The sequence below is a fragment of the Danio rerio genome, chromosome 2 (assembly GCF_049306965.1).
Source record: "Danio rerio strain Tuebingen ecotype United States chromosome 2, GRCz12tu, whole genome shotgun sequence".
NCBI classification, from domain to species: Eukaryota; Metazoa; Chordata; class Actinopteri; order Cypriniformes; family Danionidae; genus Danio; species Danio rerio.
Window position 1 is genome coordinate 18,885,224 of NC_133177.1, and position 72,089 is coordinate 18,957,312.

At 35.6% G+C, this 72,089-nt stretch overlaps 3 protein-coding genes and 1 long non-coding RNA gene across 8 annotated transcripts in view; 2 read left to right on the forward strand and 2 right to left on the reverse strand.

Moving 5' to 3' along the window:
- Window positions 1-2,345, reverse strand: part of LOC100002071 (uncharacterized) — a 30,633-nt gene extending 28,288 nt beyond the window's left edge. The window contains exons 1-2 of the long non-coding RNA XR_012391299.1: window positions 2,256-2,345; window positions 631-735 (exon numbers count right to left, since the gene is read on the reverse strand). This is a non-coding gene — a long non-coding RNA (uncharacterized lncRNA). The remainder of the gene's footprint in view (window positions 1-630; window positions 736-2,255) is intronic.
- A 17,340-nt stretch (window positions 2,346-19,685) lies between these two features.
- On the forward strand, window positions 19,686-27,352 carry grk7a (G protein-coupled receptor kinase 7a). Its single transcript, NM_001031841.3, has 4 exons — window positions 19,686-20,412; window positions 20,508-20,945; window positions 23,887-24,167; window positions 25,645-27,352. Exons 1-4 carry the CDS (start codon window positions 19,816-19,818, stop codon window positions 25,976-25,978), a joined length of 1,650 nt encoding a protein of 549 aa, NP_001027011.2. The 5' UTR covers window positions 19,686-19,815; the 3' UTR covers window positions 25,979-27,352.
- A 3,658-nt stretch (window positions 27,353-31,010) lies between these two features.
- atp1b3a (ATPase Na+/K+ transporting subunit beta 3a) lies at window positions 31,011-48,993 on the reverse strand. 5 transcript variants are annotated; one of them, XR_012384985.1, is made up of 8 exons: window positions 48,650-48,924; window positions 46,220-46,348; window positions 46,004-46,102; window positions 45,722-45,909; window positions 43,718-43,768; window positions 39,070-39,093; window positions 37,101-37,187; window positions 31,011-32,321 (listed from the first exon to the last, which is right to left on the reverse strand). XR_012384985.1 is itself a non-coding variant. In NM_131221.2 (7 exons), the coding sequence occupies exons 1-7, from the start codon at window positions 48,762-48,764 to the stop codon at window positions 32,154-32,156; spliced, it is 837 nt and encodes a 278-aa protein (NP_571296.2). In that variant the 5' UTR covers window positions 48,765-48,993; the 3' UTR covers window positions 31,011-32,153. The 5 variants fall into 5 exon arrangements, 3 of the variants coding, with proteins under 3 accessions (NP_571296.2, XP_073768059.1, XP_068079034.1); XR_012384986.1 differs by having other exon boundaries at window positions 47,540-48,924; NM_131221.2 differs by lacking the exon at window positions 39,070-39,093 and having other exon boundaries at window positions 48,650-48,993.
- Window positions 48,994-69,065: 20,072 nt separating this feature from the next.
- Window positions 69,066-72,089, forward strand: part of mhc1haa (major histocompatibility complex class I HAA) — a 10,237-nt gene continuing 7,213 nt past the window's right edge. The window contains exons 1-3 of the mRNA XM_003197841.6: window positions 69,066-69,309; window positions 69,490-69,645; window positions 71,811-72,074. Of these exons, the coding sequence (XP_003197889.1) occupies window positions 69,252-69,309; window positions 69,490-69,645; window positions 71,811-72,074 (478 nt within the window). The 5' untranslated portion in view covers window positions 69,066-69,251. The remainder of the gene's footprint in view (window positions 69,310-69,489; window positions 69,646-71,810; window positions 72,075-72,089) is intronic.

Sequence of the window (72,089 nt, forward strand, 5' to 3'; positions counted from 1 at the left end):
AACACAAGCGTTAAACCAACAGTACTGAACTAAAATCTCAAATACAATTGAAGACAAAATTTTGAGCCCTCCTGTGAATTTTAAATCTGCTAAAAAAAATTTCATCTGCTAAAAGTGCAATATTTAACAATTTTTAAAAAATTCATTCATTCATATTCCTTCAGTTTAGTCCCTTTATTTATCAGAGGTCACCACAACAGAATGAACCGCCAACTTATCCAGCATATGTTTTACACATTGGATGCCCTTCCAGCTGCAAAGCAGTACTGGGAAACATCCATAGATACTCATTCACACACACTTAGAGCAGGCAAACTCCACACAGAAATGCCAACTGACCCAGCCGGGACTCGAACCAGCAACCTTCTTTCTTTGAGGCGACAGTGCTAACCACTGAGCCACCGTAATGCCAGATTAGAGGTCTGCATTCCCGCGACTGTACCAGATTTCGTGCGGCGTGGGAATAAATTTCCGAATAAAGCATGGGAGCGGTCGGTAACTGGTGTAATTTAAACGGGAGCGGGCGGTCTAACAATATCGCTCCTGAGCGAGCCAGCACACGTATGTGTGTGTGTGTGAATGAGAGAGCGTGATGCTGTGTTTAGCTTGATTGGTGAACTTTTGTTTTACCTTCTTTCTTTCCTAGTGTTCCAGCTCCTCTTTCTGGAAGTGTTTCTCTCGTTCGATCCTCTGTTTCTCTGCTTCTTCTCAGGCTTCGGATTCAGCCTCTTCTCGCTGCCAAAGACACATAAAACCACATCATACATTCATTTATTACACATCTCTAAAATGTCTAAAAGTCTAGTGCCATATCACATATGGGACCCCACGTTTGGCTGGTTAGTGTGGTCAAATAATGTCGTTTGACCATGTCCAGTCAGCTGCTTCAATCATCTTAAACAGTGGTTATCAGCTGATAGATATGGGCCAGTAGGGGCCTTCCGAGCAGTAAATGTCACTCAGAAGGCTGTTATCATCCATTCACATTGTTAATCAGCTATACTAATAGAGAAGACTCCAGATCTGTTTTTACATTACTGTGACAGTTAAGGTAGGGGTAGGCATTAATAAAATATAATTATTGGGAAATTTAATAAATAATATAAATAATTCTCGTTAACTTCCGGCTGCAGCCGTTTGTGATCTAAAGCTAATTAACCATGTGGATGGATGATAACAGCTTTCTGAGCCTACCAGTAGGTGCAGAAGGCACCTAATAGCCCATATCTATTAGCTGATGACCACTGATAATGCCCATTCAATCGATAACATTTGAATCAGCTGGTTCAGACTACTGTGAGAAAAATCATGACATCTGTTATGAAGGCGTTATACATGTTACTGACAGAAATGAAAACTATTATTAAAATATAAGTACTAGATGAAATATTACCTGTTAAAAGTGACAACTAAAAAAAATTAATTATACAAAATAAAAATTAAATGTTAAAAAAAAAAAAAATATATATATATATATATATATATATATATATATATATATATATATAACAAAAAGTTAGCTGTTATTTAATTATAAAATTACAAAAATTTTAAAAACTATATTTTATTTAAAAATATAGACCTACACATACATAAATAAATACTAAAACTAACTAAATAAAGCTATATAGAAATATTAAAAGAATTTATAATATGTGTAATTATATTATATAAATGTATATTCATAGAATTTATATTTATAAAAATAAACCAAAAAAACATTCAAATTGTACAAATCACAATTAAAAATAATAATTTAATTTAATATTTAGACATGCATTTACATTTATACATACATATATACAATTAAAATAACGGTTTGCATTATGAATGAGTCAGCAGGTAAAGAACTTTCAGAATGAATAAAACGTGTGACTTTTAAAACTTCCCTTTGTTGCCACAAGGTGGAAGCAGATGCCAAAAAATAATTTATAAATGTATATATTTATAAATATAATTAATAAATAAATGCATTGCACAAATATCTTTAACTTCATCTCATAGATTATACATTACTTTAAGTATATGTCTTAAACTCAAACATTTCTCACCTTTCTACGACAAATCTGACGAGAAACACATGAGGGAAAAACCTGAGGCATGACTCGAAACTCTAAAAGATAATATTCATCAAATGAAATGCAACCGGAGAGCAGTTTTTGTGGACTCTCTCTGTCACTAATATCCTGTTCTCTCCTGTCATGCCAAAATGAATGAAAGCCCGTCTGGCAGCGTCCACTCCAGCCATAACTCACCTTATATCTGTTATCAAGCATTTAAAAATACAGCTCCTGAGATGAAGAGCATCTGACAGTCAGGGCTAATGATGAAACTTCTGCTCAGACAGTGACCTGAGGACATAAGCGATGTTTACGAGCGAGCTAAATGCTGCATTGTGTAACTCACAATAGACTTTCAAAGTGCGTAAAAGGAGAAAAAGAGTTAAGCATGATACGACGTGAATACTAGTTAGCGCCCATAGCTATATACGTTAGATGTCGCCTACCCTGATGTTGTATATAGGAAGGAATGCGTCAATAGAGTCGCCATTTTAGTACAGGGTAACGCTCCTTAGAAATGAACGCCATCTAGCGGTCACATAATCTAATGACTAAATATTATGACAACTTGATCAACTTCTTTTATAAATATATATAACTTGACATTACTTTTTTCTCACCACCACACTGGTCTTTTTCACATGACAAAATTTAGTTGTTGGAAACTGTATTTTACATAACTAAATTTGACTTTTGCATGCTAAAAGTACTTGAGTAAGAGACGTTTTTTCTTGATTTGGGTCATTAAAAAAACTCCCTATGATGGATGTAGCCTATGCCTGCTGTAGTCAACCTAAAACCTACAGTAGGTTGACATAAAACCAAAACACCCATTCTTGTCTTAGGACATTTTATTTGGCAAATTTTAAATTACAGTAAGTTTATGACATGTTAAATATATAGTATAATTTGCTGGTTTTAAACATAATAATAAATATGAAACAACCATAAGATAACACCAATGTTGACTTATGAAGGTACATTTATAACTATTTATTTGTTCGACTACTGTATTGTCAAACCATGTTGCATACAAATGCATTCAACAGACTTATATGACAGAGCATTGCTGTAGAGGACAAATAAAACACGAGACAGGAGTTTAGAAAGAGTATAGTTTATTTAGTTTGACATGCAAACTTATCTAAACAAGACACACTTTCAGAAAACAGCCCGGAAACATTATAATGCGCGCGCTCGTGAATATACCCCCCGCGGTTGTCTTCAATAGTCCTTCTTTGCTCAACAACTCAGCTGAAAAACAAAGCAAACCATTACAACAGTCAGACATAGAGCAAAGAGCATATAGAATTACCAAGAGGCGACACTCTACAATTTGGGGAACAATAACGCGCTTTTTGAATAAATTAAATAAAAACAAAGCAGCTGCTTTCCATCGCGACAGCAATGACGAGCGACGATATCACTTCAAAATGGCGGAATCCGGGGCTGTTGCTCTTGGTCATTCTAAGCTCTTTGCATAAAGTTAAATCATAACAGTTACCATGGTTTCTATTTCAAACTATAGTAAACTAAAGTTTGAAACTATAGTTTAAAATAGAAGATGAGTGGACCTCGCTACTCCCACCCACCATAACCCTCGCAGCAAGGTCCCACTACCGGCCCCCCGTGTTTCCCTGAGGGTCCTCGGGGGTTGTTTGCTCCCTGCCTAGGGCTCAAAGGCCGCCTCGCCCCAGGGAGTGCACGGAAAGACCGGGCGCCAGGCCGTGCCAGTATTCACTGGATGTTGCTCGGCGGCACATTTCGAGCAACAAACACGTAATGTTCTTCGCGATATTGCGTTTATGTACGCAAACCGCAAGGAACTACAGTACAGACGGGCCCGGGTGAAGCTTCACGAAGCGGACTTCGTGAGATTGGCGTGGCTCCACTCGTACCGTCGGTATTGAACTCACCTTGGTCAAGTACAAGCAGCTACACCGGGCGAACTGACAACGCTGACAGGGAGCACACGACCTTTATAGGAATGCATATGCAAATTTTTACAAGGCACGTCACTGTTGTCTCGTTGTCATGGCGAGCGCTGAAGAGGGCTCACCTGATTGGAGCACAAAGACTCGGGAATCTACGTCACGGCGAGTTGCCGTCTGCTGTGGATAAAATTATATTCAATATATTCAATATATATATTTACATTTTTGGTGCTGTGTAATATTCTGAGATGCAGTAGAATATGGAGACAGATGAATATAATTGGATATATGCCGAGCTAGTGTTGTTTCCATACTTATAAACTTCCAGTGACCGGTTATTGTGAGTTTTTTTTTTCCACTTTATACGGTTCCTTTTACAGCATCCATGTTGTAATGTAATTAAAATACGTTCAGTTAAATAAACTTTGGCATTCATTTAGTTGTTCAAGGGTAAAACGAGACAAAAGGCCTTTTACTCGCACTCGGCCGTCAGAATCGGCAGACTAGCGCAGAAGCTGGGGTAAAATAAATGCTCATATTATAAAGACATGGCGGGGAAAAAAAATGTAATTTAATGCAGTGCTTCTTGTACAACATGAGACCCACTTTTTATCGGATATCACTCAGCCAGTGGAGATCGCTGATTTTTAAGTAAACAGACCTTAAACGTGCTGATTTTTCCTCTGTCTTCTCTCTCTGTGGTGTGCGGTCTGGTGCAAAATGGCTGCTGTCGCGTCATACAGGTGGATGCTACACCGGTGGTAGATGAGGAGATTGCTACCCAATAAATATCAAACTAGGTAAATTTAATAACAATATTTCCCCTAAATGCTCATTTTGTACTCAGTATGACGAAACACTAAAACATTTATTTTGGGTGTGTACTTTCTGTAGTGTTTTAGGTTGACTTTTCCAATTTCATTAAAAAATTCTTATTTCCAAACTTCTGTATTTCCCCAAAAATTTTATTCTTTGGTTACTCTCTGAGTGTAGATCCTTCTCATTGTAAATTTATTATTTATTTATTGTTTTTTTAAGCAAAATTTAAAACGCTTTCTTGGTGTAAATCATTTAAACTTGTTTAATTTGCTGGAATTCTATTTATGTAACCCTCTTTGTCTCTTTGTTCATATTATATCTTTGTAATGTTCTTTCTTGCATTAAAAAAAAAAAAGTAGATGAGGAGATTCCCCCTATGTGTAAAGCGCTTTGAGTGTCGAGAAAAACGCTATTGAAATGTAAGGAATTATTATTGTTGGTTATTATAAAGCACTGTTCTACCATCATGATATAGCCAGACTAAAATGAAAATCGCATTATTTCGATTAGTTTACACTACAGCAAACACTCCACTCACTGACAAACAGCCCCTTTCATAAAGATTTATTTCACAGGTCTGTCATAATCAGGCAAATATACATTAACATACTAAATATTTGCCTCTTCTGATGCGCCACACGTTAAATAACGCAATAGTTCAAGACACACGTTTGTTTTTTTTTCTACTTAATAGAACGATAACAATAAATCATAACAAGAGCAACAACAACAATAATAATTCATATCAAAAACATAAGCCAAGTTGTCTTTTCTAAAATTCAATATATAGCGACTCTTTTAAGGTGCACCACATAATCGGCAGTTGACTTGTTAAAGAAACTCAACAAATGTTGCACCATGACACTGAAATAGACAGAGACTTTTTGCAAACGCATGTATATGTATATAAGTGTCTCTTTAAGGTCGTCTTCTGGCACTTTCTCTAGAGCGCGTCCAGCTCGGCTGTGTTTCTAAAGTTAAAGCAGTCTGTTTTTGTTAGTTTGGCACACGTCAGGGTGGAAGCAGTGGTAGAGTAGGCTTCTCTTCTTCTGTTTATATCCAGAAGACTCTGATATCTCTCATCTCTCACAGCATCTTTGCAGAAAAACAGCAGAAACCCACATGGAAAGATGATTTATTAAACTATTAAAAGCTTGCCCACAACATCCATGACTGGTATTATGAAACTGAAAATAGAGACGTTTTGCAGAATGCCAAGGCTGCCTAAAGTCAACAAACTGCAGAAATCATCAGTTTCATGCATGGAAAATAGCTTGGAGACTCTATTAATCATCTTTTATACATTATTTTCAACATTTTATTTTAGGTTCAGTTTAGTTCAGTTCAGTGTAATGTAAATGTCACTGCTGAAGGACAAAACACTGAAAAGCAACTCCACTGGTGACCAGATTTGATTCATATATGATCTAACATACAGTTGAAACCAGAAGTTTACATACACTCTAAAAAAAGGAACATAACCATTTAAAAAAAATGTCTGATGGTAAATCATACTAAATGTTTACTATTTCAAGTCCGTTAGGATTACCTAAATGATTTACATTTGCTAAATGCCAGAATAACGAGAGAATGTTTTGGGAGAATTTTTTATTAATTTCTAGACAGTCAAAAGTTTACACACATTCCTTGTTTTTTGTTTTTTTTGCTTTGCTTTTAAACTGTACAACTTTGGTCAGATGTTTTGGGTATCCTTCCACAGGCTTCTCACAACAGTTTGAAGGAATTTGGGCCCATTCCACCAGACAGAATTGGTGTAACTGAGTCTTGCTCGCACAAGCTTTTTCAACTTTGCCCTTAAATTTTCTATAGGATTGATGTCAGGGTTTTGTGATGGCCACTCTAAAACATTCACTGTGTTGTCCTTTAAGCACATTTGAATGTATGCAGTATGCTTAGTGTCATGGTCTGTTTGGAAGACCCATTTGTGGCCAAGTTTTAATTTCCTGGCTGATGTCTTGAGATGTCGCTTCAGTATTTCTACATAATGTTCTTTCTTCATGATGCCATCTATGCTGGGAAGTGGACCTCCTGCAGCAAAACAGCCCCACAACATGAACATGTGCTTGTAAGCTTTCCCCTTTGTGCTCCAAATGTAACACGGGTCATTATGGCCGAACAGTTCAATCTTAGTTCCATCAGACCACAGGACATGTCTCCAGAAATTATTATTTTTCCCAGTGTAGTTTAGCAAATTGTAACCTGGCTTTGTTGTTGATTCTGGCTTGTTGATTTTCCCATGCTGTCACACAAGGAAGCAGTGTGTTTGAGGTTTTCTTAAATACCATTCTACAGCTGTATGTAATTGTAATTGTATGTAAACTTGACTTTCAAGAAAAGTTATAACAATTTCTCAAAAATATCTATTCTGCTATTAAGCAGAACAGAAACACATGTGATAATCCTAACTTAATTAAAATTATAAGTTTAGTCTCATTAACATCTGATTTAAAAAAAAAAAATAATTATGTGCCTCTTTATAAAGTGTATGTAAACGTTTCAACTGTACGCAATCTAACAAAATCTGAAAAATTCTACCTGCCACATGTTGAGGTTTCATAGGTCCCGCCTTCATCATGAACGGTTCTCCTCCCTTGAAGGCCATGATTGGGTCAGCAGGTTGACTCTGCCCACTGTGATTGGACAGCTTGATTATCTCCTCAAAGTCTGCTGCGTCTCCATTGGAGGACAGTACACACACACACACACACACACACACACATATATATATATATATATATATATATATATATATATATATATATATATATATATATATATATATATATATATATATATATATAACTAAAAAGGGGTGTGGCTTTGTGGGGGCATGGTTTGAGTCATAAGGGCTCAATCACATTCTCAAATGAAACCTCTTGAATAAATCCTGAGTAATGTAAATTCAGTATAAATTATGTTTTAATTATTACATTTTTAGATTACCTTTAGATTTGTAATATGCTATGTCTATTCAGGTTGGGGGTTGCCTGAAATAGAAACTCTGGTAATTTACCTGTTATCCTGGATGTGTATAATGGTCTTGGCCTTGAAAGCACTGCATAAGGCTAAAAGGATAGTTCACCCAAAACTAAACTCTCTAAACCAGGGATTCTCAAACTCGATCCTGGTGGGCCGGTGTCCTACAGATTTTAGCTCCAACTTGCCTCAACACACCTGCAAGGATATTTTGGAAAGCCTAGTAAGAGCATGATCAGCTAGCCCAGGTGTGTCTGATTGGAGCTAAAATCTGCAGCACACCGGACCTCCAGGACCGAGATTGAGAACCGCTGCTCTAAAATTTTACCGACTCAAATAGAATGTAATGTTATCTATGTTCATTCATTTTCTTTTCGGCGTAGTCGCTTTATAAGTGAGGGGTCACCACAGCGTAATGAACCACTAGTATTATTTTATTCATTCATTCATTTATTCATTTTCTTTCGGCTTAGTCATTTTATTAATCCGGGGTCGCCACAGCATAATGAACCGCCAACTTATCCAGCACGTTTTTACACTGGGGATGCCCTTCCAGCCGCAAGCTATCTCTGGGAAAAGTATTTTTTTATGATTGATTTATTTTATTTAGTTTTTATTTTTGTACTACTTTGTTTATTATATGCTGCTTGGATATAGTGTTTATATATGTTTAACAATAGAAGGTGAGAATGCCTGTTGGTTGTTTAAAGGTTTAATAAAAGAAGAGGGAAAAAAACAGAAAGCTAACATTTTTATCATCATTTACTGACCATTTGCTTGTTCCAAACTTGTTTGAGTCTCTCTTTTTTGCTGTTGCTGCTGAACACAAAAGAAGATATATTGAAGACAGCTAAAAATCTGTTAACATCGACTTTATTTGACTGTAGCTTATTTTGTTTTTGTACTTTGGAAGTCAGTGGTTACAGGTTTTTAGCTTTCTTGAAAATATCTTCTTTAACAGTACAAAGATGGTCATAAATGTTTAAAACCACTTGAGGGTGAGTAAATGTGAGTACATTATCTTTTTTTAGGCGAACTATTCCTTTCATATTAAAACAAAATTTCTTTCCATAAATGTTTATTTTATTTGTAATAATTATAATAATCACATCATTTTTGGTTTCTTGTCATTTTGAATATGCATATCTCCTTGATGCCTTTTTTTCTCGTGGGTGGCTTAGCAAAAATTGACAGAATAAATGAATTGGTTAGTTCTAGAGGCTTCACATTTCACATATTTCACAGGTTTCCCATTTCAAGTGCCTTAATCGCTTTAATCACTTAATTACTTTTAGAAATTAGATTTGAACACATTCAAATAAATATGGGATACAAGATCATAATGATGATAAAGCACCCACTTATTTAATGCACTTTTATTAAAGAGCAACATTGTATGGTAGCTTGAGAAAGCCAACATACTGTTATTTTACATAAACAAATTATTCTTCCGTCACTTCTTTTTCTGAGACTAATTTCTATATGCATCTTCTCCTAGACCGTCCATACTACAACCACCAAACTAACATCAATCCTCCAAACTTGTCGACTTAAGTTGCTGTTTATTTTTTCCAACTGATCTGACTCACGGTTTTCCAAAAACTAACCTGGAAAATTCTGAAAATACCCATTCACTTAACATTGGACCAAACTTTATGACCTCATAACTCTGCGCCAGGCTGTTATACAGAGTTAAGGCTCATTTAACTAAGAATACCAACCACTGATGACCTTTCAACTTACTAGTCACGCCCTAGGAACCACTTACGACACCCTACCACCTGTCCCATAGACTTCCATTGTAAAAGAAAAGGCCATTGACTTTACATTGGACATACTAAGAACATACCGTTCATACTAACGATATACTACTCCATACTAACAAGCATACTATAATCATACTAGAAACATACTGACATACTAATACATTCTAAAAACACTCTAACAAACATACTAATCATACTAGCAACATTCTAATTCATGCTAACAACATGCTAGTTTATATTTGAACCATGAAAGTGACATGCTAATTCATACTAGAACCATGGTAATTTATGTTAGTGTAAGAATTGGAATTTTACTAATATTTTTGATGTCTTTGACAATTCAAAACATGAGCTGAAAACAGAGCCAATTGACTCCACAACCCAGCAGGTGGGAATGCGGGAAAAACCAGTTCCTGCTGCATTTGCATCTGAGTCTGCTGAAACTCGGCTTCATCCACCCCATCTCACATATTTGGTCATTTCAATGTTTGAATGTTCTAGATTAACCAAACTGACTTTAACTATCATGTTTGATATCATTTGAAATGTCTCAGTGCGATTGGTACAATGGTCTCATTCTCTCAGAAATAGACATAATCAAAACAATAAATATATAACTTCAGGCATCTTTTGAACCACTGTGAAGGCTGTGACTTTTCCACAGGCAGCACTAAATGTGAATGCCTTTTGTTATACACACACCCCTTTCCTTGAGGGAATTCTTGGATTATTTAAGGTAAGGTTTGAGAAAGGCTCAGGGCGATTTTGCCTAACCAGATCAGCCCATAACATGGAGCCTGCTGTTATGTATATTTCAAAGTCAGGATATGCATCTTTTCATCTTGGATTTGTCTGTGATAATTTGATGTTTTGTATTGATCGTTTATGAATTGACTGATTGAATTGGCATAATACATTTACCTGACTAATAAATTGTTATGTTTTGAATTATTCAAACAGAGTTCATGTTATTATCTCTAGTAGATTGTGGTAATTTCATAGCACCACAAGCCCCTGTACAGGTGTAACGCCGGGGAGTGACACTGACAACAGAAGGTAGGATCCAATGTGCAGGTTTATTCACAGTCAGGAAAGCAGTGGACAATACAGGAGCAAACAGGTGTGTGAGGACAATCCAGAATCATAGTCAATTTAACAAGCAAGAAGTCGAAAGGCAGGCGGCAGACAAGGAAAACTAAATAAACAAGGCTAGGTTCAAAACACAGAGAAACAAGACCAGGATAACGCGTTGTAATGTCACCTTACAGATAAACAAGACTCGGCAAACTGAAGGAGTGAATGTGTGGCTTAAATAGTGTGTGTTAATCAGTCTCTGAAAGTCCTCAGGTGTGCAAATGTAATCAAGCTAAATGAGGAAGCAGGTGTGTGGGCGAAGAGCATGTATGAAGTTGAAGTCCATTTACAAACACATTTGTAGTTCTGTGAGTGAGAATGTTTTCCAGCGACCTCTGGTGGTTAGAGATCGCTGGTGAATGTGACAACAGGTTAGTAGCGGACTAGAACACGGTAGACGGAGCATTGCGGCACGCCATACGATGTCTCTAGAGCTCCGACTAACACATTGGCATTAATTCATGTATACTTGGGCTGTAAAAGGATATCTAAGGGGATAGTCCTTCACCCGATAAACTTATAATACTATTTAGATAGTATAGTGATTATTCAAAGTTACTAATAGTTTAAGTACGACTGGTCTGCTTAATTCTATAGTAATGATAATTATTTGACTAAATAGCTCTGTTTGATTTAGGAGGTAGCAGACCTATGGGGACCGCATAAAAAATATCCTAATCTGAGTAAGTAGGGTTCTGCCGGTTTAGGATAGCGGTCAATCGCCACTGTTTAGTGACCAAGACTGACATGCTTGTGCTTAAGAAATTGTATACTCGGCCGGTACAAGATTCAGGATGTTATAGGAATCCCAATGAACGAGAATAACATAAAATGATGAACCGAAGAGAATATTCAATCATAATCTAAATTAATGTGAACGGAAACAAAATAACCTTCTCAATGTTTTATAATTAGAGTCAGATAAAACGAGGATAAATATATTAATATTCTAAACCACCTCATACTAAAATTGGAGTCAGATATGAGCTAAGTTTAATATAAATCAACATTGTGCACTGGAAAGACCGAACATGCAGTGAACCTTCATCCACCATTGGATACCGTCATTGGACCAACTGGCTGGACCCTACATTAGCAACTGCCTAGCAACCACTCAGAACACCTTAGCAACCACTCAGAACATATTAGCAACTGTCTAGCAACAACTTAGCAAGCGCCTAGAACACCATAGCAATGTCTTAGCAACTACTCAGAACAGCCTAGCAACCGCCTCGCAATGCCTTAACAACTGCTCAGTGGTTGATCTAGCAACCACTTAGAATACCACAACAACTGCCTAGTAACACCTTAGCAACGAATCGGATCACCCTAGCAACCACCTAAGAAACATGCCAATCCATAGTAAAAGTCTGTTATATGTAGTTATCTCTGTATGCCAGCTGTTTCAAATTTCTTTAAAACTACTTCAATGGGGTGTCAAATGTACGGCCTGCGGGCCGGATCAAGGCCACAAATGAATTGAATGCGGCCTGCGAGATGATTCTGTGAGCTGTAATTTTTCAAAAAAATATACTGCTGTTCCAATTGTGTCCACTGGATGGCACAACAGCAAACTTAATTTCATCTCATCCAAAAGGCTGAATCGGCATCAGTTTGACAGCCATCTCAGAGAGAAACGCCCCATTCACACGGGCCTCCAGCCTCAACGCTTGACAGAGGGCGTGTCAGGGGCGGACTGGCCATCTGGCAATTCTGGCAAATGCCAGAAGGGCCGGACCAAATTTTTAATGTGGGCCGGTCAGTTTTTAAAAAATATATGTATTGTTTTTAAGTGCAGACAGCTTTATCTCTTGCTAGATGTGAAATTATGATTATGATAATAATAATAAATGTTAAGTATTTGGCCCTATCGGCAACTGCCGCCTGGTTTCAAGATGGGCCGACCCAAACCGAGGTTACCCATACATAATCAAAATCTGGCAAGAATGTCATATTATTTCACCATCTGTAGACTAAATAGTGAATGTGCGTGTCTGTGAGTGGGGCTGTTTCAGTGTGGTAATGTGGGCTGGTGTGGCTACAGTGCCAGGGCTGAATTCCTGGGGCGTGTCTGAAGTTGGGGCTGACGCGATCGTTATAGCAGCGTTAGCCAATTAAATTAGTCAGCAATAGGACACTGTCTGAGCTGTTGTATTTGCATACAGCGATCTGATTGGCTGACGTTTCCATCGCTGTATGAAAAGTTGAGAAAGTCCCAACTGCTGGAGTGGCGCCGACGGATCCACAATGCAATTCGGCAACGCCTGACATCACCCATTCAAAGTGAAGGGGAAGCATCGAAGCTGATGCCCAGTGTGAATGGGTCAAAAGACCTCACCTATACCGTCTTACCACACCAGTGCTTCCCACACATAGACTTTACTTGGGCGGGCCGCCCAGGTATATTTGGTAGTGACACATGAATAATACTATTATTATCATTCTTTTACACTTTTTTTGTATCCGTCCAAAAAAACGAAACATTCACGATCGATTAACCAGTGTAAAATCGTCTCTCGCTCTGCACGTTTCCTACTGCTGGTTCTCTGTGTATGCGCGATCTGTTACTCACACAGGAACTCTCACGTGCTCTGCACACCCACAGATGCGCCTTTTCCGCCAAAATCACCATCACCATCAGAAATGGTTAATCAACTAATTTGCCTTATTTAAATAATCTACACTTTTTATTCTAGGAGTTATTATAATTTTTTGCAATAATGTCTATTTTTATTTATTTTTTCTGATATTTATTTTTCAGTTGCTGTATATTTTATTAATTTAATAACATTAATATGTTACATACTTTATACATATCTAAAACGTTTTGACAATGCTGTATATGTAATTCCAATATAGCATCTTTAGAAAGAGAGAGATAGATAGAGAGACAGAGAGAGAAAGAGAGAGAGAGAGAGAGAGAGAGAGAGAGAGAGCACCCTTTTAGTGGGTGCACATGGCTCCTAAATAGCATGAAAGAGAAATAGTGGATTTCTATTATTTCAACAGCCTTTTTAAAATACCTTTAAACCATTGAAAAGAAAAGCTGTATAACAGTGCCATAATAAATAAAAATCAAGTTCAAAATCACATTATTTTTTGTTTGTCGCATGTAGTTGACCTTTTATGTGCTGTGGGAAAAAGGTGTTTTTCAATCCGGCTGCCACTGCAAGTATATTTCAAACCTGTGGGAAGCCCTGCACACTGAGGTGATCTCACGAGGAAATGTAACTATGTTTTGTCAGTTTAGTGGCTGTTTCGTACTAGTTCAGTCATATGAAAATACCATTTGAAAAAGGAGGCGTGGTACCCAACCACAGCCCTTAACCCCCCTCCCCCCACCCCCTACCCCCCACCCAACCCACCAAACCTTTGCCCCCATTTTAAATACATAGCGCAATCCCAACCCTCCCAGTTCAGCCTACTTGAGAACAAATTTTACTCCATGCGGCCCCTGAGCTAAAATGAGTTTGACACCTCTGATTTGAACCTCAAAGCTATTTCAAACTGTCAGACCAGTCTTTCTCAAGCCACCATAAAGTTTGTCTACGATCTTTACTTTTCCAGTGACATTATGCCACTTTAAAACTGTGTATGTATTTAAATGTTCTGGGGCCTTTTTATGCCTTTGGATATTAAAATTATGGCAAATGTGGTTAGGTTTAGTTTCAAATCTAAAGGCTGGCTCTTAGGCTGGTTTGTTGATGGATTTTGTAGTTTGTTTAACATAGTGTCAGTGTTACCAGGAGTAGGCATGGGATGAGAACCGTTTTAAGGTATGCAGAGGTTTGGAAAAGTCAAGGTTTGAAATCCATCAAAATATTCCGCAATACCATTCCTAAGGTATAAGTAAGATTTTTTATTTACATTTTTTGTTGTTGTCGTTTTTTAGGACAACAGAATCTATAGCTAACATATCCAAAGATTCCGTTTTAAAATTGTAAATAAAATATCTGTTTTTGAAACAAATGAAGACAACAGAAGTCAATGATTCATTTGAATTATTCAGCCTGACATGTTTTCTAATATAAAATATTTTAAATGTTCCCTAAAATACAATATGTTGTGTTTAAAAGGGATATAAATATATACTAAATATATAAATATATACTGTATATATACTGTGTGTAAATATATATATATATATATATATATATATATATATATATATATATATATATATATATATATATATATATATATATATATATATATATATATATATTTATTTATTTATTTATTTATGTATTTATTTATTTTTAGAGCAGTAATCATAATACAAAGATATTTATATTCAAGATTATTATACCGTCAGAATCTTATACCGGCCCATGCCTAACCAGGAGTAGCCTGCAATCTGTACTTTACAAAAAGGACCACAAGAGAAAACCGATTTGCTTTAAAAAAAACTGTTGTGTTTATCCTTGATGAATTTTTTTCTATTTTTTTCTGTCATATGAAAAGAAAGAAAACACATTTCCAAGCTGCGGACACGGTAAACATGCAATGATTGACATTTTGGAAAAAACATACATCAGATTTGTGAGGTAAAATCTCATTACTGTGGTATCGTAGCATTTGTGCGAGTGACCTGCTGATCTGCTCAGTGTCTCTGGGTTAAAATCAGATGGGGGATTGAGAGTCCGTTTTCTCTCTCCACCACCTGCATAATCCTGTAAGAAAAGGTGATCTCCAGGTGAGACAAGGCAATCCTAGTGCCCCAAAGGACAGAACTGTCTGCCTAGCTGTGTCAGATGATCTACATCGAATAACCAATAGGCCCAATTTTTTTAACATGAATGACCATCTTGCATTATGTGCTGCTTTCAAACTATGCTTTCATTTTGCACGTTGATTCTGAAGGTTTTTCAGTCACACATTTGTCAGCTGCATAACCATGTAGTTGGCCGGTGTTCAACATGACCTAGAAAGTTTGACTGAGCTTTAATGTCTCACTGTGGTGTACGTGAATGAGACCCCCCTTCTCAGTCTGTTTTAGAAGCATAAGACACTTTTAGTATGGATTAACTCATATTAGCTTAGCTTTAGTGGACTGAATTAGGTTATACTGATGCGCCCAGCCTTATACAGAGATCACTCTCAAACAGTAGAAGAATTGTGTAATTCTTGTAACTACATGACCCCTCACTGGAGCATGCCCTATCCATGTCGGCATGGGATAACTGTAACCAAATGTGGTCCACATGACTCAAATCAGCATTTAGTTTTTACATAATATAGCTATTCTTTTGAGGTATATTTTATTTTATTAAGCTTGTTTTGATTCATAATTATTCCTTTTTTATTTTTATAAAACTCTTTATGTGTGTTACACACTTTAGTTTAAACCATTTTGCCTAATTTACAATGAAAAATAGGAACTAACAAATGCTAAAACGACCCTAGGGGCACTTTAATGGCAATTTAAAATTAACATTGACGACAGAAAATATGTAAAGCAAAATAAAGCCAATTGATTTGATGTCACTAATTGACCACTAATATTTTAATACAAAAAAATTATAATGTAAGAAAAGTTTTAATAATCTGGAAGCTTCAATGACAAATTACAAATTTACACTGGATTTTGTATTCCTACTATGCATGTAAACTACTTTAAAGTCAAAACAACATCATATTGACATCTAAAATTGATTTTAAAATTGGTTTTCTTATACAATCAGGGAATCTTCTGTCCATCCATATCCGTTTTCAAAAAAAAAAAAAAGGAAAATATAATTAGATAACAATAATGGAAAGCTAGGGGGATGGTCCACAGATATTTTGAGGGCTACATCACAAGCTCAGATTTGGTTGACCAATCAGAGGAATATGGGCGTTTCAGCACTGCCTACATCTGTAAAATGAATTTTGAAGTCGTTTATCCATTTACTACCTTAAATTAAAAAAAAAAAAAAAATGAGAATTGAGCCAAAACTTATTTTTTCGTTTTTTTGTGAGCAAACGAAAAACAGAAAAACGTGCGTTTTCTTCATTGTCCTTTGTTATTTGAAAACGGATATGGATTGGGCGGAAGACTTTACACCAAAGTTAGATGTCAATTAGATGTTGTTTTGACAATAACGTAGTCAGTTTTACTTATTTTTTAATGTGTTTTTTTATGTGGTTTAGACATCTGGAAACCTTTTTCCACTGTTAATAATGCTTACCTTTAATTTCAGGTTTGTATGAAATATTATGTCAGAATGAAATCATTTTGGCCATGAAATAACTCATTTTCTTAAAACAAACTTATATGTTTTATACTCATTTTCCTTCAGCTTAATCCTGTTTATCAAGAATCTTCAAAGCAGAATGAAAAATAAAACATGCACATGTTTATATATTTTAAAACACAGAATGAAAATAATGCCTAATGACCTTCATGTACAATAATAAAAGCAAAACAACATCAAATTAACACTGACGTCATAAAACATGTAAAATGCTAATCGATTTGAATTTAAAACCTTGACATCTATTTGACATCCAGATATTAATGCCCTATTGACCACTAAAGTAATGAAACAAAACAAAATATAATATAAGAAAAGTTTTATTAATCTGAGAGCTTCGATTACAAATTTACACCGGATTTTGTATTCCTACAATGCATGTAAACTACCTTGATGTCAAAACAACATTAAACTGACATCGAAAATTGGCATCAAAAACACTTTTACAATCGATTACACGACTGTGTTTCAAATTTGATGTTGTTTTTGTACTCTGTTTGACTTTTCATGTGGTTTTTAGGATGCCCAAAGGGAAGCATTTTAACAATTAGTAATATTGGTTACATTTATTTTAAGTTTTTTTGTGAGATATTATGTCAGTTTGTGGAATGAAATCATTTTGGCCATGAAATAATTCATTTTCATGTTTTCTTCTGCTTATTCCCTGTGTATCAGGAATCGCCACAGCAGAATGAACTGTCATTTTCTCTGTCAAATGTTTTACACAGTGGATGCAACTCAGCACTGATAGTACCCTCAGTGCTGGGAAAAACCCACACAATATCCCATTCACACAGTATGGCCAATTTATTTGGTTCATCCAATTCACTTGCATCGCATGTCTTTGGACTGTGGGGGAAACCGGAGCAGCATTTAATAATGCTGAATGAAAATGACGCCTAGGCCTACACAGAAATCCGCAGATTTCTGCAGATGTTTAGTCCATCATTGAGTCTATTTATTTACTTGTGTAAATGTGTGTAAATTTGCATTTATTCAGTTCTTAAATTAATTTTACATATATTATTGTGAAAGAATAATTGTAATTGTAAAATGTTCATATGATTAAATTACAATACAGTTTGTAAAGTCATATTTTCTGTCTTTTAGTGAATATATTATATGAGAATTGATTTTTTTTACCAAATAAGTGAATCTAATTGCATTTGCATTGTAAACATTAAATAAAAGTTCATCAGGTTCATAAATTAAATTTTAGTTATGATACTCCTAAAATCATTCTGCATAAATCTGCAGATTTTTTTTTTTTTTTTCAAAACTCTCCACAGAAAAAGCAAAAACTGTACGCAGATTCTGTCTGGCCATATGGATGGCCTTTATATGTTTATGATATAATAATTTTATAATGCAAAAACAACATCAAATTGACACTGACGTCATAAAACGTAAAAAATGCTGATCGATTTGAAGAACCTGACATCCATTCGACATCCAGATACTGATGACCCTTTGACCACCAAAACCCAGACCCAAAACATATTAATATAAAAAGTTTTAATAATCTGAAAATTTCAATTACAAATGTACACTAGATTTAGTATGCCTACAATGCATGTAAACTATACCTTGATGTCAAAACTGACATCTAAAATTGTTTACAGAACTGTTTTTCAATTTGATGTCATCTTGTAGTCAGTTTAACTCATATTTTTGATGTGATTTTAAAGATGCCCCCTGGGAAATATTTTGACCACTTAACCATCGCCTTTGCCTTGTATTATATGGTTTATTCTAAAACATACACATTTATATATTTTATAATGCTGAATAAAAATTATGCCTAATAATCTTTATGATTTATTTTGTTTAGTTAGTGGAATTAAATGAATTTGGTCAACTGGGAAAATGTGGATAGCCTCAGTATTTAAATGAGGGAATTAAAGCAAAAGCTAAGGCTCATTAAAGAAGGAGAGACTGACACACTGCAGAAAAGAGGTCAGTGCAGCAGAGTTCAAGAGGTTTGACTTTACAAATGGCATTTTCACATTGCATCAGTGATACAACAACAATAATTTGAATTTATCTGATAATAAGGCATAAAATGAGTGGAAATACTGTATAAAGTTAGGATAAAAATTCATCTGAGTTATGAAAAGTGTGTTATTTCTTGCATTTAAAGTACACCCAAGTCTGATTGTTTGTCTGTTGATAAGGATGTGCAAAGTATGATAAGTCTCTGAGTAAAAGAACTGTAGTATAGTCAGAAATCATGTGATAGGAATAGAAAGCAGGCAAACCATTCAAACCAGCAGTTAAAATCGTAAAACACATTTATAAAATAATCGAATTGATTGAGCCAGCAGTGGGACATCAGCCCCTATCTTTGGCATTTAGTGTGGCAATAGCACATTAGCCATTGGCCTATAAACAACAGCAGAAAGTTTTAGTGTGTCCTGCTGGCCTCAGCATTTTGTACTCTCCATGCTGAGCTGTTAGCTCCCACATTTTTGCTCCTCTCATAGTATCACCATTTATGTTTAGACAACAGAGCCCGGTGGCCATCCGTTTACTAGCGCTCTGCATCTGCCTAAATATAGTCAGCCCTAAAGCTTCTTAGTGGGAGAACCCTCTTATAAGTTCCTTTCCTTGAACAGTAGCTGAGTATAGACCACACAAATATACTTAAGTGAAAATCCCTTGCAGGTATTTAATTCTAAATGAGTAATTACTGGGTTGTCAGTGTGTCTTGGTCTGTAGGTGCGCGCATCTTAGTGGCTCATTCGCGCCTTGACTTCAAAGCGAGACGCACACAAACCACTGAACGCTGGCAGTAGCATCTTCTAGTCTGATAGCACTGTCCACGGAGCTTTTATTTCTCTAGGGCAGGTAACCCAACACAGCTGCCAAAATGTGTGACATGGGGGGACTCGATAACTTGGTGGCCAACACGGCCTACCTGAAAGCCCAAGGGGGTGACGACAAGGAGATGAAGAAACGTCGCCGGAGTCTGTCTCTGCCCAAGCCGGAGCAATGTGCTTCGCTCAGGACGAGTCTGGACAAGGACTTTGAATCCCTCTGCGAAAAGCAACCGATTGGAAAGAAGCTGTTCCGCCAGTACCTCAGTCAAGGGGGGCCGGAGTGCACCACCGCTGCAGAATTTCTGGATGATCTGAACGAGTGGGAACTGTCTGAGAGTGCTGCCAGAGATAAGGCTCGTACAAACATCATCAACAAGTTCTGCAAAGAGGGTTCCAAGAGCTCCCTCACCTTTCTGACCGGAGATGTAGCAACCAAGTGCAAGGCGGTTTCTGATAAAGATTTCGAGGAGGTGATGGGACAGGTGAAGACCGCCACCAAAGAGTTCCTCAAAGGCAAGCCGTTTACAGAATACCAGGCATCTCCGTTCTTCGACAAATTTCTACAGTGGAAAGAGTACGAGAAACAACCTATCAGTGAGAAGTACTTCTACGAATTCAGGACTCTTGGAAAGGGTGGATTTGGAGAGGTAGGTGCTTTTTTAATGCGGTGCAAATTATGTTAAGTCTCCTCAAAGTTCTTGAATAAAATATTTAGATGTTGACCGTGTTTATACACTTCCAGGTGTGCGCAGTGCAAGTGAAGAACACCGGCCAGATGTACGCCTGTAAGAAGCTCTGCAAAAAGCGCCTCAAGAAGAAACATGGTGAGAAAATGGCCCTGCTCGAGAAGAAGATCTTGGAGAGGGTCAACAGCCTGTTCATTGTCAGCTTGGCTTACGCTTATGACACCAAGACCCACCTCTGCCTGGTCATGAGCTTGATGAATGGAGGTGATCTTAAGTATCACATCTATAACATTGGGGAGAAGGGAATCGAAATGGATCGGATCATCTATTATACAGCCCAGATTGCAACCGGGATCCTTCATCTGCACGACATGGACATCGTGTATCGTGACATGAAGCCAGAGAACGTGCTTTTGGATAGCCAGGGCCAGTGCCGTCTTTCAGATCTTGGTCTCGCTGTGGAGATTGCTGTTGGGAAGACCATCAGCCAGAAGGTGAGTTCTTCGTCTCTATGCTGTGATTTGTTCCACTGATGCCACAGGAGAGTATTCGAGTGTGTTTGTGTGTGCATACAAAATGAAAACTGATGGTTGGAGAGTAATTCTCAAACTACGTAAGAGTACTTTAACTCCGAATCTAAAATTAGAGAATTTTTACAGATTTTTAAGATGGAGAGAGAGAGGGGGGGGGGGGGGGGGGGGGGGATTACAATTATCATTGAAGTCCATTTTAATTAGCCAATGGGCCTTATGCTCGGAAGTGTTTTTCAGAAACACATAACTTCCAGTCAAAGTTGATGTGGCTGTCTCCAATTTCCTGAGGTTTACTTTACAGCATGGATAATGTAATTTAATTAAAATATATTCAGTCTGTCAGCATCAATAGCCTAGTCGTACTGTGCGCCGACATATAGCGCCAATGTGCTCACGGCGACATGAGTTTGATTCCCACCTCGAGGTCCTTTGCCGATCCTTTCCTTCTCTCTGCTCTGAATGCTTTCCTATCTCAAATCTCTACTGTCCTGTCATAATAAAAGTTAAAACCCCTAAAAAATAAACAACTATTAAAAAAATAAAATGGTCAGTTTAATAGACCTGTGCAATAATTTAGTTGTTCAAGCGTAACATGAGTTTAATAGAGGTATAAATGTAAGTGTAAAGAGGAGCAGTAGCTGAGCGCTGAAAATTTATTGAATATACTGTGGTAAAATAAATGTTCATAATTTAAAGATATGACATGGAACAGTGGAATTTAATGTAGTGCTTCTTGTCCAGTGTAAGACCCACTTGATAAAGCATCTTAAATCAAATCTTTAACAGAGTTCGTAATGGCATGACAGTTTACCAGAAGTGGGCATATTCTAAAGTCTCCATGCATAAGGTCTACTAACTTTCCTATTCTTGCCTTTACTTTCGAGTCCACATGTTTAGTGTTTGCCAGTCCTAATGCTACCAGAACAGGGTTAGGACCTCATACCAGATTGTCTTTTACATGGTAAATCGGGATTACTGTTGTTAGGTTTATGTGCCTGTTGCATAATTCCTTGTGATCTTCATCATTCTAAGTACAGCTACACCAGTGAAAGACCAGTTAGCTGCTGTGTCCTTACATGCACCCATATCTCATTCTCTCCATAAACTTTTTATTTACTCCCTGCAAACAATGATTTGTTTGTATATATTTATTTTTATAATTATTTTATTGATTTATTGCATAGGACTTAGCTGTTGCTTCTAAAGCTGCCCAAAAATGATTTTCAATTGCAATAATTTGACATCATTTAGTAGGCCCACACTACAAATGCATCGAGAAGTAAGAGGTTCAGTAATCATCAATGTCAAAGTAAAAAAAAACAACAATAACAACATGAAGATAGTAGTTATTATTGAGGTTAAAAGGACAGTGCCACATTAGCAGCTGGGAAGCTTCAGCTAATAGCAAAATCCACTGGATTGTTTTTACATTTTTAAGTCAATCGGAAACCAGTGAAATTGACTTACTAAATAAACGGTAATAGTTAAATTACCTAGTAAAATGTTGAGTGCAGATTTAAAGTCCTTAGTACTTTAACAGAGATAAATGTAACTTAACTTTGAACATATTTCCATCATTTGAAAGTGATTATCCAAATAACAAGACTAAGTGGGTTTGAAGCTACTGTGGCTGATGAATATTATAGCTATAATTTAATTATTTTTATGAAATGTAGAATTTGCTGCCTCCTTCATGTCTTTCCTCAACGTAATCTGCCTGTTGTGGTGTAAGCCTTGATCATGCTTAAAATAAGGTTGCATATTCATTGCTCGTGTGCATTTTTGATGTATTATCAAAAGTCAAAATGAAACAACTTTCATGCACTGACCCTAAGCTTATTATCCCGTGCCCTTCTTGAGTCCTCAGTTCAGGTTGAAGCCCAAGCTGAACCACCGGGGGTTTGGTTGGCTTTACACTCCTGATCCTCTTAGAAAGAATTACACAAATCTGTCTCTGATCAGACAGCCAAAGGCAGAGGGAGGGGAGCGCTTCAGTTTTTTATTTGTCGCATGTCTATCGTATGTTTGAAGACTTTCTGTTTATCACTATTCTTCAATGAGGTGTTCTTGTCTTTAAAGACTTAATCTCCTGCACATTTAACAATTTTAAAGCCCTGACCTGTCAGTTTCATGTATGTAAATCTATTATATTCCCAATCAACAGCTTCACTGGTCTGTAGGTGCTAGATCATTCTAGTTTAGGTATGCTAATTATGTTAGCCTAGCACAATGACTGTGCAGCTTTCAACATGTAAACACTCTGTTTAGCTTGACTGAGACTGTCGATGCTACATCTTGCTATAGTTAACTGCATTTTCTACTTGAACTAATGTAATACCTCTAGAATCCACTTCCTACTTAGCAGTATACAAGGATATCAAATACTTTGAAACATCTTGTTTAGTTTACATCAGCGGGCTGTTTATTTATTAAGATGATTTAAGTCTTGTAAAATGGGGTTTAAAGCACTCATAGTGATCTGTCCTAGAGCCATGTAGGTCAACTGATAAGGTACAGTAACTCTGGCATTAGGTTAGTACTATTAATGAATGACTCCACGTGAAAGCATGTACACAAAGGTTCACATGTCCATTTGTGGCTAAGAATGGTTGTCTTTATATAAGTAGACAGTCTGCTTCATCACAGTGGATCGGCACATGGCTCCTGACAGTCAGTAGAGGATTACAATTAAGCTTCTTCTTTCTGGCAAAGATAGGTAATGAGGCATGGGTAATAGATAGGGTAATACACAAATATTCTACTACTACTTTATAAACACCTCTGATGTTTCACAAATGATCACATTTCCATAATAAACTGTCAAATTTGACCAGCTTGCCACAAGAAAATATAATATTAGAGTTCATTCTGAACCTCAGACCCTTTGTTTCCCTTAACACAGGCTGGAACAGGTGCGTATATGGCACCTGAAATCCTCAATGAGACTCCATACAGAACATCAGTGGACTGGTGGGCCCTGGGCTGTAGTATCTATGAAATGGTGGCTGGATATACCCCATTTAAAGGCCCTGATGCTAAGAAGGAGAAGGTGGAGAAGGAAGAGGTACAGAGGCGCATCCTTAATGAGGAGCCCAAGTTTGAGCACAAGAACTTCGACGCTGCCACCATAGACATCATCAAGCAGTTCCTCAAGAAGAAGATCGATGAACGTCTTGGCTGCAAGTAAGTCCTTCAATACATCTTACTTCACCCAAAAATGTAAATTCTGTTATTAATTCCTCACTATAATGTTGTTCAAATCCCCTCAGACTTTTGTTGGTCTTCGGAACACAAATTCTGATTATTTTAGATGAAATCCGAGAGCTCTCTAATTCCCCATAGACAACAACAGTTGTCAGACATTTAAAGTCCAGAAAAGGGACTAAAAAGATTGTCAAAACATTTCATATAAGTTCAGTAGGTACAACTGTAATAATTTGAAGCTCCAATAACATTTTTGTGTGCAAAAAACCCAACTTTGTTCACAAATATATTCCTCCTCAGATTAGGGTGCATGTTTACTATTGGCAATATGAAGCTTGTGTGTTGCGCTGTTTAAATTATTGAAAAATTATTTTTTACAGTTTAGGCGGGGGGGGGGGGGGGGGTGGTACAAAAGTGTTTTAGCAAAAAAATTGTTTTTTTGCTAAAAAGGTTTAGCTTTGTATGATTAGAATTGAACAACTGCAGTCCTGCGGAATGTTTTTGTTTCTTTTTCTGGACGTTAAACGTCTCAGGACCCTTTTGAAAAAAGAGAGCTCTCAGACTTCATGTAAAATATCTTAATTTGTGTTCTGAGGAAGTGGCAAAGTGGCTCAGTGGTTTGCACAGTGGTCTCGTGGCAAGAAGGTTGCTGAATCGAATCCTTTGCCAGGAGGCCTTTCTGTGTGGAGTTAGCATGTTTTCCCTGCCCATTAATCAATTTTGTGTTTACTAGACATCTAAATGTAGACAAAACGAGGCTAAACGGGTTGTCAGTGAAAATCTAATAGACGTCTATGAAAAGCCCAAACCTAGACTAGTGGTCAAATAGACAGATTAGACAGACGGTACATGTGTACTCATTCATTTCTGTCTATTTGATGACTAGTCTAGTTTTGGCCTATTCTTTCTATTCTAGTCTATTAGATTTTCACTGACAGCCCAAATTCAGCCTTGTTTTAGCCAAGACGACTATGTTTAGACGTCTATTAGAAATCTATTAGACATCTTTTAAAAACAAAAAATGCTTGCAGGGTGTGTTTATGTGGTTTCCTCCGTGTGCTCTAGTTTCCTTCATAGTTCAAGGACATGCACTATAGGTGAATTGGGTAAAACAAATTAGGCATTGCACATGAGTGAATGAGAGTGCATGAGTGTTTCCCAGTGCTGGGTTGCACATAAAACATAGGCCAGAGGAATTTGGTGGTTGATTTTTCTGTGACCAAAGAACAGTGAGTAAGTGAGTGAGTGAGTGAGTGTTCTGAAGATGAATGAAGGTCTAGGGGTTTGGAAAGACATGAGGGCTAGTAATCAATAACAGAATGTTCATTTCTGGTTGAACTCAAGGTGTAACAGTGATCTTGATTTTTTTCCTTAAGTATGAAGCAATCGTATTCTGAAATGTATCAAACATCTTGTTCCCTCATGGCTAAGATGTAAAATTGTACAATTTCCACAGGAATGATGATCCTAGGAAGCACGAGTGGTTCAAGTCCATCAACTTTGCTCGCTTGGAGGCTGGACTAATCGATCCACCCTGGGTGCCCAAACCCAATGTGGTCTATGCAAAGGATACAGGTGACATTGCAGAGTTCTCTGAAATTAAGGGTATTGAGTTTGACGCCAAGGATGACAAATTCTTCAAGGAATTTAGCACAGGTGCGGTGTCCATTGCCTGGCAACAGGAGATGATTGACACTGGACTTTTTGATGAGCTCAGTGATCCGAACCGGAAAGAGTCTTCCGGTGGCTCCGATGATGATAAGAAATCAGGCACTTGCACTCTTCTGTGAGAGAGCAGCTCAGACATCCAGCAGCAGATGATTTCAGTGGCATCACTAACATGATTGAAGCTGTGCACCGTGTCAAAGAAGAGCGGAGCATGACTGGAAAGAGACGGGACATTAGTCCTTTGTAGCATATATGAAGACACTTATTACATCGTTTGCACTGTCACATGGTCTGACACACACTTTGGACCACCCCTGATGTGGTGGACTGAGCTTTTGGACCAGTCAGAGAAATCAACCTCCTGTTCAACAGGGGAGCAAGCAAAAGTACCTTTCCTTTTTAAGAAGATGCTAGAGTACAGTAGAGGACTACATGCCACCTAAAGAGACTTTAAAATTATGATGTAACCATAGCGAGTCAGTGTAATTGGCAGCAGTTGTGATCAGAAGGCAGAGGTGTGTGGATACTCGGAGTCATCTACAAATAGCGGCTCTTGTTCCAAACATCTCCAGCCTTGCCAAATCACAGTTTATTTGTGTGTTAGTTCATTGTGTACTAGTACACAAACGGCATCTATCTCCTGTAAGACTATAAAAAGCTACTGCAGACGAGGCCCAAGCCGAATCTTCTGAATTCTGTGGAATGTCCTGTCAGACTTGTTAAGTTGTTGTAGTCATAATTCATTCATACGCCCTTCCATTTTCCAAACCGCTTGTCCTACGTAGGGTTGTGGGGATGCTGGAGCCTCTACCGCCATTTTAAGCTCTAGACAAGGAAACACCCTAGACAGATGGCTATTCCATCGGAGATTAGACAAAGTAAAAGTGAAGGATCGCAAAGGATGGGTGTGCAGAAATCTGCGGAGCATTCCACATGTACAGACTGCGTGTGGGCCTGTCTGTAAAACAGCTGACATGCTTACAAAAGTGCTTTTTTTTCTGAATCGTGTTATCGTGCAGCAGAGCTTCAATGATCTCTGTTGTAAGAACATCTCGCGCAAATTGTTAACTCCTGACCTCTGTGCTTGTGATCTTTGATAGCAGGGATTTTCTGACTACGCACTTAGATTTTTAAATTCATAAATATGTACATATGAGTTAAATAAATGTGAACAGCTCTGAATTAAAAAATCAACTCAGAGCTCGCTTAGCGTTTAAAAGTAACTTGTGTTTTGTGAATCCTCTCCCATGTTGTAAAAGATACATACAGCCTTCTTTTAAAGGAAGGTACAGATAAAAGAGGTCAGTCCTCAAGGGTACAGAGAAAGAGCTTCGGCACAGATACGTCTGCGTGGTCATTATCAGTTATGTAACCAAGGTGGAGGATATGTCCCCTTAAAGTCTTCAGCGGTGAGGCTTTTATGATGCTGAGCATCATGCTTCACAGAAATGTATTGTGAAAATAACAGAAAGTGACATAAAATGGACCAAACTACCTGTCTGCAATCACTCATTTCTCGTCAGTGTTGAGTTTTTACTGTTTGTGAGGTAAGTTTTAACGATTGCATCTAATTGTGTGTGTAAGGTTTGACATCATAGGTCTAAATAAATGCTAAACTTTCAGATATTCAGCAGAGAAACTGATTCAAAATGGGTCAATAAAATGTTTCTTTCTTTTACAGATTTATTTCTGTGCTTTTTGATGATTGCTGCTAATTCGGTTTCATATGCAGCAAATATAAGGGGAGAATCAAAGTTGCACTTGCGAAGGTTAGTGTGCCGTTATTTGCTTCCTTCTTCTTACATGTTTCCTGAGATCATCTTAATTTAGGTTTAAATCTAAAGCTTGATGAACGTGAATGTTTGTTGAGCAAAAATCACTCGCAAAGTGATTCCAAAACTAAAAATATTCCCCAGATTAAAGAGTCAAATCACAGACAGCCTAAAAAGTTCTGGGCTGATTTCAGAATACCACACTTATCTTGTAAGGCGATAATCTGGCTTATACTTGCGTACTTAAATCAACCTGTAATCCTTGTAACCTCTAGTCTGATTTGCTGAACCAAGACGAGTCACTCTCTCCAGACTCTCACCAGTTTATGATCTCTGTTGAGAATGGTTCAACAAACATGCTCACTCCACGTAGTTACAATTACACTCCTTAGTTGCCTTTTAAGACAAAAAATAATATAGATTCACCATTATATTCACGTGGCTCTGAGTTATTTTGTCAAGGAAAAAGCTTGTAAACTAAGAGTTTTCCAGGTGGTGCAGCTAAAGACCCTCTTAAGCCAAACAGATCCCCTTCCTGCTTATATGCACCAGTCTCCACTAATGCTGAAAATGAGCTTATGTGTGGAAAAAGAAAGGTTATTGAGAGAGTCATTTCACTTCGACAGGCGAAAGTGATTGCTGAGTCAATACAATACTTTTTAATCTTGGGGTGATTAATCGGTAGCCATGATGGTTTAACTATAAAAAATGACACTCCTTTATATTTCCTAAATATTGAAACAGATATATAAACTGACGGGCCACTTTATCAGATGTGCACTGCTAGTATTTGGGGTTGAACTCAACTGTTACGTACAGAAAACCTTTTGGATGATTTGAGCTTTGTGATCTTGTTTGTTATGCTGCTGGAAGTAGCCATTATAACTTATTATAAGATGTCAAATAGATGCACATGATCAAAGCTGTGGCATTTGAACAAGGTTTAGAAGAGTATTATAATAATAAGATAATAATAAGAGGGCCAAAATATGCCAAGGAAATAACTCCACCATTAAAAAACCACACCGCCAAAACAAACACAAAAAAAAAAACAGATTTTTCTTGCTTATAGGTTTCTAGTCTAAACATCTAAAAAAAACTCAATCAAGAAACCTTTTCTAAGTAATATATATATATTTTTATAATTTTTTAAGAAAAAAAAGTCAACGTTTTACTTGTCTAAAAACATCTTGATTTAAGTATTTTTAGACATTTGGACTAGAAACGAGACAGAAACTTAAAGTATGAGGAAAGCTTTTTTGGCAGTACAGAAGCCTGAAATGAGAGTGCCCTATTCATGCTTTCATGATGTTTACACCAAACTTATGAGACAAAGAGACTTTTTTTCTCATCCTCTGTTGCCAATTTTGTTGAGCTAGTGTGATATTTATATAAATAAAAATAAGTAAATAGATATTTGTTTAACAGCAGTTAAACAGGTGTACAACCCCCACTACATCCCCAACGAAATATGACAAAAAATAACAGTAATACAATTACTCACTGTTAAAGGAGTCCCACTTTGATAGTAGGTGGCCTTAACTTCACACTCAAAAAAAAAAAAAAAAAAAATATATATATATATATATATATATATATATATATATATATATATATATATATATATATTAGTTGTTCAAACTACTTAATAAAAAACAACACAATTCTTGAGATTTCATTGAGACAACTTAATTTTTTATGTTCAATCCACATAAATTTGTTAAAAGTGTTAAATTAACTTAATCAATTTATGTTAAGACAACGTGAATGAATAGTGTGGAACCCTGCATTTCTTAGTGTAATATCTACTCAAAAAATAAATACAATGTACTTACTGTGTTTATATTATTTTGTAGTACTGGTGCTCTTGGGGTGGTGTACAGGTAGGGTGTGGGACAAGTTTAGTGGTATGGGTAGGTTTAAGGGTAGGTTGAGGTGTAAGGGATTGTCAGCAGTGTAATTACAGAAATTAAATAAAGTTGTAATTACATGAAGGTCTTTAATTAATCATAATACAATGTAAAAACATGCATTGACTCAGTAAGTACATTGTAACAAATTTAAAAAAATTAATTTCAGTGTAAGTACATTTTATTTAATGTCACAATATAAAGTGGGACCATTAAAGGGATCAAAGCTTTATGGGTTTCTGTTTTCTGTTTAATTCAAAGGAAGACTCTGAAAAATGTTTGAAACCGGTACCCAAGTTGACTTCCATACACTGTAAAACCCAAAAAGTTAAGGTAACTCAAACCATTTGAGGAAACCGATTACAACAAAACATTTTAGTTGAAAAACTAATCCCAATGAGTACTGTGAACTTAATCTGTTGGAGAAAATGAAGCAATTTAAGCACAGTAAAATCCCAAAAAATGAAGCGAACATCAACTGAGTACTGTAAAAGGCAGCTCAAACCATTTGAGGAAACCGATTGCAACAAACCATTGGAGCTTAAAAAAAATCTATTTGAGTACTGTGAACTGACTCTATTTAAGTTGAATTTATGAAGTATTTAATGAACTCGTTACCTTTAACACAAAATTATTTTCACATGAGTAGAATTAACTTCCAGTACATTTTGAGTTAACTACACTCTACACTGTGAAAATCAATGGCTAGCAGTTTTCAACATTATTCAATATATATATATATATATATATATATATATATATATATATATATATATATATATATATATATATTGTAGACTATATATATATATATATATATATATATATATATATATATATATATATATATATATATATATATATATATATATATATAGTCTACAATAAAGCTTCACAAACACCATAGGGTGAGTAAATAAAGAGTAATTTTATTTTTAGGTGAACTACCCCCTTTAGTATAAATGTTAAGAAGTTGTGTTAATGTCCTAAAATGATCGTTTTCTCATATTTCGTTGGAATCGCCATACTTCAAAAGCTTCATAATTGAAAACGTGAGCTAAACTTTCACAGAAATGTGATACGATAACTGGACTTGAATGATAATCCATTTTACAAGCCTGAAGCAGATTCTGTGTCTGTGACTAAATGTGGGCATTTAATCAGCTGACGTAACTACTGATGTATTGATAGCTGCAGGCAGGAATAGACGGCGCTATGTTTGGTTGAGCACTGTGACATGGTTAAGTTAACTGAACAAGACACATGGCACAATACCATGTTCCAGTGTAGTAAGAGAACGAGTTTTTAAAGAAGTAAGCTTGTATAATCAAAACAAAGTGCTACTCAACACAATTTCAACAAGCTCTCGAGTCAACAAAATGCTAGAAATAGAGGTTATATCATGGGTTATATATGAGATCTAACGCCATCGTGTGGTACATCCGGGAAATAACAAACACTCTACAAGCAGGTACTTATGTTTTCTTCTTTATTTGTCAAAATAGCATTTGTACCAAGATGTTAAATGGTTCTTAAGGCATCTGCACGGACAAAGATCCATGCAGAGGTTATGAAAATCATTTAAGTTACAAATTTGGCACCTATCATATTTCATACTTCGAAAAAGTGCCATATTATGCCACTTTTTCAACGCACGTCTTACAGCAATATGTCAATACGATCATTAAATATATTCACATAGGGTAACACAAACACAAAAACACCAACCAAGGATTAAGATAGCATCTAACCCGTCTCTTCAATCACAATGTAAACAAAAAAATCCCCTTAAAGGAACACTTTTTTCTGGAAATAGGATCATTTCGCAAGTCATCTAGAGTTGATTTTTAGTTTTGAGTTTTGTTTGATTAGTTTAGTTTTATTGTAATTAAATCTGGCATGAGTATTTTTTAGCTTAGCATAAATCATTAAATCAGATTAGACCGTTAGCATTTAGATATTTTGATCATTTTCCTATTTAAACTTGACTCTTAGCGAGATTTTGTTCTAAATACAACACAAATTGAAAAGTTGCTCTTTTCTAGGCCGATGTGTCTAGGAACTATACTCATTCTGGCGTACTAATCAAGGAATTTTGCTGCGGTACCAAGGCTGCATCAGGCACAATGATATTATACAGCGATGTTACCTAGCTGGCGAATAATTCCAGATGCTGCATAATAAAATTGCATCTAATTTTTGAGCCACAACTGCAGATTTGCTGAATAGTTCAGAAAGTGAGCTGTTTGACTCTAGTGAGCTATGAAACGAGCCTATGTCTAAAACATTGAGTGTTCCTTTAAGTGTACAACATTAAAGAATTCAAAACATCTAGGGAATGCGAGGCCCTGGGTTAAAATTCAATTAAATGTTCGGTGACGCTCAGCAGGAGGAGGAGCTTGACAGCAGACTAAACAGAGATCCTGTTAAGACACGGTGAGAGGGATTCATTAACAAAAATCAATCAGTCATGCCTGTCTGGAGAGTTAAATCAGGTCCTTTAGGTCCTGCTGAGGACCAGCAGGACGTACACTCGAGGGCTTAAAAGGAGATCAGAGACAACAGGGAGGAAAAGTAGCACAAGTTCCCCTTCAGCGTCCGCACCAGCAACTGCTTTATTCGGTCACCAGGACCCGGAAGGTGACGCGGCCAAGAAACTTGTCACGCTCGTCATTGTTCTTGAGGTTGGAGCCCTCAACCTTGCACTCTACAATCAGCTCGGAGTTGTAGTCTTCCTTCTTAAGCAACAGCTTTACAGCAACCAAAGGCTGAACATAACCCTTCTGTAGGAGGTACAAAGATAAAAAACAAATGAAATATTGAGCACTTCACCGAATCACTTTATTTAGATGGTTCCCATTGCATATTCTGTTGACATATTCAGTGTATAAGTTACATTGCCAAATAATTCTCATGAGATTATTAGCAGACTGTCTGCTTATAAAAATCTGTTGATACTCCTCCACCAACAAACATTATCCTGACTATTCACCTTATTCTTCACCGACAAGCGGGCGCAGCCATTTGAATCGTTTTGGCTTGAGACTTCCGGTCTCATTCACTTCTATTCATTTTTAGACATTAAAAACTTTGCTGTTTGATGTTGCAAACTAATATTTTCTCATTACATTATTCTACTTGGTCTGTATAGTCATGCAAACATTTGTTTGTAGAGCAAGTAGTTTGACCCTTTTCTGCCGTTTATTATTCCTAGTCATTTCTCCCATAGGCGACTGAATCGGAAGTTCTAAAACAATCCCGAAAACAGGCACACTTCCGCATTTAAGAAAAAGGTCAATAAGAAATTTTGAAAAGACCATATCATTTGACCCAAACCCCAATATTACAGTCTACACCAGGCGTGACCAACCCTGTTCCTCGAGATCGACCTTCCTGCAGATTTCAGTTGCAACCCAAGTCAAACACACCTGCCTGTAATTATCAAGTGCTGTTCAGGTCCTAATTAATTGCTTCAGGTGTGTTTGATCAGAGTTTGAGCTGAACTTTGTAGGAAGGTTGATCTCCAGGAACAGGGTTGAGCACCACTGGTCTACACTCTAAAAAATAAACGTTATTTTACAGGTAATTGTCTGTATTTTTGTTTTACAGAATCAAGGTTATTTTTTTTCATTATACAGTGAAATACCTGTTGTTTTACAGATAGGTTGTTTAATAAAAATTCTAACATTAAATTTAAGGTTATTGCTTCTATTTTGGTATAACATTATTTTTCTGCTTTTTAAATGAAATATTATGTTTTTTCAGAAAGTAACACGTCATTTTACATGAATATTTACAGATTATTCCAGTAAAAATAGGGAAACAAAAATTCAGTCAAATTGTTTTTAGCGAAGATAGTAATCATATGAAGATTAACATGAGTTTATTTAAGTGAAATAATAGCCTTTTGTTTGTTGGCATATAATACAAGCACTGTAGACTAGGAAATGTTTATTTTACTACTCTAACAATGTTGCTATGTGAACTATAATGATCACCAGTGATCTAGCGACTGCGTATCGCTGGAAAACTACACACGTTACTTTAACAAACTACAACTCCCAGCAGGCACCTCGCACACCCAGGTTCCTAATTCTAACTGATTACACACACAGTCAGAAGATCGCTATGGACTGATTTCAAGGACTATAAACTCAGCATGCACAGACATATCGTTTCTGTTTAAAACTGTTTAGTGAGCATTACGGTGCGGTTTCCCTTACCTTGCCGTGTTTGACCCCTTTACTTTGTTATTTTGTTTGCCGCCTTTAAGCTTGGGATTATCTGTATGCACCTGTTTGTTCCTGTCTCAACCTTTAATTGCAAGATAAATTGCTGTTAATAAATTGGTATTTTAACCCTCAACTTTGTTGTGCAGGCATCCTCACATTATACTAACCTTGTTTTTGTTGTTAAATGATGGGCAAATGTGTTATTTGTAAAAATAATAATAATAATAATAAAAATAAAAAATAATAAAAAATGAGATTTTTACTAGTTTTCTAGTAAAAAAAAGTTTTTTCTAGTTTTAAAGGTATGTTAAAAGTGGAAAACTTTATGAAATATTTAGAGATTTTGTGCATAATTACACAAATTAATCTGTATAATTACATTAATAAATTATATATTTACAGTAACAATTTTTAAAATGACAATAATAATATGTGCAATTGCAGTAATAATTAGTAAAATGGCAGTAATAACCTGTACAACTACAGCTAAAATCTGTAATAACTTATAATTATGGAACAAGAAATTTACTGTTTTTTTTTTTTGTTTGGTTTTTTTTTTACAGATTATCTATATTTTTTATTCTGGCAGTTTTTTTCCCGGCAATTTTCTGGCAGCAGTTTTTTTACGTTTTTTTTTTTACAGTGTACTAATGCTCTTATTATTGAAAAGTAGTTGCAATGTAACCCAAAATCAACTAAATGTGTCAAATTAAGTTCAATATACACACTTAAGTTGTGTTCACATTTGTAGGTTGGATCTCTTTTCATTAGGTCTTGGGAAAAAAGCCCAAAGACCAAACCCAAGGATTAAAATGATAGTTGGCTATTATAGTTTGTGATGGAACCTGCTGAACGGGCTTGTTTAATGTGATGGTATTATTATCATTTGAGAACTGAAGCTCATAAAATATGTTGAAACAGCAACAGGAATTCCTGTCACACAAACAGGACTGTATGCCTGCATTCAACTATTGCTGGCAACCCTGACTGTGATGAGAAAAAAACAAGTATGATTGAGCTTTCTGTTGTTTTTTTGTTTGTATCTTGTGACATCATATCCTGCTTTTTGTTTGTTTAGGTGCCTTTGCTCCACGTTTATCATATTTCAGTGAAACCACAAGTTTGTTGGAAGCAATCTCAGACCAGTTGTTTAGATGGCAGCATTTAAACATATTGAAACTAACTGGACCAACAGAGCGGCTGCATTTGCGTGAACGAAACATATATTAAAGATCTAATGATATATAAACAGAAAGAAATCTCGTCAGTTTACATACATGATGATGTATCTAAAAGAATAGCCCAGATTTAATACAAGTTCAACCATAAGACAGTTTAAATAACCACAACAAAAATATTGTTTGGGTAAGATGAGGCACAAACAAGAAGCACTAAGTCATCAGGTTAAAATAGCATCTGCAAAAGCACATCCAAAATGGGAAAAAGTTATTGTGTGATTGTATACCAACAGATTCAATAAGAAAGCCTGTTATAAGCTTGAGAAAACTTCTCAGATATTCTACCATCTTATATTCTTTGTTACTGCTAAGATTGTGAAAGTCATCCTTCATAACATCCATTATATGCTGGACAAATAGCCTTAGGTTTCAGAACACACATCAGCTTTTCTTACCAGTAGTGCTACATAAACATGCTACGCATAGATGTGTATTATGTCTATTGTAATACATATTTTAGATTATTAAGCAAGTGTTTTTGTGGTAATCAACATAAATTAATGCTGGGTCCACATCGATACTTTAGTATTAGTGCGAGTAGATAACATACACAGTAAAAAATGAAGGGTTCCACACAATTCCTTTATGTTGTCCCAACACAAATAGATTAAGTTAACTGAATCGTTTTAACACATTTAAGTGGATTGAACATAAAACAATTAAGTTGTCCACTCAAAAACTTAAGCATTGTGTTTTTTCAACTCATTTTAGATAGGTAGAACTACAGATTGAACTAGAACTAGAATAGATTGAACGAATAGCAGAAGTCATTTTTTGAGTGTACAAAGTCAATGCAAATGCACAAATAAAGGCGAATTTCCCAAATGATGTAGAATGTGCGATGTGAAATGCACTATGTATACCGGTAATATAAAAACTGATATTGCAGAATTTTTGTGACACTGCACAACAATAATGCACAGTATAGCATATAGACACTGATACAGAAGAATTGTTGTGACATTGCACAACAATACTGCTAGATAAAGCATATAGAAATCGATGCAGTAGAATGACACTGCACAATAATTACTGTTTTTACATTACTGTGATGGTAGGTGTGGGATTGGCGTGACTGTGGACAAAAATAAAATACAATTTAATGGCTAATGAAAAAAAATCTTTCGGCCACAGCTGTATCCCTTCTAGCAATAACCCCTCAATAGTTAAAAGTGTCTTCCGCGCAATTAAAACAAAATCAAAAGTGAGTGGAAAATTCGTTCTGCCAGGCGAAAAACATTCTGTGAGTAAACTAAACAGCACAGGCTCATTCTGAAAACAGAGCCCTATATCCATTTCTGGAGATCGTGAATTATATAGCCAGGAGTATGTTTGGCTGCATTTCGTCTTTAAAACAAATGCTAGGGGGTGGTATGATGCCGTTCCTTTTTTCGCTCACCAGCTGACTGCTTACTTCCGTATGAACGGCTTTCCCACTGTTACCAATTTGTCCAGTGGCTCGCCATTTACGTTGGCAGACTTGATAGGCAGAGGAGTTGACTGAGAAGACGTGGTTCGAGTCCAATGAGAAATGCTTCCAGAAAGCAGGTAAGACAAAAACAGAATCAAAAATATTTAATAAACTAGTAAATAACAGGGTGAGAATGTGGTAAAATCTTTTCTTTTTCTGGATTGCTTTTTAAAACTGTTTGTTGGGTTTAGGGAATTGGGTGGACGGGTCAATCGGCGCTTTTGAAAACACTATTGGTTGGGTTTAGGGAAGGAGGAGGATCGATTAGTCAGTCAGTTAGTCATTCAGTCAGTCGACAGCAGCTTCTGGTGGATTTACGCAAGAACAGCAGGCGTGAAAAGAAAAATTTGAGATCTTAAAATGCTCACAGCGGCCTCTGGTGGGTTCACGAAAACAAAAACTGCAAAAAAAAAACATAGCTCCTGGGACGTATTTGGCGCTCTCCAGAAATGTATATAGAGGTTTGTTTTCAGAATGAGCCTGGGTTGAAACAAAAGCGAGTGACGCATTCGACGTGATCTCTTTGCATTTGGTGTGAACCCAGCATTACAAACACCAGCACCTGAGCTTTTATTAAACCTGTAACAATCCTTTAAAGCATGTGCTGACTGCCATACTTACATGTGTCTTTTTCCCATAGTAAGGGAAGTACATCCTATCAATAGTCCCCTCATGGGGGAAATACTGCATCTGGAGAGGTTTCACACTCTGAAGAGAATAGAGAAAATAGCATCAGACAAGTGCAGACAGCAGACCATCACCGGGTGAGAGATGATGAGGTTTGATGTAGCTGTAACACTAGTATAAATCATCAATATGCCGTGTAAACAGCTCCTGCGGCATAGAAATGTATTTGTAAGGCTCCTTTTGAGAAAACAAGCGCTGAATGACATGCAGCAGCTTTGCCATGCTAAATGAGCTAATATTTGGCCTAATATTAGACTTGTTGCTTATTCAAAAATAGCATTAGCAAAAATATTCAAATGATGACCAATAGGAGAATGGACAATTTTTTTAATTCTGATTAGGGATGCATAAGATATCGGCCAACATTACAGACTTTTGTATGAACTTTTATTAGATTTTTTAAAGTAAATAACAAATTTCCTCTATTTTTACAATTACACCACCACGAATTACTCATTTCAAAACACTAATAGCACTTTAAAACACTAATAATTAAATATCAAATGTTAAATGTAACTGTAGTAAAGAAAAAAGATTAAATGAGCAAATAAAAAAAAATATTATTTGTTTTTTGTGGGGTTTTTTGTGTTTATTTTATACCATTTTAGATTATGTTTAATATGACGTTGCATCCCTAATTCTATATCATGTAAAATGTTAATTGTAGGTGAAAAGGGCTATATGTAAGCATTTCCATAAAGAGATCATTATAAATTAACATTTTATTGCCAATGTCTGAAAAGCTTTTAATGAAACTTAACAAATGACCTTCCATGACTTCCTAGAATGAGACATTGTGTATATAGAGTGGGAAAAATAAGTATTGAACACGTCACCATTTTTCTCAGAAAACATATTTCTAAAGGTGCCGTTGACTTGAGATTTTCCCAGATGTTGGTAACAACCAAAAAAAATCCATATACGCAAAGAAAACAAATGGAATTAGTTTACAAAATAAGTTATGCTTAATTAAATTAAATATTGCAGGGAAGAGTATTGAACACATGAAGAAAGTGAGGTGTAGAAAGACAGTGAAAGCCCAGACAGGAGCTGAAATCTTTTATTTTTAGATGTTTTTCAGTAACCCTTTGCCCTCTGTCATTGTAAATTAATATTAGCTGTTAAGTTTAACATTTACATTATTAGGATGATGAAGATGAAACTACAGTGGATGTTTCAGTAAGACAATAATGCAAAACACATTCCAAGGAAACTCTTGAATGCTTTCAGGGAATGAAAATCAAGCTGTGGAATGGCCCAGCCAATCACCTGACTTGAATCCAATATAAAATACAAATTAAAGATCAGATTTGATAGACGAGACCCACAGAACCATCAAGATTCTTACTCACTGTTGAAGTCTGTGAAAAACTCACACCTGAAAAATGCATGTGACTTCATTCTCCACGAGAGGCGTCTTTAAACTGACATCACCAAAAAGATGTTTATATAAAGTATTAAATATTTTTAAGTAGTTCAGTACTTTCTCCTTGTGTCATTCCATTGTTATTACACGGAACTCATTTTTCTGATCGTTTTGTTTTATTTTATTTTTATGTTTGTATTGTTTGGGTTTTGCCCAAAATCTGGTTTAATTCAATGTCAACAGCTTCATTTAGAAATATTACTCCCAGGAAAAAAACATGATGTGTTCAATACTTATCTTTCCCACTGTATATACACTGTATATATAACAAACCTGACATCTGTAAAGTAACACTTTACAAACAAACAAAAAACAAGTCATTCACCTCTACTTTCTGAGTTCTACACATAGCCCCTTTTAAAGCTTGCAGAAAATTTAAGGCAAGGAATTACACTGCATGTAAGGGACATGCTCAGTCACATTGGAAGCGAATAAGAGATGGCAGATAGAGAGAGACCGTATATGCAGTGATCTTACCCATCACTTTACTAAGGAGTTCGACTGGCAGCATGCAATTGAGACACGAGAGAAACAGAAAAAAAAGGAGGGAAAAAGAAAAAAACACTCTTGAGAGAGGACGGACTGACAATCAGAAATTCAAGCAGGAAACATAACAACATATAAATTAAACCTTAAAGCTGAAATCCATAAGAAAACGCTGATAATTATAGCAGATTCTGCTCCTACAGTGGCTGTTTTTTGTTCCAACACTCTAAAAGTGGTTCTTTGGACACCAATTAAAAGTGTGGCTTCTTTTATTATTATCTTTTTACTTTATTATATCTGAAATATAAATATGGGAAAAGTAAAAAAAAAAGTTTGTTTTGAGCTCTGTGGTATTTGTTTATTTTCTTTTTGCATTAACTGTATTTACTCATTCATCATACAATCTTGTTTAAAGGGAAAGTTTACACCAATATTACTCAAACAGTTACTTTTGTCGTTTAACACAGTTAATCGTTTGAAGAAAGGTGAAAACTAGTAGCTATTGACTTCCATAAAAAGGAAAACAATACTTTGGAAGTCAATGGTTATTAGATTTTAGCATTCTTCTAAATATATTCTTTTGTGTTTAACAGAAGAAAAAAGCTCAAACAGGTCTGGAAGAAGTTGAGGGTGAGTAAATCATAGGCCTTTTCATGTGAACTACCCTTTATAATAGCAAAATTTGTGCAGAAAGACTACATTATTTATGATGTTGTTCCGAAAATTCCACCAGTCAGAGAATCGGACTGTGCAAGATGCACCAAAATGGATCTTCAGCTCCACTCACTGCCATGAAGCACTGAGAATAATATATGAAGATGATTCTGTCTCCTACTCTGAACAGAGCAAAATATTTGTGGTATAACAGTACATTAAAGGGTCATGAAACACCAAAACACATTTTTGAGCTGTTGACAGTCGTATATGTGTCCCACACTGCTATAAACACTATTAGGACACATATTTTTCTAAAAAGTGAAAATTGGTTGTTTTTGTGTAATTTCAAGCAAATTCGTACTTCCGGTTTGAAACAAATTTTTGAAGCTGCGTCACGGCCATGAGATCTTGGCATGTATTCCAGCGTGTAGACTGGACGTCTGTACCTAGGAGTACCGTATTATGTTTCTGAGTGTGCTGCATTCATTCATGAGTAAGACTTGGTTCAAACCAATCAGATCGCTCTATTGTGTATGCGGTGCAACTTCATTAATATGCAAGATTGCTTCGAAGAATGTTTGTACCTGAAACAGTGTTAAGACGGCAGAGAGACGACACGTGTTGCCAAAAGAAGTGGGAAAAGAATAAGAATTGTTTGGAGGTACGGGTCGTCTGTGTTGCTTTTATAATGTGCTGCAGTGAAGGTTTTGTTTTCATTTTCCAGCTATGAGAGCACAACTGGACTCACGTGTGGATCAGTGCACGTGATACGCGGCAGAAATACGTTTGTACGAAACATTTTTTACTCGAGAGCTTTTCACTTCTGGAAATTGTGAAATCCGGATTTGCTGCTTGTCTCCTTTTAAAAAAGGCGCAGCTCCAGTTGGTGTTGATTGTCCTGTCTACAGATTTGGTAAGTGTGTGCGATCAGCGCCCTTTCTTTGTTCATTCAGACGGCAAAGTTATAGTTCATATTAGGGCTGGGCGATTTGGCAAAAAAAAAATCTAGGTTTGTAAGTTTGACTGATTCACGATTTCGATTTTTTTTATTGTGTAATTAGTCAACTTAAAACATTACAACAACATGACTGAAATAACATTCTCTTTGTAAGTAACTTGAAAATCCATCTGGTTAAGGAACATTGTGTTTTTAATGGCCCTGCCATACATAAATTGGTCAACAAGTTGTAAATAAATGTAAAACAAATTCACGATTTAAATATCGTTGCAGAAGATTTGAATAAAAAATATTTGTGTAAATATTGCAGTAGCAGGAATACAGAGGTATTTTTTGCAAGTATTGCTGAGCCTACGAAAGATTGGCTGTCAGCTTAGCTTTGACTTTGTCTTCTGAATAAAAGACAGGTTGTAATGCTGCTGCCTTTTTCTTAAAAAGATACAGTGGAAGTAAAGGACTGAACATGGAAACTATAAAGCCTAATTTAACCTAATGCGTGAAGTTGTGGACGTATAGCAGGAGCAAATAAAAGCACCAGATGTGTGTCTAATATAAAATAATATATATTTAATCTATTTTTCTTTTTTCCTCCTTTTAAATACCGATCATTTGATGCGCTTTGCACCATTCTGTATTATGCTGCCTGACTGCCTCTGCCTGACTGCCGGGTACTTTCATTTTCACTGCTACAGCTGCTTACCTCTGCTCGTGTTCAAACCAAACTAAGATTAGTGCGGTTCGAACTAAGATCGGTGCGGTTTTTCACATGGCAGGTTTTTACATCGTTTATACATGTTGAGAGATTGAGTTTATCGACTTGATAAGGGAGTATGTCTTGACAATCAACACAGTGATTTAGAAAAGCGTGAAGTCATGTAGGATTTTACTTGTTGCATTATTCTGAATGTAAATCCCCTTGTTAGGCAGTGCTGGAGTAGCATGAGAGAGTGGATCAAAAAAAGCGTGTTTGATGCAAAGGTATTAACAAAAGAAAAATACAAGAAAATGCTTGTATTTGTTGTATTTGCACCAGCTCTGCGATGCATGTCCACAACTTCATGCATTGGGTTAACTTAGGCTGTCCAGTCTCTGTGTTCAGTCCGTCACTGCCATGATTATAACCCAGACATGCAGTCAAGCAGGTCGCACACCAGAAGCACCGCTTGGCGCCGCGACACAGCGCAAAACACGTAAACCTTGAAGCAGATGGGCTACAGCAGCAGAAGACCAAACATAGTGCGTCCTGTCAACTAAGAACAAGAAACAGAGGCTACATTTTGCACAGGCCCATCAAAATAGGACAATAGAAGATGAATGTTGCCTGGACTGATGAGTCTCAATTTCTGCTGCAACATTTGGATTGTAGGGTCAGAATTTGGCCTCAACAACATGAAAGCATGGTTCCATCCTGCCTTATATCAACAGTTCAGGCTGCTGGTGGGAGTGTAATGGTGTGAGGGATATTATCTTGGCAAACTTTGGGCCCATTAGTACTAATTGAGCATCGTGTCAACACCACAGCCTACCTGTGTATTGTTGCTGACCATACCCATCCATTTATGACCACAGTGTACCTATCTTCTAATGGCTACTTCCAGCGGGATGACGTTTCATGTCATAAAGTGTGAACCATCTCAGACTGGTTTCTTGAACATGACAATGAGTACACTGTACTCAAATGGCCCTCACAGTCACCAGATCTCAATCCAATAAACCACCTTTAGGATGTGGTGGAATGGGAGATTCGCATCATGGATGTGCAAACAACAAATTTGCAGCATCTGCATGATGCTATCGTGCCAATATGGACCAAAATCTCTGAAGAATTTTCCAGTACCTTGCTGAATCTATGCCACGAATGATTAAGGCAGCTCTGAAGGCAAAAGGAGTCCAAACCGGTACTAGTAAGATGTACCTAATAAAGTGGCCTGTGAGTGTATATACTCAGTTGAAGTCACAATTATTACGAGACTATGAGATTTTTTTTTTTCATTTTTTATTATTTCCCAAACAATGATTAACACAGCAAGAATTTTTTTATAGTATTTCCTATATAATGTTTTTCTTCTAGAAAAATGTTATTTTATTTTGAAATTGTTTTATTTCAAGTAGAATATAAGCAGTTTAAAAAAAAAAAAACGGTTTTGTTTTTATTAGCCTAACCTCTTGAGCAATATTTATTTTCCAGTCTACAGAACAAACCACTGTTATACAATGATTTTCCTTATTACCCTAACTTGCCTAGTTTATCTAATTTACCTAGTTAAGCCTTTAACTTGCAATTTAAGCTGTAAAAAAGTGTGCTGAAAAGTATCTAGTCAAATATTGTTTACTGTCATCATGGCAAAGATAAAATAAATAAGTTATTAGAAATGAGTTATTAAAACTATTATGTTTAGAAATGTTTTGAAAAAAATCCTCTATCCATTAAACAGAAATTGGAGGAAAATATAAAGGGGGGCTAATAATTATGAAGGAATAATAATTCTGAGTTCAACTGCATATAGTTTTTTTTAATCATTTGTCATTCATGCTGCATGGGAAACAAGTTCTTTTCTTGTTAAAGCTGGTAAATACACAGTATAGTACCTCACTCATAACACCTTAACAAAGCCTTTTTCAAATTCCAGAACCAGCATTCCTGGTAGGAGTGGCTTAGCTCTAAAGCACTCAAAAGCTGTAATAATAATGGTAAATTATTAGGTAGACTAGTACAAAAAAAAAACGGTGAAAGAAAGAAGAGCAGAGAGGTTATTCTACATCATGTATGGACCTGTTGTAGTTCCTTAACATTACTTTTAGAAACAGCCAGCATAGGATCTTAATATTTTAATAAAAGGTCTGCATTGAGGCATTTGTGTGTCTTTGATTTTTTTTCTTACAAATTGCAGCTTTAAACCACAAAAACACCACAGATACAAACATATACATTTTATGATCTTATATGTACTACTATGTCTATATATCAGAAATGTAAATCATTATTTAATCTGCATCCATATTGAACAGGTGTACATTTGTTACCTTTGATGTGCAGTTGATGTACGGATCTCCAGATGGCTTAAGACCAATAATCTGAGGATTCAAAATGACACATTATCAGCCTTACTCAGCTAGTCATGAATGTGAAATACTTTCCCGATGCCAGTTTTATTCTTACATTTTTATCATATATACTTTTTTGATGATGCATAATTAATTTATAATTAAATTTTTTATATTTTTAATAGAAGACTAACTAAGTTTATTATTACAATCACAGACATCCCAACCCAAGTAAAGTCATTTCCGGTGGGAGTGAGTTGCGTGACATATCTGAAGGGGTCAGGGGGTTGGCGTGACGTATTTGAAAAGAGGGGGGAGTGATGCGATGGAGCTTGGTGCATGACATATTTGAGGGTCCGGGGGGAGACGCGCAACTTCCTGGACATTGTCATTTGTTTACGGGCATCCGGGAGTCTCTGTGCATATGCGAGAGACTTCTGTAACTTCCGGCATGCTGGTATTGTCTGCAATCACCAGCAGTCCAGGCTTGTAGATCGCTGGGAGTCATTCACTTTCACTCAGGACTACAAATCTGTCACCATATGGACTACTAATCCTGTCATGCACCACACACTCACACCTGTTCCGGGTTTCGACTTTAAAATCAACACAGACACACACACACACTAGTTGCTGAGTCTTGCTGTTACCTGTAACCTTTACAAAGCGTTTTCCTTGGCTTGGTTTCCTGTGCTAAATTTCACCTTTTGCCTTTTTGACAACTCTTTTGGGTTACCCTTAATTATTATGAATGCTTCGGTGACTGACCCTTATGGAATCAGATAAGTCTCAAAAGAAATTCACGCAAAAGACACGATGTACACATGCGTAGCCAAATTCACGTGCATAAAACCAAATTAACCAAATAGGAAGAGCAAAGCTGTGACAAAATAATGGATAAAAAGAGTGAGGATATGGTCAAATAAATTAATCAATTTAAAAAAAGTGCGACTGCTGCTTTCTCCCTTCGCCATGCTGGAGAGTAAAGCAGGTCGCACACCAGAAGCGCCGCTCGGCGCCACGACACGACGCGTACATGACAGATTAAAGTATCGCACACCAGACGCGCACATTCGAATGATATTTAACATGAAACTAATCAGATGGCGCTCTGTGGCGCGGCTGAAAAATGAACTGCGTCCTGAGCCATCGCCGGGCGCCGCCGACTTGCGGCGCTGGTGTGTGTATCCTGATAGAAACCTATGTTTAGAATTCTAAAATACATGGCGCTGCGTGGCGCGCCGCCGAGCGGCGCTTCTGGTGTGCGACCTGCTTTACAGTCTGCGCAAAAGAAGCGCAGGGTTGGTTTTATTGAATACAGCTCTCATCTGATTGGCTGAAAGGTACGAGTAGCCCTGACTCTGGCAGGAAAGTCTCAAAAATACACACACACGTATCCAGGGGGAGTCGTACGTGAAAGAGGATTTGCACATTCTCATTCAGGATGAACTCACAAGTTTTAAACATTCAAAACTTTTTGCACACTCTTATACATTTGCAAATGGTGTTTTGCATTTGTGAAACGTATTTTATGAAAATGTATTTTTATTTTTGCACGTGAATTTTTATTGTGAATATAAATAAATATTTTACGCACGTGAATTTGGCTACGCATGTGTACATCGTGTCTTTTGCGTGAATTATTATTGAGTCTAATCTGTCTCCATAGACCCTTGCCTGCCTGACTTCTGTTATTAATAAAGAATCTGCAATTGGATCCTCACCTCCGTTGTATATTAGTTTCATCAAAGTACAGTTAAAATGTAAATGTATTCCTGCATTTTTAGCATCATTACTCCAGTCTTAAGTGTCACATAATTCATCAGAAATCAATCTAATATTATGATTTGGAACACAGTTAATATTTCTTGTAATTATTATTTTTGTAATTACATTTTTGTAAAAATCACTGATCATATGTTTCTGGTTCACTATAAAACAAAATAAAAGGTAAAAATGGTTCTGACCCCAAAGGTTACTCACCCTATTCATCTTAACAATAACACATGGCTGTCCTTTAGCATAGCCGAAGGTGGTATCCTCCATCCCAGAGCAACTATAAAGTAAACTCCTCTTGAACTGGCAAACCTTTTTCAGAGATTCCCCATCCTGCTCAGAGTACTGTCCCGCCATACACAAGTCATTTTTGGCTTGTTCCGAGTCATTATATTCTGGAAACGGAACATAGAGACACTATAAATATACAAGTACAATATTATGTAACCAGTTCAGAAATGTTTCAAAGGATGTATGCTGAGCACTTACGATGCAGAAACGATTCTAGATGCTGGACATACTGGCCATATTCAAGAGGATCTGATCTGTTAAACTCTATATTCAAAGAATTTGGCCTGATAACCAACCCTGCAACAAAATTTAAACTGACATTAAATGCGTTTTAAATGAACGTTTACAGTTTTGTTGCACTACAGTCATGTAAAAAACAGCTCGATAATAAAAACTGCACACTAACAAACTTACCTGGGGACGCAACACGATCTCGATACTTTGGTGTGTCGTCATTCAGTGTCTGAAGCATCACCCACAAAGTGAAGACAAACATGGCAGCCAAGAAGCCATAGAAGACCAAGTAAAAGAGCAGGATGAGGCCTGGAAAGTAGTACCTTTGATGATTAGCTTTTGATCAGCAGATTTAAACTGATTAGACTTTTGCTATAGAGCTTACATTTTTAAAAATATCTTATACAAATCATATATTTTCTAATAATTTTTATTCAAATTAAATATCTGTGTTAACACTGTAAAATATAAACATAAGCAATCCACTGAACAACAACACTGCTAGAACTTCATGCGCAGCACATTTTAAAGGAATAGTTCGCCTAAAATAATGTTAATATAATGTAATGTACCCCCAAGCTGTTCTAAAACTGTTTTCCATTTTCAAATGAATACAAAAATAGATATTCAAAAGAATGTTCATGACCACACAGTTGACACAAGCCTCTAATGTCAAGTCAGTGGTTACCATTATGTGTTTGACGACCAAACTATAATGTTGTCTGTTCAACAGAAAAACTTTATTATTAATACAGTTTTACAGCCAGTGGAGGGTGAGTATATGTTTTACGCAGCGGATGCCCTTCTAACTGCAACCCAGTACTGGGAAACACCTACATACTCTCATATTCACACACACATACACTACGGACAATTTAGCATACCTAATTAACCTATACCGCATGACTTTGGACTGTGGGGGATACCGGAGCACCCAGAGAAAACTCATGCCAACATGGAGAGAACATGCAAACTCTACAGAGAAAAGCCAACTGACCCAGTCGGGGCTCGAAGCAGTGACCTTCTAGCTGTGAGGCGACAGTGCTAACCACTGAGCCACCATGTTACCCATAAAAAATATATATATTCCAAAACTTTTATTTAAATCACAGTATTTAAATATCAGGCAAAAGTACTTCTACGTCTTGTTAAGATATCTTGTGTACTTAAAAAACTTAGCGAGGAAAAAAAAAACAATCACCTCAATCAATGCATTTAACTCAAACAAACAAGTTAATTGCAAAACATGCCTATACTCTGGAAAATATTGGGTTTTTAAAAAGATAATCAATTATCAAGTAGATTGCGTCATTGTTCTCAGAAACAAACTACAATAACAATAGTTTAATATATTCATAATTGTTGGGATTTCGCGTGAAACACGGCCATAACAATCACGTCATTTTCGTGCCTAAAAATATTTCCGGCTGTGGCGCAGGTGAGGTGAAAATCAGTAGTAACGTAGTAATACCACTTAATTATATATATATATAAGCTCACGTTTACTTCACATTCACGCGTAGTAAATGAATGTAATTGTCCCATTCAGCAGGTCGCTGATCGCTGTCGCCAGGAAAATAATCAAATGTGTCATTTGCACAGAAGGTTTAGTGAGGCGCGAAAACGGGACCTATTCAGCTTTCCCACAGGCCTGGCGACGTCACGGCGGCGCTCAGGGACGTCACTTTGATGTTAGCGATCGCTCTTCAGGTCTGCCTATCTCCAAACCGAGGAGAACAAATAGTGTTCAGAAGACTGGGGTCAGTCTGACTGACTGAAAGCGATTCATTCCAACAGGCCTTTAATCTTTCAGACGAGCTCGTCAAGATAGTGCTTTGAATTTGACAAGGCATAATGGGCCTTAGGTCAAGAAGGACAAGAGAAGGTTAATGACACTCGTCTTTTTCGCACATTAAGGCAGTGAGCATTGTAAGTCTGTTTGTTTGTTTTTAGAAAACAAAATATTATGAAATTAGCGCAAAAATGTTGAACAGTCGATAAATATAAACGCCTTGCGTTTAAATAATTAAATTGATTCACGTTATTCATATTCTGGAATCAAAATGATTATCATTTTCCCACTAATCTGATGTAATATTAATGTTCATTATCATCAAAAGAGGCATTTTTTCACAACACCGTGAATTTTCACTGCACACCGAGAAAATTTCCGCGATACCGAACCTTCAAACGCAAAACATGGACGATACAGTCGCTTCGCTGCATTTTAAAACCTAATAAAACACTGCCATTAAACATTCTTTTCGTCTCAATGTTTCTGAAATCTTAGATATGTTTTTTCCTCGGCTGGTATCACGAGAAGATCTGCCATTCTGAAGACGTCGAGCATGAGCAGCGCGTTTATGACTGAATATGATGCAGAACGCGGGACAAAATAAGACGCTAAATTGCGACTGATGTCATCAATGAGAGTTGATGACATCAAAATGTCGGAATGCCAAAGATAAGGATCACTTTCGTAAATTTCGGTGCACACTAGTGTTCATTCATGACCTCGGGGTCTTCATGCTTGTGGTTTAACAAAACGGTCATTTCAATCAGCTGCATATTTCACCACGAGCATGCATGATTTGACGTTTATCATCTCACCCCAATTGCGCGCGGTCCGGCCGAACAATTCTCCGGTCCTGGGGTTGTAGATCGCGTCTTTCCAGCTGCTCTCGGGCTCTTTGCCCTCCGCTGGATTTTCGCTCTTTTTAGACATGCTGAAATGTTAGGCGCAGCTGATGAGAAACAAGCGCTGTGGTTTGACCTGGTCTGAGGAGGCTGAAATCACTGGGCTGATGCCCTGATGAAGGACTGAAGATCCTCCGGCCTCTGACCTCTCCAAATGTGCTGCAATGCTCCCGATTCCAAACTGGTCCAACAATCCGGACCGACAGCAGCACGTTATGTTATGTTGTGGGGGATGGAACGAAGAAGCAGCTGCTATGCGCATGCGTAAACTGTGCAACCCTGAAATTGTTATTGATTGTAGATTACAGGTATACTGGAGGATCCCGAAGACCGTCCTATTACTGTATACCTTATAATATTCAAGCAGCCGCAATAATATCAACACACGGTCATTTTACAATAATCAATATTCCTTTTACATGCTATTCGTGAGCATTTAAAATATTCTTTTACCACTTATGAATAATAGAAATACACAAAATTAAATAACATCAATAATAATAATAACAGTAACAATATTATTTATTATTGTTTTTGTTGTTGTCATTGGAAGTTTTTATGCTGTTTACTTTAAAAATCACCACTAATATTTAATGCGACAACCTGTATAAAAAATAAAATAAAAAATATATAAATACATTTATAAAAATGCTAATAAAAAATTATTGCACAAAAATAAATGCTAACATGGTCTTGTAATCTTTATGAAAATATATATTACAAACTAGGGCGGCACGGTGGCTCAGTGGTTAGCACTGTTGCCTTACAGCAAGCAAGAAGGTAGCTGGTTCAAGAATTGAACAAACTAAATTGTGAATGCCATAGTGCAGGGGTTCTCAAAGTGGGGGTCAGGACCCCTCTAGGGGTCGCGGGACAATGAAGGGGGGTCACCTGGTGATTTAAAAAAATATATTTATTATTATAAAATCATATAGGAATGACCATATTTTATCCATAACCTACAGAAGAGAAAAAATATAGTCGTTTATGATTACTATATAGTTACTATAGTAGCTTATAGTTACTAGTTCTATTGGATTGCGACCCCAGTGGTAATTACATTATATTAAAGACACAGCAATAGCGTCAGATGCAGTAGATTGATTTTATAACACCAGGTTAAAGTTTCTGGCCCACTTACTGCACTGACATTAAACGAAGAATATCCCTGGGTGTATTGGTGTGTGTGTGACATTGCATGCAAGGTTTCTGTATTCATAACCAGGATATTGGGGGTCGCGAGTCACTGGCATCGTCATATTGGGGGTCACAGGCTGAAAAGTTTGGGAACCCCTGCCATAGTGAATGAGTGTGTGTGTGTGTGTGTGTGTGTGTGTGTGTGTGTGTGTGTGTGTGTGTGTGTGTGTGTGTGTGAGAGTGTGTGTGTATGTGTGTGTGTGTGTGTGTGTGTGTGTGTGTGTGTGTGTGTGTGTGTGTGTGTGTGTGTGTGTGTGTGTGTGAATGAGTGTGTAGGAATGTTTCCCAATACCGGGTTGCAGCTGGAAGGGCATCCGCTGCATAAAACATATCCTGGAATAGTTGGCGGTTCATTCCGCTGTGGTGACCTTTGAAATAGAGACTAAGCCAAAAGAAAATCAATGAATAAATACATTTTACCAAAAAGATACAATATTTAAGTAACAATTATGGATTATGGAAACTCATTTTATTCATGACTCACATACAACTCATATATAAAAATCTACTTTACTTTAAAAATAAAATAAGAATACAACAACAAGAATAGTCATCATCGAACTAAATAAAGGTTTAAATAGTAACTGAACTACTACTACTTCTACTAGGCAAGGCAAGTTTATTTATATAGCACATTTCATACACAGTGGCAATTCAAAGTGCTTTACATGAACAAGAATAAAAAGACAAGTTTAAGAACATAATAAACAATAAAATGATTAAAAACAGATTAAAATGAGTTTAAACAGGTTATAATAGATTTAAAGAGAAAAACATAATACTGTGGCCTGTCCGATGTAGCACAGTGCTCATTCAGTAAAGGCACAGCTAAACAGATGTGTTTTCAGTCTCAATTTGAATGTGCCTAATGTTGGAGCACATCTGATCACACTACTACTACTACTGATAATAATAATTCATAAAAATCAAATAATAAATATAGTAAAGTCATATTTAAGTCATTTATCATATTGAGTCAAAGCCACTTTTTGTGGGTGAACCGGAAAAGGATAAAAAATCAGTTAACAATATCAGTTTGTGGACATATTCAGCACACCAGGCTGAGCATTGGTAGAATGCAGCTGTTAAGTTAAAAACATGTTCAGTTCAGTTCCATTTAGTACAAATGTCACTGTTGAAGGACAGTCCACTAAAGAGCAGCTCCACCAACCCTAACAAGCAATCCGTCAAAATCAAATTATTGCTCCAAAACAAATATTGCATGGTTCTGGAACCTGTGGATGCTCCTTCTGTTTTGAGATTATGTGATGAGGAAACATACCAAGAAAATCCAACTGGCAGGTTAATTTCTCGCAGGAAGCACAGTGGAAACCTTTTGTAAATGATAGTAGGTGGATGTTCACAAACCTGAATTAAACTAACCAGCAGCAGAAAAAAAACCCTAAGATATAAACACAGAGGGAAATCTGAGAAGAAAATGAACTGCAGAAATGAATGCTACTCTTAATCGCCGCCACAGATTCTTTGCTTCTGCATTCTGAGTGCAGCTGAGCTCTAATGAGGCAGTGTTTGTTAATTAGAAACAAGACCTCAGTAAACACACGACTTACGTAACACAAAAAAGGAGAATTTGTTCAATGGGAGGGGGAAAGGGGTTTTGGCAAAGCACCCTGCTGGAGCTGTCAAATTAAATCTGTTGTTAAACACTTACAGTTCTTAAATGAAAGGAGACATAATATCCACAAAAGCACAAACTGTTAGCACACATCAAATGGTCACATTTGTGGCAAATGAATTAAGCCAAAACCTTTTTTAATGACCATTTAAACAAATGCATCAACGTTAGAGGAAATCCACTCTTGTTCTGTCAACTCCAGACACTGTCTCATTCAGTATAAAATTATACACCGGCTCCATTATACCAAGACAAAACTACTTAAACTTTTTCCTGATACCTCTCCCTTCTGTGATAAAAACAAGACTGACTTAGCCTTTCCCTTACATAGTTATGCTCTGTGTTCTAAATTGATCCCATTCTGGCCTAAAATATTTAAAATTCTATCTGAAATTTTACATTGTGAATTAGTTTTTGACCCAGTTTTGGTTATATTCGGAATTTCAGACAAAACTAGATCACTTCAGGATTCTCAAAAACAACTGTTGTCTTACAGTCTTATTGTGGCAAAGAAGCTGGTGCTAAGGTTTTGGAAATCAACAGAATCCCCATAATTTAGATCTTGACTGGAAGAATGAACTAAATTAGCACATTTGGAAAGGATTAGATTTCTTATGGCAAAAAAATTGAAAAAATTTGACAAGATTTGGTCTCCTCTTCTCCTCTATCTTGAAAGCGTAGACTAAAATCCAGATGGTGAAGGTCACACCAACAGTACTGCATAAGCTTCAGTCCCAGGGGTGGGGTGGGTCTTAGGGGTTAGATATTCTTTTTTTTTTTTTTTTTTTCTTTCCTTAACTATTTTATTTTATTCTATTACAGATAATGTTATTGTTTTTAATTTTTACTTATTTTTATGTGTGTGATATTTAATTTGTTTATTTCTTTTTTGCAAAAAAAAAAACTTGAGATGCTGTAACATCTGCTGTAATGTTGTGCAATGCAATGCAATGAATATCTCAATAAAAAAAAAATGCATCAATAAATATAAAAAAATCTACAAATACAAAACAAATACTAATGATGGAATTCAGAAAGCCTTGTTATTTGCACTATGATAGAAACTGAAAGTGATTGAATGTCCTGATAATGTCAGTGATTTTCTCTTTTGTTCTTTGATTAGGACAAAGGTTCAGAGAAAGCGTTAACACTTGAGATGAATATGTAAATATGTGGTCTGCTCGTTCTCTCTTTTCGATAACAAATTAAACATAAGTGGCAGCAGTGAGAAAACAGCCGTTAAGCAAACAGCAATGTGAATGTTTACACATCATTATTCATGCTGACAGCTCATTAAAACTGCACTGATATGGTTTTTTATTATAAAATATTGACCATTTCAATATGGTTGTCATTGGCTAATGAACATTTCCTGCTTGTTGACAGTCTATTTTATAACTGCAACAAGAGGCAATTTAATTAATATATTAATGTTAATACAGCTGTCATAACAGTATTTATCAATATGTGGCTCTTTTTGGATTTTTGGAAGCTATAGAAATTAAAAATGTAAAACAGGATATATGTTAGGATCATTATTATTGTTTATGTCCCTCAAAACAGTCTAGATCAGTGGTTCTCAAACTGTGGTACGTGTACCACTAGGGGTACACAGGCTTACTTCTAGTGGTACGCGGAGGAATCACTGAGTAATGAAAGAAAACATGAATACAATTTTAATCATTTGATGCGTTCGATAACACAGATGTGATCAGCATTGGCTGTTCTCTTATGCCTACGATCAAGGCGCTGTGCTTAGAATGTTTATTTTAGTGCATCGCGTCATTAGCTGCTAAGAATCAACACAAATGACTCAAAACTAGAGAAAGAGGTGCTTGGTGCTTGCAGAGCAGATAAGCGCTAGAGCAGTGGTCCCCAACCCTTGAGCCACAGACCGGCACCGGTCTCTAGATCCATTAGTACAAAAAAATTATTAATTATTTCCATTTTATTTATTATCTGAGTCTGAACGATCATTTATTTTGAAAAATCTTTTATTTTGAAAAATGACCGAATTCTTTTGTTACATCTCGGTAACTTGAACATCAAAATTTAACCCACAGGCTAGCAAAATGAGTAGGAACTGCAGCACGACGCACTTGCATATTCCAGGTGAACTCAGTTGAAAACATTTTACATTTTCAGAATGCCGCTCTACGAGTCACGTGATCAAGTTGTCAAATTGTATAAATATGAGTATGCCTCGTTTTTAAACTGCAGTCCTCTAGCTGCTTAATTTGGCCAACTATGCTACTTTATTTCAATACAGGTAATTTTGGTGGTACTTGGTGAAAAAAGTTTGAGAACCACTGTCTAGATGATCCTCCCTATACATACACTCAAACCTACCCAAACTAGTTGACTAAAAAACTGTGTGAAAAGCCATAGCACTGTAATGTTTCACCAAATCTATGCTGAGAACATTAGTTACAGGAATCCAGGAACGCAAAATTTTTTACACAAATAAAACTAAACACACCAGGCTCAGATTGGCTAATCGAGAGGACCAGGAGAATTCCCGATGGGCCGGTCCTTTTTTGGCTGCGAGGGCCGGTGTCCCTAGCTCCAGACTCTGTTTCTCTCAGCAGTCACACTTTTTTCATTTATTTATTTATTTGACCACAGCCTCACTCTTTTTATTCATTATTTTGCCGCAGCTGAGAAGAGTCACTACACTGAGAAAAGCTGTTGTGGTCTAGTGGTCAGCATGTTGCGTTATGACGCCACCGACTTGGGTTTGAACCTCATCTGAGTAATTAATTAATTTTTTTATTTTCATTTTTAATTTTTATTTAAGATATAAAATACTGTTAGGGTTGTTGAACATTTGAAGTTCTAAAGCAGCTGTTTTCTTGAAAAAGACAGGATAGCGCCATTAGAAACTGATTTGGAAATGACATTTTTTTAATATAGTCAGTCATGAACTGAGGTGGGCCAGTCTGTATTGAAACTCCAGGGCTGAAAAGGAGTCCCACTCCAGCCCTGAATCAAACCTACTTAAAACAATATAGAACTTGGCTTATGGTTCTATTTTAATTCGATTAGGGCTGACAGCAGCTTTCCACACAAATCTTCTACTAAAATCTACTAGTTTGTGTCCGAAACACGGAAACAAATAATGACAAGAACTGTGCAAGATAATTTTGTTTTGCTTTTAATTTTGCTTTTAATTTTGTTGAGAAAACACTATAAAAGGATTATGAAAATCCCCACATTGCATTCCTTTCTTTTAAAGTACTCATGCAATCAAAACTAACCATATTTATTTTGGTAGCCTACATTGCTCGTTTTGTGGTAATTCATCTGGGAATGTCATTAAGAAAAAAATTGTTTGCCTGAAAATGCACTTCCTGTTTGATTTCCTTTAAATTCTCAGATTACGCTTGTAGGTGTCATGTTGCATGTTCTTCCCATGTTTGTGTGGTTTCCTCTGGGTGCTTCTGTTTCCACCACAAGTCTAGAGACATGTGGTATAGATTAATTGGGTAAGCTAAATTGTCCCTAGTGTATGAGAGTGTATGGGTGTTTCCCAGTGATGGGTTGCAGCTGGAAGGTCATCTGCTGCGTAAAACATATGCTGGGCGGTTCATTCTGTTGTGGGGCTCCTAGATTAATAAAGGGACTAAGACAAAAATAAAATAAATGAATGAATGATTACGTCTGTTTTAGGTTTTGGGTGTGGTTAACATACTTGCATGCCCCTCCAACTCTCAGTTTTGACAGCGCTGTGACAGCAAACAGAAATAGTGAAAAGGAGGTGTCTGTTAGGTTGTAATTACCCTTTTTCAGATCTTTCTGAATAGAATGCTTACTTTACTACATCCAATCAGCTCACAGTAAAAAAAAAAGCCATGCCCTCTGTTTTCTCGTTTAATATTCTCATTTGTTATTTCTCTAGGAAGTGCATCACAATACGAAAAAAAAACGGCTTTCGGTCCATGCAGCTTTCGGTCCATGCAGACTTTTAAAACCATGCGCTGTAACCTCCATCCTATGTAACCTTCTTCAAGCAACTTCTATAGGGTACACGCAATAGGAGCTGGAATGAACAACTTGGGATTTGAGTGTGTACTTAAAGACATAGTATGTAATCTTTATTCATTTTCACAACAAACAAAGTTGTAGTTTGATGATGCTGTGACTGTGTGAAATCATGGGAGTTTTGGTCTTCATTTAATTCTATGAGACTCAACCATGTTTATGAATGAGCTAAAGTTTTCAAAATTAGTTATCACAAGAGCAGCAGAGCTTTTATTATGCCACAATTGAGAGCTTCAATTTCTTTCAGTCGTAATCAAATGGAGAAGTAGCACTTTTTATCATACTAAATGCATTTCAGGCTTCTGTTTAATGCTGCTCTATGCAGTCCAATAAAACACACAACTTATTAAAGGATCAAGTTTTCCTGCACTCTGTAAAACTGGAAATCGATTGTTATGATGTCATTAGCATGGTGAAAGGACATGACCAAAGTCACTAGTTAAGATGTCTTATTTTTCCAGATTTTAACTTTTTTTAAATACATTAGGGATAATATCAGTACTGATCTAGAGGTTGTTGGAGATGTTTATAAAAAATATATTTATATGTTTGTGCAGGTAAATTAAATGGGCATAGACAGTTATTAGAGAAGGCTAATTGAATGTTAATTAAACAACAAAGAAGAGAATCTCATGAAATCATACACATTGAGATTCATTCATTGGCCTTCATTAAACAAGATAAACTTTGCCCAATATTATACTAATCCTGTGTACTTACAGTTTAAGTCAGAATTATTAGCCCTCCTTTGAATTTTTTATTCTTTTTTAAATATTTCCCTAATGATGTTTAAAAGGGCAAGGAAATTTTCACAGTATGTCTAATAATATTTTTTCTTCTAGAGAAAATCTTAATTGTCTTATGTTGGCTAGAATAAAAGCAGTTTTTAATTCTTTAAATAACATTTTAAGGTCAATATTATTAGTCCCTTTAAGATATATTTTTTTGATTGTCTACAGAACAAACCATTGTTAAACCATATCTTGCCTAATTACGCTAACCTGCCTAGTTAACCTAATTAACCTAGTTAAGCCTTTACGTGTCACTTTAAGCTGTATAGAAGTGTCTTGAAAAATATCAAGTCAAATATTATTGACTGTCATCATGGCAAAGATAAAATAAATCAGTTATTAGAAATGAGTTATTAAAACTATTATGTTTAGAAATGTGTTGAACAAATCTGCTCTCTGTTAAACAGAAAATGGGGGAAGCAACAGGGGGCTAATAATTCTCACTTCAACTGTATACAGAGTTGTACTGTATCCATCTTTTCTCAAAACAAGATCAGCGTTCCCTTACACCCAAAAGCAATTTTTTTTCGGACTCATTCTCAACCGAATCCTGTTTAACTCTGCTGCAGGTGATAGGTGTGCACACACATTTCCAGGAAAAACACACTCCCGCTTATGTTATAGAGTAATTTCCGCCCTGGGCTAAAACAAAGTTTTTTAAAAACAAGTTACGACACAGAAGTAATATTTTTGGAAAAGAAATACTCTGTGTTATGTGACGTCTAAATGATTTTTTTTAAAACTTGACCTATGCCTATATAAGCATGAGAGTCCAACTTTTTAACACTGTAAATAACTCTGAAAAACATTAGACCACCTCTTTAATGAGCATAGATAGTTTTAATTCATACAGTGAAGAAAAAGTTATTCGAGATTTGATTATTTGATTAAAATGATGTATATTAGATTTTATAAATATATAAATTATTATTATTATTATTAATAAGCTAAATTGTTTGTTTCTATTTAGTTTATTTTACTGTTTGCAATTCATATAACTGGCTGGTTCATCTCAATGTTGTTTGTTGACAGCACCGCTGCTGTAAATGAACAGGTTAAGGGGTCATTTGGGATTTTATTAAGGCACTGACAGGGGTGCCTACTAAGATTTTTTGCTTAGAGAAGTTGACTCTGGAAGTGTATGTGAAGCAATAGACTATATAGATCTGGCTTCGGTTTGAAATAAAGCTTTTTTCATCACAATTTGACATTAAAATGCATTACATTAAAGCTCTTTAACATTATCTTAAAAAGTATAAGCCTTTGTTTTGCATGTCATGGAGGTCAGGCTCTTGGATGTCTCAGATTTTTCTGACAAAAAATGTCCAAATAATATGAGTAAAACCATGGTTTCAAACCTGTGTGAGTAACATTGTATGTCTCAGTTCAGCCTAACTGCATTGCAAAAACATCAATATTAAGTTGCTGTTTTGGTTCACTTGACAAAAACACTGAATAAACACTTTATGATGACAGACAAACACTGAATAATCAATGGGATGATGACATAGACTAACACTGCATAATCACTCTTTAGTATGATGACAGACTAGTTGCAGCCTAACTTTACAATTGACAAAAGATAGATTTCTTCTGAGAAGATCATTGGTTGAAAAGCTGTACAAGTGTGAGTTGCAAGTGATTTTCTGGGGGCATGTCATGTTTGTTGTTTCTTTCCACAGATAAAGTCTGATTTGGAGCCCTACGAGTTCAGTGAGATTTGCAAAGAACAAAACATTTGTTCCACAACAGTAAAAATCCATCAGGCTTTCACACAGACATCGTGGGAAGTCTGAGAATTCCCTTTTCTGAAGTTTTGTTAATTAATCAAGCTTTTTGTTATTTAAAAAAAGCAACGAATATATACAAATTTTTACACATGCTTTTTAGTGGGAATATGAAGAGCTATAAATATTAAATATATTACAGCTATATAAATGTCTGTTAATAAAAAGATCATCCAGCATTTGGGATTTTAGGGTGCGCTAAGAAATGTTGAATAATACTCAATTGAATAAAAACATTTGACTGTTTTTGTGTCTATTGTTTGATACTTGTAGATAAATAAAAATTAATGTTTGTATAAAAATTATTAATGTAAAAAAAAATTAAAAGTGTGTTTTTAAGGCTTTAACAAAATATACAGCTGCAATCAGAATTATTAGCCTCCATGTTTAATTTTTCCCCAATTTTTAATTGTATAATAAGTTTAAATTAATCTGTTAAAAATAAGTTTAACAGAGATCTTTTTCAACACATTTATGAACATATATTTTTAAAAACTAATTTCTGTTTGAATCATTTCTGTTCTGTCTGAATAATAATTCTGATTCCTGTAGGTAGAAAAATAATAAAATTATGTTTGCATTACTTAAAAGCACAAGTTTTACTGAATACTGGTAACTTAAAAAAAACATGGATTGTCATAATAAATATGTAAATTTTACTTTAAAAAAACGGTTTGATGAACCTAAAACTACAAGTTGAAAATTGATTAAATTGAGTTGATATTACTTGAAAGTGTAAGTTGAGAAAATGCAAAGTCTAATTCAGGGGTGGCCAACCCTGTTCCTGGAGAGCCACCTTCCTGCAGATTTCAGTTGCTACCCATGTCAAACACACCTGCCTGTAATTAATTGGTTCAGGTGTGTTTGATATGGGGAGCAACTGAAATCTGCAGGAAGGTGGCTCTTCAGGAACAGGGTTGGCCACCCTGGTCTAATTGGACAAACTAAAATTAAATGAGTATGAAATACTCAAAAAGCTGATGCAAATAGTTGTCTCAATTTTTTAAAGCAAAGCATACATAGTATTTTTTTACAGTGAAATATATTTCAGCAGACTAACTTTAAATAATTTTATTTTTAATATGTTTTGTTTGTTTGTTTTGTTTTTAGTTGTTATTTGTTTGTTTTTCAAAGTATGTATGTTTAGCTGTGTAGATAGAAAGCCTGCTACTTTTTCTCTGAACTTATCCTGCCTTATCAAATACTGCCTCTTACTGGTCAGTAGTTGTGAAATGTTGTGACAATAACAATTTACACTGTAAAGAATGCTGGATTCCACACAATCAATTTATGTTGAGATGACATGAAGGAACTAAGTTAACTTATTTATTTATACAAGTTTATTTAGATTAAAGATACAACAATTAAGTTGTCCCACCATAAGGGACAACTTAACACAGCACAATCACCTCACAGCAAGAAGGTCGCTGGTTCGAGCCCCGGCTTAGTCAGTTGGCATTTCTGTGTAGAGTTTGCATGTTTCGTGTTTGCGTAGGTTTCCTCAGGGTGCTTCGGTTCCCCCACAAGTTCAAAGACATGTGGTATAGGTGAATTGGGAAAGCTACAAATCAAAAATGAATGAATGAATGTCCCCCCAAATGACTCATGAATTATGTTTATCCAGCTGATTTTATATATAGTTTGAACAAACAGCAAACACCTTTTTTGTTTGTAATGTCTAATTTAACAATGTTTTTCCCCCTGTACAGTATGTGCTACTTTTACACTATAAATAGTGACCAATACTTTATGTCAAGATACAGTGCTCAGCACATTACACCTTACAAATCTATCTTTTAAATTCATATTTCTAATAGGAAGCTATACAATATTTTATTTGTGCATATACATTAGATTAGTACTGAAGTACTGAAGCTAACTGTGGAGCTTATCTAACAAAATAACTTACGATAATGGTCCAAAAACTAGTACACCCCAATTTAGAAAAATATTAAATACAAGTTTTAAAAAGTGGAAAAATCAAGAGAAGCAAAAAATTTTTTTGAAAAAATAGTTAAAATTTTGTTGGTTGTATTTTTATTTGCAATATTTTGCTTGAATGTAATTGTTTTATCTTTCAATATCTAAATATGTTTGGTGGCTAAAATATCATTTTAATAAATGAATATGTTTAATAAATCTGTTTTGATTAAATGAACCAAAATACATTGCCTATATTTTCTGAAAAATGGATGCAAACATTCATTTTCAAAATGAGGTGTGCTCAATGTTGAGCACTGTATGTTTAATATAAATCATAACTGAAATAAATTGCAACTAAATTATTTTCATTACACAAGCTGTTTTCAGTTAGTTTAATGTAATATAGGTTAAAATTATTCATAAGCTCAGTATTATTCAAATAAATATTTAAGGTAACCATGTTATTTTTACAGTGTAATAATTCATAACTTAACAAGTGTTTTACAACAGAAATGCATTTACCAACATTGCAAAGACATTTTCTTTATGCCTCAAACACAACACACTGCACTGCGGAGTAAAACAGTAAAAAAGAAGTCATTTTTGACAACAATTTTAGGCATTTAAGAAAGCTTTTTTCTATTTTCAATAGCCTTCTGTGAAATAGAAAGATGAACATTAAAGTTTCTTAGCAAAAAAACAAAAACAAAGATTTTTCTCTTGGGTTTTGAAGGAGTTTGTAACGTTTTTAAAAGGACAAGCATTTACACATCTGTTTTCTTATTACACAAACCCTTACAAACATACAACAATATAAAAGGTGAACATAAAAAAAATTATATAACATTGGTAAAAAAATTAACAAATAAAAATTCATATTTTTATTTTATTTAAATACACAAAGCATAGTGTACAGAACTTCTACATCCAAGGATTTTAAGAAATAACAAGGGAATTAAAAAAACTTATGAAAATTAATACACTCAAAAAAGTGTTGCATGCAGAACTGTTGCAAACAATTTATTTGTGTTGAATTTAAACAAACAAATTAAAGTTAATAATGTTCAACTTAATTTGTTTGTTTAAATTCAGCCCAAATAAATTGTTTACAACCACTTAACATAAAAAAAATTTAGTAAATCCAAGGAATCATCTTTGAATATTATTTTTCAGTCTCAGATTTTTTGCTTTTCAAAAATTTTCACAGCAGAAATAAAGAAATCAAAATCAATACAAAAAACTGTTAATGTGGGAGATGAAAATAAAATAAAGAGATTAGCCATATATTTAAGACTTTTGTTCATTCATTCATTTTCTTGTCGGCTTAGTCCCTTTATTAATCTGGGTTCGCCACAGCGGAATAAACTGCCAACTTATCCAGCAAGTTTTTTACGCAGCGGATGCCCTTCCAGCCGAAACCCATCCACATACACACACATTCACACACACACTCATACACTACAGACAATTTAGCCTACCCAATTCACCTGTACCACATGTCTTTGGACTGTGGGGGAAACTGGAGCACCCAGAGGAAACCCACGCGAAGGCAGGGAGAACATGCAAACTCCACACAGAAGCGCCAACTGAGCCGAGGCTCGAACCAGCGACCTTCTTGCTGTACAGCACTACCTACTGCGCCACTGCTTCACCAAGACTTTTGTGGGATTTGTTTTTATAATAAAAATAATATATTTTAGTGTATAAATAATAATTAAGTCTTGTCATTTTAAAGATATATTTGGCTAGAATCTAGATCCTTCCAGAAATTGTTTACAACGTTGCATTCAAAAAATAAATGACAAAAGCTCTCTTTATCTGCACTGCAGAAACTACAGATGTCCTTCATTTCTTCAAGAACAACGCGTTTACAGGTCTGTAAAAACGGTCAAAACACTGTACTACGTATTTCAGGCCAGTATATGGCGCTGTCACCTTGTTAGTAAACAGTAGCAATAATTTCCAGCTGTAGACTCGCACAAACGTTGCAGCATACATAATCCAGACCACAAGATCCAGGCCTCCAAGTGGGAGGAATTTCCGCCGTGAGTATGCCGATTACGATTGAATGTGTTAACGCTGTGGCTACTGAGAATGTGCACATAAATCATTTTTATGAAGTTGCACAACATTAATATTTATAGTTTTTTCATTACTGTAAGTGCTGTTTAAGGTTGAGGCAGGTGTAGACACTAATAAAATAAAATAGGTTGAACAAACATAAACTAGGCCTATATGATATTAGCCTACATTTACAAATGGTTCATTTTGTATTTATGAGGATGAATATTAATACAAAAAAAATCAATTATGTATTTGTTTTATTTTCTATAGGTAATGTAACAAATATTATAAAAATCCCTTTAATAATCTGGGGTTGCAAAAGTGGCATGAACCACCAATTTATCCAGCATATGTTTTGCGCAGCGGATGACCTTCCAGCTGCAACCCATCACTGGGAAACATCCATACACACTCATTCAATACAAACAATTTAGTTTATCCAAATCACCTACAGCATGTCTTCGGACTGTGGGGGAAACCAGAGGAAACCCAGAGGAAACCCACGCCAACACAGGGAGAACATGCAAACTCCACAGAAATGCCAACTGACCCAGCTGAGGCTCGAACCAGCAACCTTCTTGCTGTGACGTGATCGTGCTACCCACTGCGCCACCATGACTCCTAAACCAGTAATAAAAATAAAATAAAAAAAAATAAAAAGATATACATAATAACACGAGTACAGCAAAGATGAAAGAAGGACTTATGTATCCTTGATATTTTCATAATAGTTTCACAATAATCCAAGAATCAAACACTTTTCTTGATTTTTAACCAGTCTAAGATATTTAATAAAAATGATTTTTATGTGAAAAAGACGGCTGCGAATTCGAGAATTTTTGTTTGTGAATAAAATATTTCCCATCCAAAATAAAGAAGTTACCAATGTAGGTATATCGGTTTTACCTTTATGGGAACAAATAATATCTTGTAGTTGAAAGGTGTCATGTTCACCAGCGAACAACCACCAGATGTCGCTGGTAAACACACACACACACACACACACACACACACACACACACACACACACACACACACACACACACACACTTAGAACTACACTTTTCCTGGACTACATTTTCATACATGCACTTCTCCCTGACACCCATGCTCATTCACCTAACTTGATTGCATTCACCACCTGAACCTTGTCATAGACTGAACTCTCACAGCTGTAACCACCCACACAATGATTATTTGGACAATTTAAACCCCTCTTTTCCACACACGTTGCCGAGTCTTGTTCACTGTAAAGTTGCATTACAACGCGGTTTCCTTGTCTTGGTTTCCTGTGTTTTGAACCTAGCCTTGTTTATTTAGTTATCCTTGTCTGCCGCCTGCCTTTCGACCTCTTGCTTGTTAAATTGACTACGATTCTGGATTGTCCTCACACACCTGTTTGCTCCCGTATTGACCACTGCTTGCCTGACTGTGAATAAACCTGCATATTGGATCCTACCTTCTGTTGTGGTGTTACTCCCCATCGTTACAAAAGGGGCTCTGCGAGAAGCTATGTATACCTCTATGAAGATATAAGCTGTTCAAGCTTTTGTGTTTTTACACTGAAAAAGTGCGCAAATCAGGGTTTCTTCTTCAGTTTTACAAAATGAGCATGAACTATCAACCTCCATATACTTTGCCAAAGTACTATTCACTGGATACAGTTAAAGTCAGAATTATAAGCCCCCTGAATTATTAGCCACCCCCCCCCCCCCCCCTCTTTATTTTTTGCCCAGTTTCTGTTTAATGGAGAGAAGATTTCTTCAATACATTTCTAAACATAATAGTTAAGAATTTTAATAACTCATTTCTCTATATCTTTATCTTTGCCATGAAGAAAGTAAATAATATTTGACTAGATATTTTTCAAGACACTTCTATACAGCTTAAAGTGGCATTTAAAGGCTTAACTAGGTTCATCAGGTTAGGCAGGATAGGGTAATTATGCACGTTATTGTAAAACAATGGTTAGTTCTGTAGACTATCAAAAAAATATAAAGGAACTAATAATTTTTTACCTTAAAATGTTTTAAAAAAAATAAAAACTGCTTTTATTCTAGACGAAATAAAACAAATAAGACTTTCTCCAGAAGAAAAAATGTTATCTTAGTGGGAAAATTTCTGTGCTGTTAAACATCATTTGGAAAATATTTTAAAAATAATTTTAAAAAAAGCAAAAAAGCAAAGCGGGGCTAATAATTCTGACTTCAACAATATATTTTATGAAGAATTTTAAAATGAACCTCTTTTGTGTTATTGGGAATGCATTACTTATGTGGTAATAGCCAGGCTTTTACCAGCCTTTTAGGTCAGTTTGCCCAATAAAATTCCTATAATCTAAACCTCTCTACATACCTATGCATACATCATAATTTTCAAAAACTTTCAATTTTGAGTGTTTACACACAACTTCCACTTTAAAAACCATTTTCTAATTGAGGGAAATGTTGTGTAAATGACCCAAAAGATTTGAGTGCTGAAACACCCCTTTTTATTAATGTACTTTGACTTCATTTTCCTGTACAGATTTACAAACTGAATAATTATTTTTTAACTTGCGTTGAGCCAGATTATGTCTTAGTTACTTCAATGATTTACAGGTATTTAAAGACTTATTTGTGAATCCAGTTCTGAAAGCTACAATAAAGTATATGCACAGCTAGTGTTTTTCAGCTATTTTAAACTTCTGGTAAAAAGGTTAATGTGATATACATCATCATACTGATGTTGTACTGTAATTTTAATATATTCAGTTAAATAGACTTCAGAATTAATTTAGTTATTCAACGTAAAACAAGATGAAAGTCTATTTAAACGCAAACATTGTCAGTAGCAGCAGGCTAACACAGAAACTTTGGGGTAAAATAAATTTCCATGATTGATTGAAAAATTCAGTTAAATGCAGTGCTCCTTGTCCATTCTGATACTTTTTTAACATTGTCAGACAATGTAGGTCTTTGATTTTTGAAGAAATCAGATCTTAAATGTATAGCGATTTTGTAATGTCATGACAGTTCACCGGAAGCGTTTAGGCTGGCTGACTAAAAACTGAAAGTCTGTGTGCATATACCCCATTTGTTTGGCAACTTAAGAAAGACTATAGCAAACACAAGCAAGCAGATCCAAAGCATAGTCCTTCCAGTGCTCTCTTCAAAGCCAGACCTCTTTCACAAAACATGAACACACACACCAAGAGATAAGTCTGCATAACGTCAGAACGAGAGGAAACACTTTCCTTCAGATTAACTCATGTTTCTTTTACCAGTGAAACAGCACTAAGCACATGCTGCAGTTAGCATTAAGCTAATTTGTAAAGGTACACAAATACAAATCTGTCAACTTCATTGCCATTACTTGTCTTACTGCTATAACATGACATTATTTTAAGATATTTTGAATCCTTTAAGTTGCCTCCACTGTGGAAATGCAACAGCTGAGTTAACTCCCCTTGCTCTGTTTTATCAGACGTTTTCTGACAATTATTTTTGCAGACATATATTTAATTTTATTGGTTTATAAGAAGTCTTTTTTTCATAGTTTTACTGTGCCAGTTGATGTTGGGGCAGGAGGAATGTAACAAAGCTGCTGTTTGTCTTCCATTCTCAGTCCATCTGCATATGGTGATCAAACACACTGATAATGTGTGATTGTGTGAGCAGTGTGGGCGAAGATATGCAAATGGTAAGACATCCTACAATTGCATTTATACACGCACACATGAACACATACACACACACACACGCACACAGACACACACAGACAAACACATACACGCACACACACACACACACACACACGCACACACACACACACACACACACACACACACACACACACACACACACACACACACACACACACACACATTTATATATATAGAGAGAGAAGATTGTTTCAGCACATTTCTAAGCTTAATAGTTTTAAAAACTTATTTCTAATAACGGATTTATTTTATCTTTGACATGATGACATTAAATAATATTTTACTTGATATTTTTCAAGACACTTCTATACAGCTAAAAGTGACATTTAAATGCTTAACTAGGTTAATAAGGTGACCTGGCAGGTTAGGGTAATTAGGAAAGTTATTGTATAACGATGGTTTGTTCTGCAGATTATCGAAAAAAAATTAGCTTAAAGGGGCTAATAATTTTGTCCCAAAAATGTTTTAAAAAAAATAAAAACTGCTTTTATTCTTGCCGAAATAAAACAAATAAGACTTCCTCCATAAAAAAAAAAATATTATCAGATACTGTGAAAATTTCCTTGCTCTGTTAATTATTTGGGAAATATTTGAAAAAAATAAAATAAAATCAAAAAGGGGCTAATAGTTCTGACTTCAACTATATATATATATATATATATATATATATATATATATATATATATATATATATATATATATATATATAAACAAAATTTTTAAAATGGAAACGTGAAAAATTGGAAAAGACATAAAAGTTTCTGCTCACTTTAAAGCAGAAGTCCGATTGTATATGCAGTACAATATTGCAACTAGATGAGATATGTGGACTAAAACATGACCCTGGCATCTGTCTTCTACAACTGTTCAACTACAAAGGCTCTTACTCTTAAACCATTAACCAAAAATGTGGCCTACTAAGACACTGTTCCTTAACCCTTATTTCTAAACATTTGTAGGCCTGTATTCCAGCACTTCTCATGTTACCTTCTACTCAAGACTAGCCACTTTGTTCTTGATTTGTAAAGTGCTTTTGATGAATTGCTCTAGATTGAAGTTTCTGCAATCTAAATGTCAAATATACAGTAGCTTAAAAAAGACGTGCTATAAACGTCCACTGTTTTGAACAGGCTATAAAAGCCATTATAAACTCACAACCTTTGACTTCATGCTTTCTCCAACAGAAAATGGGTCAAAGCAAAGAGAGACACTTTTTCGCAAAGAGTTTGGTTTCTTTATCATATTTAACAAGGTTTCTGTCTCTTATTTTAAATGATCAGCCTTTCCTTTACTTAGGTTAACCATAATAAAACCCTGGCTCTGCTTTTGTCTTTTGCCATATATGGTTAAGTCTTGGTCCCTCGTCCTCTCTGATTTCTGAAAAATGCATGCAGCTAAAGAAAGTGGAGTACTTGTTCACCTAAAAAGATACATTAAACAAATGGCCAATGTCAGAAAATGCATGTATTATAATATAATATTCAGTATATTTAGCTTTTAATCTAAATGATTTTATCTATTAAAATATTATATTGGTGACTGATTTTAAATGAGTTTTCTTTCCTTAAGTCTCAGAGAACACCAGAAAATGGCACATTCTTTTTTCCACTCACAGTCTTTGTTTATAGTTTGTCATCCTGTTATTCGCATGTTTTATTTTTCAGCACTGCCCATTAAAAGCTTTTCTTTTATGGTCCATTACATTAAAATGAAAGTGCACAAAAATTAAATAATATTAAATGTTATCTTTTATATTTATTTGAAAAAGTATGCGCAGGACAGAACGTACAAGCTTTACATGTGCAAAGATAGTGGACATTGAGGGTATGCATAACTGAGGGTATAAGAACGAGATAATGAGCAACTAAACAAGACACAGGTGAACCTAATTATTGGACCAATGACTAAACACTGAAAATACAAACATAAAAAATGGGAACAAAGAAAACAGGAACTAATGCCATGGTCAAACGCAAGTTTGAGCATGCGAAATTTGTATGGCACTGCAAAAAGGGACAGAAGTAAACAAGATACACAATTTAAAAACGTTAGCAATTAGTCCATACTTAAAATTTATGTCCAGAAAGGTCATGTTTTGATCTTGGATTGGTCTCATACCGTCATGTGATGCGATTTCACAGGTCAGAGTTCACCAAGCTTGAACTTTGCAAAGCAGCGAACTACGAAACTTGTCGCATGAATTTGCATTTCCGTTCTTTTTCATTTACTTGCATATGAATGGAAGTCTATCGGACAAAAAGAGCAATGTGACCGCGGCTTTACATTGACAATACAAACGCATACATCATTTTACACTGAACTGCTGAAAAAAACCCATAACAAACTGAGGGTTGTGGCTAAAGTAAATCTGAGCTCGATATATAAATAAATTTCAGTTTGCTTTGTTTCAAATGATTATTAAACATTTTAATGAATATAAAACCTACAGTTAAGGGAAAAAATTAGGAGACCACTTGAGAGAAAAATTCTCAGTTTCTCTGGATTCTCTCAGTTTCTATTTTTTTCTATTAAAGTCTTAAAATTAACTTCAAATCCAATTTTTGAAAAATTGTACAATTTTGACGCTATAGCAGTTATATTCAAATATTTTAAATAATTTATTTATTTATTTATTTATTGTGATTAAAAATATGGGTGATTCCACCATAAATTATGATTAGGGATGCAATATATTGTTTCAGCCTCGATATCGTAATTTGTGCATCTGCAATAGTCACATAGCAGGATATGCAATGTTGAGTCTGAATTATAGTTGACCAGGAGCAGTAGAAATTTATCTATATGGAATTTATAAAATTTATGCAAACATTTTTGTTTTGTTTCTAGTCCAAATATCCACATTTCACGTTTGTTAAGATTAATATCATGGCAAATCAGTCAATACAGTTCAAACAAGATATTTTACCTTACTTCTAAACACTTTCTCACCTCAAACGCAAATGAGGGATAGTGGAGTGACGGAAAAGTTTCTATATAGTGCAGTCTCTATTGAATGCTTTTGTTATTATAGCTGTTAAATGTCAACCTGAGGTCAGTGTTTGTGTGTTCTAGACTCTTTGACCCTGTTCTGTGCTGTGACCGTCTTCCTCCTTAGTTAGTAACAGCCAATGACAAGCAAGTGCTCTCACTCTCTGTCTTCAAACCTGCACACACCCACTCACACACTAGTTGACTGACAGGAGTTTTGCAAGGGTTGCTCGGGATTTTCCACACCTCAGCTGACTTTTTACACTCATGCCATTTAAATGAAAATGCTACAGAGAATAGAAACTGAAACAGATAAAAACATCGAAAACAGAAAGCAAGTCGCGTTTCAAAACATTGTTGCTCTCGCGCTTTACACCACGCAGCAATGCTCTTAATGGTAACCTTCGCTTTTCTTGTCGCTTTATCCTGGGCTTTTCCAACGGGTAAGTCTTTCATCCTCTTATAGCATCCTCATCTTATAGCATCCACCGAGAAGTGCTGTTATTTTGCTTTCGTTATGCTATTTTATGCAAATCATGATTATGATTTTTTTGTCATCTTGGCTACATTGTTGTCAAGCATTAAAGCTGCTCGGTTGCTGATGTTTTTACGTCTAACATTAGATCTAGTAATTCAGTTCGAGCGCAGTGTGGTGAACGGGACGGTCGTGGAGAGGATCTTTGTCAATGATGCACATTTAAAGGGACACCAACCTGTTGTCAGACCCATTCAAGATGAAGTCCTAAAGACGATGGTGGAGAATAGTCACAAAACAGCAGGTAAATTCTAATACTGCAATGGCGATTCATCTTTTTTTCTTGTTACGTTAATATCATATAAACTCATATATATTAACGCTAATGGATATATTACGCTTATATATAATAGGTCAATATTTTGTCGAAGTGTTGATTGTCTCAAAGGCAGTTTTGGGATTGCTTTATTTAAGCTATTTAAATAGGTCACAGAAATAAAAAGTAGAATTTATATATTTGTGTGTGTGTGTGTGTGTGTGTGTGTGTGTGTGTGTGTGTGTGTGTCTATATATTCACATATACATGAATACATACATTTAAATTGATATTTTAATAGATATACAATATTATATCTGTGCATTTACATTAGATTGGTAAGTACTGAAGCCAAATGTGGAGCTAATCTTACAAAATAACTTATGATAATGGTCCAAATACTCCAGCCAAATTTATGTTACAGCAAAAAGCTAAATACAAATTTTAAAAATAGGGAAAATCAAGAGAAGCAAAAAAATGACATTTAGTTGAAATTTTGTAGGCTGTAATTGTTTTTTGCAATATTTTGCTTGAATTTAATTGTATTATCTTTCAAATTCTAAATACGTTTGTTGACTAAAATATTATTTTAATAAATATATCAGTTTAATAAATCTGTTTTGTTTAATTGCAGCAAAATACTTTGCCTAAATTCACAAATGGGGTGCGCTCCATTATGCTGAGCACTATATATATATATATATATATATATATATATATATATATATATATATATATATATATATATATATATATATATATATAATAGGCAAATGCTTGTAAGGTATGTTTTGATGCTGGTTTTGCTAGTTTCAGTCCTGGTCTTATTGGTTTCAATACTTGTTTAGCTGGTCTCAGTGCTGCTCTTGCTGGTTTTAATGTTGGTCTCATTGTTGATCTTGCTGTTCTCTTTAAGACCAGTAAAACCAGCATTGAAACCAGCAAGACTAGCATTGAAACCAGTGCATATAAACAGTATAATTAAAGCATAATTAGTTAAATAAAAATTAAACATTCTCTTAATTTCTTTGTTTCCTTATCACTACCTATTCTAGATTGTATTTTCCTAGCCAATGGGTGAAACAATTTTTTTTTTTTTAAACTTATTATATTTGCCTCAATAGGGTGATTCAGTTATTTCAGTATTTTCATATAAAGTTGTCTGCAAAAACAAATGTTGTGAATAATAATTATAAATATTAAATTCATATCTTTGTAGTCTACTTATTCAAAGCTTAATTTATGTTTTTATATGGAGTTAACTTGTTAACAAATGTTTGGCGGCAGAACCACACCTCAGTTTGTCTCCTTGACCAACCACCTACTCCCTAAAACTTGTTTAAGGCAGACCAGCCCTCTAGCACTGTTTTACTCATTCTTTCTAACCCACCCTCCCTCTATTTCCTCACTTCGCATTCACAATCACTCTACCAAAATATTATAGAGATGGTTCTTTCTGGGAATCATCGTAGGACGCTCGATCAACCTACAGTACCTACCTGTTCACTGTTTATCCTCTTACCTCCCTTCACTTTCATTGTTCTCTCTTACCATCACCTTCATCCTTACATCCTTACAATAAAGTTTAGCTCATAGTGTGTCGTGGTCCATGCTGGGGATTTATGTATTTAAAGCATTGTTTGCATACTCAAGACTGAATACTCTTAATAAAAATACAACCAAACTCATTATCATAAAACTATTATATTATATTATATTATATTATATTATATTATATTATATTATATTATATTATATTATATTATATTATATTATATTATATTATATTATATTAGTTATTCATTATTTTATATTGCTTTTTTAAGAAGTTTATTTAAATGTATCTAATATAAACTCTTGTTCATAAATGTGTTAAGAATTAGTTTACATAATAAAGTGAGTACTTATAATTAGGAAAAAAAAAACGAACGACTGGTACTTAAAAAGTCTGTGTACTTATAAAAAATACATAGCAGTTTACTGTTGTGCGAACAGTGGTGTATTGCTGCTGTTTCATCCTACTTTTTAGAAATTAACCAAATGGTTTAATTTATAATTATTTTATAAAACCAAGTTTTAGTGATTTAAATATTGGTTAATAATTGTCTCGAAGCCACTCTTTGACAAAAAAAAAATCCATCTTTGTTTTTCAGGTTATGCCACTTATATACGCCTGAGAGAATGCAAATTTCGAGGATATCAGGTCCTGCAACTGTCCGACCGGTTTCAGCTCGATGGCAGAGATTATCTGATATTAGATCCACAAACTGATTCTTGGATAATGCAGATGCCAGAGCTGCATGATCTAAAGCAGCCGTCAATGCCCGAGGCCGAATCTACGAGTCTGGAGAAAATTCACCTGAAAGACGAATGTGAAGAATTGATCAAGGAGATGAACGACACTCAAAATCAAGAGGGTAAAACGATTGTGA

Excerpts from the sequence above, each read along its gene's own strand:
- grk7a (NM_001031841.3), top strand. The coding sequence starts at position 19,816 with ATGTGTGACATGGGGGGACTCGATAACTTGGTGGCCAACACGGCCTAC. Across the intron at positions 20,413-20,507 it reads GAAAGGGTGGATTTGGAGAG|GTGTGCGCAGTGCAAGTGAA; the intron begins GTAGGTGCTTTT and ends ATACACTTCCAG. Across the intron at positions 24,168-25,644 it reads GATGAACGTCTTGGCTGCAA|GAATGATGATCCTAGGAAGC; the intron begins GTAAGTCCTTCA and ends CAATTTCCACAG.
- atp1b3a (NM_131221.2), bottom strand. The coding sequence starts at position 48,764 with ATGTCTAAAAAGAGCGAAAATCCAGCGGAGGGCAAAGAGCCCGAGAGC. Across the intron at positions 46,349-48,649 it reads CCGGACCGCGCGCAATTGGG|GCCTCATCCTGCTCTTTTAC; the intron begins GTGAGATGATAA and ends ACTACTTTCCAG. Across the intron at positions 46,103-46,219 it reads AGATCGTGTTGCGTCCCCAG|GGTTGGTTATCAGGCCAAAT; the intron begins GTAAGTTTGTTA and ends ATTTTGTTGCAG.